This window comes from Cibotium barometz, chromosome 22, assembly GCF_041138505.1.
Source record: "Cibotium barometz isolate CiBa-2024 chromosome 22, ASM4113850v1, whole genome shotgun sequence".
NCBI classification, from domain to species: Eukaryota; Viridiplantae; Streptophyta; class Polypodiopsida; order Cyatheales; family Cibotiaceae; genus Cibotium; species Cibotium barometz.
The window spans coordinates 45,520,890-45,592,978 of NC_141067.1; positions in this window are offsets into that span (position 1 = coordinate 45,520,890).

The following is a 72,089-nucleotide window of genomic DNA, read 5'->3' on the forward strand; positions in this document are numbered from 1 at the left end:
TGTATTGACTTTCAATTAGTGTCACAGACACTACAATAGGACACATATACAGGATGCAAACACTCCAACAGTTGCATGGCAAAACATTAGGGGAAGGATAGGGGCCCTTTAAGATGCCATGTGATTAAAAGGTTATTAAGGAAAAGATCCAATCATTTGATGCCATGTATACAAGATTAAAGGTGGTCAAAAGAATCTTTAGAAGCAAAAAGTGGGGGGGGGAAGTTTTTGAAATTTCGGACATCCATAACTTCTACATATGAGCTCAAAATTTGTCGGAGATTAGAGATGCAGAATCTACTCACTGAGCTCTTTCCATAGATATTTCACATGATATGGTTTTGCCCACTCAATTTTAAATTCAATTTTGCCGGGAAACTTTGAAATTCAAACTTCTAGCCATTTGAAGAATAAGAAGGTATCTAAAGTCAAAGAAACTTAACATTTTAACAAAAAGTCATCAAATCATAATATGGCAGCTTAAAGGGCCCCTATAGACCTCAACCTTCCCCTAATGTTTGGTTTAGATGTTCCAAACTAACACACAAAGGCAAGGAAGTTGTAGTTAAAGCAAGAGTTGCATACTGTGGAAAAGAAAAGCATGTACATCAATGAATATGCCTTAAAGATCAAGGAATCCCTTGGGTCTATCAATGTATCAGTGGAGGATGATGATTTGGTGAGCATCTGTCTCAATAGGCTTGGCAAAGAGTACAAGCCATTTAGGACCTCCATTGTAGTTAGGGAGAATATTTTCAACTTTCGAGACTTGATATCTATGCTGATCATAGAAGAAAAGGCTTTATGTGAGGATTCTTCTTCACAAAGCAAGAACACATCGGAACAGGCCTTCTTCTCTAATTCAAGTAGAGGCAGAGGTAGAGGCCCTGGTCAAGACCAAGGTGGTGGCCGACAAGGAAATCGGAATTCTAGAGGACAACAATCCAATGATTCACAGCAACAATCATACATAGGTGGAAAAGGCCAGTCTAGCAGGGGGAGACAAAGAGGCTGAGGTGGTTGGCGAAAAAATCAAAATGCAAATAGCATAGAGTGATAATAGTGTGGCTAACTAGGACACATGGCAAAGGACTACTACAAAAAGCCGAATGACATTAAAAGTGGGAAGTTGCAACAAGGTAGCTATGCATCATCTAGCAAACATGGAGGTGACAGAAGTTAGCAGCTATTTGTGATGCAGCACATGCTTAGTTCCATAAGAGGGGATGTGTTAGGATCTCAAGATATACGGTATGTGGATTCTTGCACTTCTAACCACATGACCAGTCATGTTGAGTGGTTAAGACATGCAAATAATGAAAAAACCAAGTTATGTAGAAACAAGTGATGATACTGTGCATCCCATTGTGCATGTTAGTAAAATTTCATTGTCTATGCAGGATGGCAAAATGAAGTATTTGGCTAATGTACTTCATGTTATGAATATTACAAAGAACTTGGTTTCCGTTGGACAGATGGTTGAGCAAGGTATGCAAGTGAGTTTAATCCTCAAGGATTTTTTATGGAAGACTTCAAAAATAAGTGTCGCTTGGTTGCAAAGGGTAACAAAAATGGTAGGATGGCAAAATGAAGTATTTGGCTGATGTACTTCATGTTTTGAATATTACAAAGAACCTAGTTTCTATTGGACAGATGGTTGAATAGGGTATGCAAGTGAGTTTAATCCTCAAGGATTTTTTATGGAAGACTTTAAAAATAAGTGTCGCTTGGTTGCAAAGGGTAACAAAAATGGTAGGATATTTACTTTGGTGGATGTGAACAATTGGATGTGAGCATGCCTGAGATAAAGGCACCCATGTTTGCATATGAAACATGTGTCGTCATTGCACATATTGGCATATGGCACAAGCACATTGGTCATGTGAATGTACAACAACTGAAATCTATGCAGGCCTAAATTATTGTTGTAGGTTTGCAAAAGTTTAAGGTTAACGGTATCCACCATAAGGTATGTGAAGCATGCCAGCTTGGTAAGTAGGCTAAATATGCTTTCACACATGAAAAGCATGTCAGTGCAAGGCCATTGGATGTCATACATTCATATGTATGGGGACTGACCAAGATTGTAACAATTGCAAGTTGCAAGTACTATGTTACATTCATTGATGACCACACTAGGAAAGTGTGGGTTTATCTCATGAAGGAGAAAAGTGAGGTGTTTGCTCACTTCCAGAGATTTAAAGCCTTGGTTAAGAAGGAAAAAGGCATGCAAATAAAATTTCTAAGATCAAATGGTGGGGTAGAATATTTCTCCAATGAGTTCAACAATTGCCTCATATCAGAAAGCAAGGAATCAAGAGGCAGTTTACGTGCAGGTACACTCCGCAACAAAATGGTGTTGCAGAAAGAAAAAACTGGCACATTGCAAAAGTGGCACGTGCCTTTATGGGGCTGAAAAGAATATGCCACATTACTTTTGGGTAGAAGTAGTAGCAACTACTGTGTACATTATAAACAAGACACTCACGGTAGTTGTTCATGGTATGACTCTTGAATAGAAGTTTACAGGCATAAGATCGGATGTGTCTCACTTGAAACTGTTTGGGTGTACTACATATGTACATGTTCCTGATAAAGTGAGAACAAAGTTGGATCCAAAGGCAGAGAAATGCATCTTCATTGGTTATGCTATGGAGAAAAAAGGTTATAGATGATATAACCCTACCACTTTGTGAGATGCGAGTAAGCAGAGATGGTGTCTTCGATGAGATGAGTAACTGGTATGCACTAGTGAAGGTAAAAGAAGATGCATATGTAAGAAGTGTTGATGTTGCACGACATGTGGAGCAGCAATCAGATCAATTGTTAGCCCATGATCAAGTAGGTTGAGGAATGATGCAAGTACACATGTATCATCACGAAAAGGGAAGAAAAAGGTAGATCAACCTTTTGTGCCTCATCTGTCAGCAAGTCACTCATATGTGGATGGTGACTCTAATGGATCTGAGCAGAGCCTTGATAAGGAGCTTGGCATTCTGTCTATGGTTACTCCTAGTGTAAGGAGAGCTAGGGCTGTTTTGAGGACACCTAGTAGTAATCCAGGTGTACGTGCATCTACGAGGATTAGATACCCTATTGACAGGTTGAGATATGATGGATATAAAGCCCATCATTATGCTTACATGCTAAAAGTAATACAGGAGGTTGAGCCCACTTGCTTTGAACACGCAATTGGAAATAAGAAATGGGAAGATGTCATAGATGTGGGATGGCAGCATTTGATGCAAATGTAACATGGAAATTAGTGCCTTTGCCTAGGAAAAGAAGTCTATTGGATGTAAGTGGGTGTATTAAGTCAAGCACGATGTTGATGGTTCAGTGAGCAGGTTCAGTGAGAAGGTACAAGGCAAGATTGGTTGCCAAGGGCTATGCGCAGACTTATGGCATAGACTATGAGGAGATATTCAGCTCGGTTGTAAGCATTAGGGGAAGGTCCTTTAATATGCCATGTGATTAAAAGGTTATTAAGGGAAAGGGCCAATCATGTGATGCCATGTATACAAAAATGTTGGGTGATTAAAGGTGGTCAAAAGATTCTCTAGAAGATGCCTTTTTGTACTTTTCATTCCCAAAAAGTGGGGGGAAAGGTTTTGAAATTTTAGACATCCATAACTTCTACATACATGAGCTCAAAATTTGTCAGAGATTAGAGATCCACTCGCTGAGCTCTTTCCATAGATATGTCACATGATATGGTTTTGTCCACTCAATTTTAAATTCAATTTTGGCGGGAAACTTTAAAATTCAAACTTCTAGCCATTTGAAGAATAAGAAGGTATCTAAAGTCAAAGAAACTTAACATTTTAACAAAAAGTCATTAAAATCATAATATGGCAGCTTAAAGGGTCCCTAAAGACCTCAACCTTCCCCTAATGAATGGCAACCATGAGAGTTATCATTGCTATGGATGTAGCGAAGGGTTTGTCTTTACATCAAATGGATGTAAATAATGCTTTCTTGCATGGTGATTTGTAAGAAGTGTACATGATACAGCAACCAAGTTGGAGAGTCATCCACATCTAGATTTTGTGTGCAGGTCATGCAAAGACTTGTATGGCTTGAAGCAGACACCTAGTGTTGAAATGTAGATAGAAAGAGACGAGACAAGAGACACATCATGTACGCTCCCAAAGACTGATTCATATTGAGGACAAGATACATATATATAGGTGAGACCAAGTTAGGTAGAGTGAGCCATATATAGAGCTCCAACACCCCCACTCAAACAAGGGTCTCTAGCTATGGATGAAAAAACCCTTGGGGAGTACAAGGGAAAAACCCAAGCCCCTATACAAATGTGAAAATATGAACCAGAAGTAATGATGTGAAAGTGCATTGTGCATCTATGTACAAATATACAAAAGGACCAAGAGGTCATAGTGAGCAATTGTGGAATGTGCAAAGTGCATGGTGTCTAGAAGATTACAACGATATATGTACAAAGCTACCATAAGAGTAAAGAGCCTAATCTAGAAAGAGTGAGCCCGAGGCAACTCCAAGCTCTAAGCGCAAGAGAATGAAGCGTGACTCATTGAGACCTTTGGTAAGAATATCTGCAATCATCTGGTCACTTGGACAATGTTCAATCATGATAGTGCCTTTGCGTACTTCGTATCAAACATAATGGTAATGCACAGCAATATGTTTTGACTTGTTATGTTGGACATAGTCTTTTGCAAGACTAATAGCACTCTGATTATCACACCGCAAGGGTGTACTAGAAAGAGGAGAATGGCCAATATCTGTCAACACTTGTCGAATCCAAATGAGTTCACGAGCTGCAAGTGATGCCGCAACATATTCAGATTCAGTCGTAGAAACTGCAACACAACGTTGTTTCTTGCTGGTCCAAGAAATAAGACAACCATTAATGAAGAAACAATTGCCACTAGTAGATCGCATAGATAAATGTGAGCTGGCCCAATCTGCATCTGTGTAACCCAAAAGAGAAAGAGATGGAATGGAGTTGGATGTGAATTGTCGTTGATAAACCAAACCATAATCTATAGTGCCTTTCAAGTATTTCAACACGCGCTTTGCTGAAGACCAATGCTTAAGAGAAGGACATGCAAGGTGTTGCCCGAGATAGTTAGCAATAAACAAAATGTCAGGACGAGTGTTCAAACTAACAACTTGAAGACATCCAACCAAATTAGCATATGGTTGATTTGTAACAAGCTGGCCACCACCATCAGAAGTGTTTTTCATGGAACTCGCAAGACAAGGAGTAGTTGCTGAATGTGCAGATTCCAAACCAAACTTCTTAATAGTATCTTCAATAAACTTTGACTGTCGAAGTAATAAAATATCTTTACTACGATCCCTTTGAATCTGAATGCCAAGACACGAGTGAAGCTCTCCAAGATCCACCATATCAAATGCCGAAGATAACAACTGCTTACTTTGGTGTAGAAATCCCAAATCATTGGAAACAAGGATTGTATCATCCACATAAAGGGCAAGGATTACAAAACTACCATTTTGGTGTTTAGTAAATAAGTTGGGATCAGAAGAGCAAGAGAGAAAGCCATGGGAGGTAAGAAAAAGATAAAACTTGATGTACCAGGCCCCTGAAGCTTATTTAAGACCATATAAAGCCCTATGAAGACGAGCAACAAGATCTTCCTTCCCTGCAATAACAAATCCTTCTGGCTGTTTCATGTAAATTTCTTCATTCAAATCTCCATTCAAGAAAGCTGTGCGCACGTCCATCTGATGAATTTCTAAGTCAAATTGAACAGCAAATGCCAATAAAACCCGAATACTAGTAATGCGAACAACTAGTGAAAAGGTTTCATGATAATCAACGCCAGCAACTTGAGAATAACCTTTGGCAACTAAACGTGCCTTGAATTTGTCAAAGGATCCATCTGCTTTAAATTTTGTCTTATATACCCACTTACACTTAATGGCAGTACGGCCAGGAGGTAGTTCAGTGAGTATCCATGTACCTTTAGAGATAAGAGAATCATACTCTGCTTCCATAGCCTCTTGCCATTGATCCTTTTGTGGAGAACATATAGCATCACTGTACGTGGCTGGATCTTCAGAAGTAGAGAAAACATTAGCCTCAAAATCTTCATCATAAACATGACAAGAACCATGCTCAAAATCAATAGGCAGATCAATAAAAAGGTCAACATCATCAATGACAGCATTCGGAATCAAAGGTTGTGAAGAGGAAAGTTGCTCTTTAGATGGTTGTGAAGAGGAAATTTGCTCTATAGAAGAAGATTCATCATCACACAAGAATGGAAAAGCTTGAAGCAAAGATTTAGTATCATCAGAATCATCCATGGACCATGTACCGCCCATAAGCTGTTCATTGAAAATAGCATCATGATTCACAAGCACTTTCTTGGAGGACGGGTCATAGAATTTGTAGCCTTTGGAAGTGTCAGAATACCCAATAAAAATAACTTTTAACCCAGGAGCATCAAGCTTTGCTCGTGTTTCTTTAGGAACATGAATGTAAGCAATACATCCAAAGGTTCGAAAATGAGATACAGAAGGAATTTCACTTGTCCATGCTGTGATGGATATCTTACCAGAAGGAGCAGTAGTAGGAAGATGATTCTGAACAAAGACTACTGTCAAGAGAGCTTCACTCCAGAAGACACGAGATAACCCAGAATGAATCAGCATACATCGTATAGCATTGATAATAGTGCGATTCTTACGTTCAGCAACACCGTTCTGTTGAGGTGAATATGGAATAGTATGTTCATGATGAATACCATGGTCCGTACAATAACTCTCAAACTCACGAGACACATATTCTCCACCATTATCGCTGCGAAGTTTCTTAAGGCGACATCCAGTTTGAAGTTCGGCAGCCTTGTGAAATTGCTTAAAAACAGATAACGCCTCAGATTTTTGTTGAAGCAAGAAAACAACTGTATACCGTGAGTAATCATCAATAAACGTAATGAAATAACGATGTTGTGTTCTCGATGGAGGCAAAGGTCCACAAATGTCGGTATGAACAAGATCCAACAAATCATGAGAATGAACTGAATTCGAGAGAGGAAAGGGTTTACGATTGTGTTTGCCAAGAGCACAAAACTCACAGATTCCCATATGAGGATGAGCTTTAAGATCCATTCCGCGTACAAGACCTTGACGATGAAGATTAAGAAGCTGTGAGAAATCAGCATGAACAAAGCGATGATGCCATATCTTGCAATCATGATCCCCTGGAGCAGTGACAACATTTGCTACAGCATCATTAAGAGAGAGCTCAAACAAATTGCCATTACGAGAAGCAGTTGCAATAATCTGTCCATCTTTCTCAATGCGGCATTTGGTGTGGTCGAATCCAACAAACAAACCAAGATCAACAAGTCTTGCAACTGAAAGAAGATTACGTTGAAGTTCTGGGACATGTAAAACCCCTCGTAAAACTCGAGTTGAAGAAGATAAGGTGCCAAGATATAAATCTCCAATGCCCTTGACTTGGCAAGTTATATCATCAGCAAGATAAACAACACGCTTAACAGGTAAAGAATGATAGTTATGTAGCCACTTAGATTCATATGTCATATTTCCTGTAGCACCAGAATCAATAATGAAAAGTGAACCATCACGTACATGAAGTATTCTGTCTGGGGGAACTGAACATAAAACACAACTTGTTTCAGGCATAACATTATCATGATGCTCGACTGCATATGCTCGATTTCGATCTGCATCAAATCGACGCTTAAAGCACATGGAAGAGGGATGATCAGAGACCGTCCTTGTTAGAAAGAATGGTAACAATGTTGTCATAAGACGGATCCTTTATTGTATCAAGAAGAATTGTAATAAGTTGCTTTCGTGGAACAGGATCACCCGCAGCAGCAAGTTGATTAATAATAGATTTGAAAGAATCAATATGTCCCGTCATAGCAGTACCAACTTCATACTGTAACTTTGAAAGCAAACCTCTCAAATAAAGTGTTTCTGTAACAGACTTTTTCTGAAAATTTGCTATAAGATACTCCCATACGTCATGGGAAGTAGGAAAGTCATACACATCAAGCATGAGAGAATCACTAAGAGCAGAAAGAATATACCGACGAGCTGCTTTATCACGCCTCTGCCAATCCATATAAGCAAGATGCCATGCATCAAAAACAGGGCCTTCTGTGATAAGAACGTTCTCAGAATTCGGAATAATAGGCTGAGACGGACATAGAGAATCGCCAATAACAACATCTGAGAGCTCATCGCCTTCAAGAATTAACAGCATCTTTGCTTTCCAACCGGGAAACCCTTGGCCTTGAAAAGAAGGAATAGAACGTTGGCCAGAAGGAAAACCATTGACGAGAATAGTCATAGCCATATCTATCTGTGAGAAGACGTATAAGATAAAATCACAAAATCTGCACACCATAGACAAGGACGACTGCAAGAGATAAGAGACGTCAATAAGAAAAGAGTCCTCAAAATAGCGAGACGAGGGATGCAAGATTCATTGGTAGACGCTGGATGAAAAAGCTAGATTGGTCGCTTTGCTAAAAATAGCAAAATCCGAGACGCGGGACGCAAGATTCATTGGTAGACGCTTGACGAAAAAGCTAGATTTGGCGGTTTGCTAAAAACGCTTGACGAAGAAGCTAGATTTGGGCGGGTTGTTAAAAACGCTTGACGAAGACGAAACCTGTGTGCTGACAAAGACACTTGATGAAGACGAAACCTGTGTGCTCACACAAAGAACCTGTTTTGCTGTTTTATAGATGCAGTTTGCCTGAACTGTCATAACTTTTGACTCACAACTCCGTTTGACAAACTTTTTTGATAGGATTCACCAGCACAATACAATCTACGCACCTGCACTAGTTTTGGTTTTAAGGACGCGATTAAGAAATAACTCTAATTACAACAAGTTAAGCTATAAAATCATGTAGACAACACATAATCAAAGAACAATCTTGTAAGACATGAAATTATAATCATGAATTTAACAAGAAGACATAGATGCTTCCCTCATAGATGCTCTGATACCATGTTGAGATGTAGATAGAAAGAGACGAGACAAGAGACACATCATGTACGCTCCCAAAGACTGATTCATATTGAGGACAAGATACATATATATAGGTGAGACCAAGTTAGGTAGAGTGAGCCATATATAGAGCTCCAACACCTAGAGCATGGACAAACAAGATTGGGGAGTATCTTGTTACCATTAGATTTCAGATATCCCCCAATGCACTTTTTTCACTATATGTGAAAAAGACAGATAGAGACATCATGATATTGGTCATCTATGTGGATGACTTGAAGTAGAAGTTTGAGATGTAGACATACATGATGTTAGGATGCTTTTGAAGTAGTATTTTGTAGAGGTAGTATCGCTTGGACATGTCCAAGTATTGGAGTAGAACACAAAGCTTTCGTAGATACAAGTGAGCTTTTGGAGGACCCCACTACATATAGGCGCATAGTGGGTAGTTTGATCTACATGACTATTACAAGGCTAGACTTGAGACATGCTGTTGGACTTGTAAGTCAGTTTATGCAGGTCCTTATGAAGCCACATTTGGATGCGGCTAGACGGATCCTCAGGTACATAAAGTCCACAGTTGATTATGGGCTTTTCTATGAGGCTGGTACAGAGATACAGTTGTATGGATTCGTCTAGGTATATAATTAAGCTGTATTAGCGTACATGTAGATTTTATATTGTGAAGTTTTGTTGGCCAGTTGATATTGTGCTAATTCTTTCAATCTTTAGTGGGTGGATTTTCCCTATCGACTACTTATTTGTTGTACTAATTCTTTCTATTTTCTACTTTCCTTAGTGTTATGCTTCATTAACAAATGTTGATTGGGCTGGTAGTACTGAAGACATGAGATCTACTAGTGGTTTTATGCTCTCATTTGGGAGTGCTACTGTGAATTGGAGCAATAAGAAGCATCCAACATTTCCCTTATCGAGTATAGAGGCAGAGTACAGGGGTGCTGCTGCTATGGCAAATTGTGAGGTATCTTGGTTTCCGAAGCTACTTGGTGACATGGGAGAGTCCCCCCTGGATAGGGTAGTTGTCATATATTGTGACAACATGAGCAGCATACAGTTAGCCACTAACCCAGTATATCATGCTAGAACAAAGTACATTAAAGTGCATTATCACTTTGTGAGGGAGAAGGTTCTAGCAAGAGATGTAGATCTGGTATATGTCAGCATAGAGGATTAGATGGCTGACATCATCACAAAAGCATTGGGAACATACAAGCTCCATAGGTTTAGAAGCTTACTTGGAGTGCAGAGTGTGTGGAGGATCTCGAGAGGGAGTGTTGAGATATCAAGCTCAACTAGTGCTACAGCCTACGACGATGGACATTAATGACCTGCCTGGGTGATAGCTTCCGCATTTACACCACTGGCATGGATGGTGAGATTATGGGTGATATGCGGCCAATGGAATGACAGGCTGTGTGATAGCCATTTTGGATTACTAGAGACTGGCATAGTTATAGCGCCAGCGCATTTAGTTAGGTTCACATTATGGACCAACCCTTGTATGTTGTAGTAGTTGAGTACTAACAAACATAGTGTGTACTCTTATCTTTATGTTATGTTGGTTAAGTAGAGAAGAAGAAGATACAAGAAAATTCAGCTATCCATGTGTGTGTGTGTTTGCTTGCTAGGGTTTGAAGCTCTCCCTCTCCCCCACATTCTCTTTAATTTGGACACACTTTTCCTTGTTCTGGCATTCTTCCATAACGAGGCTTTAGCCTATATCCATTCACCAGTTTTCTTAGCCTTTCACCATCTAGACTTGCCAGCTCAAAGGTTCCTATGCCCATTTTTCTAACAATTCTAAATGGGCCAGTTTTCTTGGGTGGGGTCCTATTCTTGAGATGAGAAAAGCAGGACTCCATTTCCTTCTTTAAAGATCTTGAATTTTGTCCATCTCATTTTCAATTTTCTTGGGTGTCCATCTCATTTTGAATGGGCCCGTCCATCTCATTTTCAGCTTTCCTTGGTGGGGTCCCATTCTTGATGACCATCTCCTCCTTCGAAGATCTTCAATTTTGTGTTCCTATCCACTTGCAAATTTCTCATCTTCTTTACAATTTTGGTTGTCCATGCACTACGTAGTCTCCTTTCATCTAGCTTAAGGAGTTGCTCAATCCTGTGCACATGTGATTCTTTCTAAGATTGCTTTTCTTCTAGTGCTATCCTAAGGCTTTGTGTGAGGAATTCCATGGGCACTACAACTTCTATTTCATACATCATTATGAAAGGCATAAGTCCTATTGCATTCTTGTAAGCTGTTGAGAATTCCCATAATGCTGAGTGCAACTTTGTGTGTCCTAATGTTCTCATTTATTGTCTTGACTAGAATTCCCTTCAGGATTTTGTTGGTGGATTCTACTTGCCCATGTTCCTATGGGTAGTAGAGTGTTGAATTCTTATGTATTATCATATTTTGCTTTGTTAGTAGCTTCTTGTTCACTTTATTATGAAGTGGCTCCCTTGGACGCTGACTATCTCAATTGGGTATCTGAATCTTATCATGATAGTTTTATAAAGAAACTTTGCTATTGAGGATGCCTTAGAGTCTCTCAGGGTCTTGGCTTCTACCCATGTTGTGCAGTAATTTGTAGCCACCAGAATGTATTTACTTTCTGTTCACTGAGTTGTTGGCTTGAAATGGCTGATCCCACTTCTGGAATGCCTCTAGGGAAAATATTGGTTTGTGAGGCATTTTGTGTACATCATTCAGCTACCCCAGTCTCTAGCACATATATCACACTCCTTTGCGTGAACTTGTGTGCATCGTTTAATGCAGTCAACCACAATAATCCTACTTGGAACACTTTTTACCCCGTGACCTCTCCACAAACGTACCCTCCGCTTATTCCTTAGTGTGCTTCTTCTAGCACAAGTTGTTATTCATGTTCAGGGATGCATCTTCTTAGTATTTGATCAATTCCCATCTTCTTAGTATTTGATCAATTCCCGTCTCATGGAGCTAACCTACTACTGCCATTAATGATAGTCATATTTTTCCTCTGATCTCTAGACATGCACGCCGGAAAGAACAAGTTAGATAGGAATTACAGCATCTCATTATACCAGCAGGATTTTTCTTCGTTGAAGAAGAGTTATGCATTTGGGTTGTCATTCTCCATTCCCTTTGGATCTTCTCCTGAATCCAATCTTGATAGGAAATCTACAGCTACGTGCTTATTTTTGGGAGTGTGCCTTATGGTGAATTCAAACTCTTGTAATAACTAGAAGTATCCATCTAGCTAATTTTCTGCTAGGTATGGTTTGTCCATGAGGTTCAAGAGTGCTTTATGATGTACATAAAATTGAAACACCTTTCCCAATAGATAGTGCCTAAACTTTTTGATCAAGTAGATAATCCCCAATGACTCCTTTTTTGCGATAGAGTAGTTACTTTGTGGCTTAGATAACCTCTTGCTTGGATAGTAAACTGGTATGAACCAACCTTATGCATCAAAGCACTACAAATGGAAAAATCAAAGGCATCAACAAATATGTGGAATACCAGATCAAAGTTCAGTTGTTGGGGGAATGGGTGTTGATGATGACAGTATCCTCTTGAGATTTTAGAATGCCTCCTTATAGGATCCTGACTAGACATATTTTGCATCTTTCACCATCAGGTTCTGTAGGGGTATTTCCACATTTTCCAGGAACCTCATGGTGGATATTCTATGCAACTTTATTAGTCCAAGGAATCTGGCAAGTTCTTTGGCATTTTTGGGTGGCTGTAGCTTCACAATAATCATGACCTTGGCCAGATCTACCGCTAGCCCTTTTGCAAATACTATGCGCCCTAAGAGGGATCCACTCATTATACATCACAGGTGCACTTGGAAGGATTAAGGCTCACCGAACTTCTCCAGGCACATCGTGAGGTGTGTTATGTGATTTTCTTTCTTTCCAAGCACACTGAAGTCATCCACGAAGACCGTCATGAAAGTGGTTAAATAATCATATAATATTTCCTAAACCATCCTTTCAAATGTGGCTAGACCATTCTTCAACCCAAAAATCATTACATTGGTGGCAAAATCCCCCTCAGTTTGTCACAAAGGCAGTTTCATATGGTGAGCTTGAAGATCTACCCATGCCATGCCTCAATTTGCTTAATTGGGAGGTCCTGGATATAGCAACATTGTCAAGCATAAAAGTAAAGATTTCACAAGACATCTAGAAGGCAATGTGTTGTAGGACCATGAAACATGGAGATTAGAATATTCCATAAACTGAATAATAGAAGAAATAAGCCATAAACACCATAACATAATTCAAGAGCATACACATCAAAGAACACGAGATTGGGTACAATCTCCCCTTTGACGTGCGTGTCTCCACTCCCACACGTGGTATTTAAATCATATTATCATAAATTTAGTCCTTGGAGCCATAACAGCATAGCTTTTCCAAAATTGGGCTTTTACAAAATTGCACCATAGTCGAATGCTTTTAAAGTATCTCATAAAAAATAAACCTTGCCCAACATATGTACAATGGGCCAAACCATACAAAATTAAATATTTAGCACACATGTGCTCAACTAGATAATCTTGTCCAATGTCCACCTCCGTTGTTCCAAACTCATGATCTATACTTAACAAAGTCCACAATGTTAGATCACAATTACTTTGAAATCACTCACAAAAATAATTCTAACAAATGGAAAACATTTACTAACATGCTTCACCCATAAACCACCATGCATCACACATAATTAATTGGGTTCACTCCCATTATAAAATATTTTGAAAAATCTCACTCTCATGATAGTCCTCTTGTTTGAGAAGACCACCGTTCTCGGTTATAACTATCCACCCGCACACACAAGAGATTAAGCACATTAATCGTTCCCACATTGATTCACTAACAATGTCTTTTACACGCATCACACGTGTCTTAGAGTTGATCGGATTCACTCACCATTAAACTTACACAACCTTTACATGCATCATAGATGTTTTAAAATTGATTGGATTCACTCACAATCAAACTCCCACATTCCTTACATGCGTCACATGTCACAGTTGGTCAGATTTTAAAAAACTTAAACAATACTTAATTATGAGTTTTAGGCTTACCTCTCTAGGGGTAGAAATCATGATTGGGAGTATCGTCTTGTTAAGGTTGGTCGCCATCGTCTTCTTCTTTAACCACATTCATGATCGCAGTTTGATGCTTTTTCTCAAGACACTCCTATGCATAATGCCCTTCTTTGTTGCACCTATAGCATGTAATCACACAAGGTTTTTAATCTCCTCCACCATTGTTTGTCTCTTTGTAGCTTTATTTTTCTTCCCATTCACTTGTGAACCATTGTGCTTCCCTGCTTCATCTTTGTGCTGAAACTTCTCAAAATATTTAGATCGAGAAATTGAGGAATATGAGGATCTACCACTATAGTGTCCCTTGGAAAGACATTTTTCTTCTCACAGTTTATTGATAGAGAGATGGCATTGCTAAGGAAACGAGGACGAAACATGTTCACTTTTGCTCTAATAGCTGGCTTCAAACCTGTTATATAAACTTCCTACTTTGCTCTCTTTCATGCACTTTCTCTATAGCTTGAAGCTACAATAAAGTTTGCAAAAACATGTCAACATAGGCTGCTATGTTCTCCTTTTCGAGCTATCTTAAAATATCCCATTATTGTTTGGCTTTACTCTTATATGACGGAGGTAAGAAATCCTTCTTGATCAGTTTCTGAAATTCTTTCCATGACTTTGGTTTGTGTTTCCCTGTCTAATAACGTTCCACCAAAGAGCTGCACTACCTACCAAATGATTAGTGGCACATTTCACCTTACTCTTCTTATAGAATTTATCTCTAGAAAAATAATCATCAAGCTGGCTCAACCATGCGAGTATGATGTGTGCTTCCTTTTTTCCATCATAATCTTGAAAATTAAAAGCCTTTCTGCTGATCTTACAACCCTTTTGAGACTCTTGAGCTTTGAGAGTAGCTCGTATAGTCCTTTGGATAGGTCCTCCTTGTAATCAAAAGAATCAGATTCCAAAGATGCACGTCTTCGCTTCTTGTGATAAATTTTTTGCCAAGATCTTCTCTATGCCTCTTATCACTCAACAATTGATCTTGAAGTGTGTTTCATTGATCTTAGATAGTAGGTGGTTGTGGAATTGTAGCCATGATTAAAGAAAAGAAGGAAAAATATTGAGATAGTATGAATTGCGATAAAATAAATAAACTTAGCTATTATTTTCAATATCCCAGCTCAAGTGAAAGTATGGATTTCGAAGAGCCTATTTAAGTCGATGATGAAATTAAATCTAGTGTTACATTAGATGTTGCTGCTTTCAAGGCTCAAAAAGTTATTGCTGATCCATCTGCCAGAGAGGAGATCGAGATTTCAGAGAACTCTAGCTTACCCTCATTCCACATCAATGGGAAGGACTTCATTTTGATTCCTCAAATTCAAAGTCTCTTCAACTTTAGGGAGGACTACTTCTTGTCCATTATTGCACGGGGATGTGAGGCTGTTTCAAGGCTTATTCATGTGGAGAATGAATCTTTGAAGGAGTTTATTTCTCTAGCAATAGAGACATCCAATGACAAGTGCATAGATGCATCTTTAGCTCTAGCTTTATGTTTGAGAAGGGCTCGAGATTAGTGATATTGGAAGGGAGAAGGTAGAATATGTAGAGCCTAAAGAAGACAACCAAGGCTCCATCAATATATGAAAGGATAAAGTTCTAGAGGAAGATGAGAATTAGAAGGTAAGAATTTTCTCCATTTTTGTGTTACTTCTTTTTCACTACTGTTTGTCTAATTCAAATCCTATTTTAAATATCAAATAGAAAATGCAAACCACTTTTTGGGAAGGGAGAAGGGTTCTAGAGGAGCACTAGACATGGAATCTATTGGATATGATAATTAAACTATGCAGATTGATCAAAACATACTCAAGGTGGATAAAAGCTTGTACAAAACATCATGAACATGAGGGACAAAAACTAGTATATCCAGGAAATTGCTTTTAGATTAACACAAGAAGACACTAATTATGATTAGGCATGAACCAAACTTACATAATCACTTGATCATGACTTGTACCTTATTTAGAGACTCCTCTACTCTATGTTTAGTTGCATGAGTTGCATTAACCATATGCACCAACCATTTGTAGGCTTTACACCAACCACTGACCACTAGCCTAACCACCACATATTAAATTGGACTAAGGAATTGGGATTACATTTATCCAACAACTCCCCATTAAGACCAACTTCTTACAAGAACATGAACAAGTCTAACATACCTCCTTGACACAATGAGTAAGAGTCCCCCCTTAACAACAACATAGGGTGGTGTACTCTCCTCTACAACTCATCAAGTTTGAACAACATAAGTCTTGTCTCAACCACATACATGACATAATTTAAAAAGCATAATCATCATCTACATCTTTTATACTAAGACTAGAACAAAGATTTGTTTCTTCCTGTTGGTTAACTTCTTCAACCACATGTGCCTTTGCTAGCTTTTGATCTTTTTGGTAGCACTTTGAGGATGGATGATTTGTCTTTCCACAACACTCACAAGGATTTTTGGAGAAACAATCCTTAGTAAGATGATTTGTACGACCACAAATAGTACACTTCTTCTTTGCCGATGTCGAAGTAATAGCATGTGCATAAGGATCTATCACATCCTTTGTAATCTTCTTGTCTTCTTCCTGCAAATAATTTATGAAACTTTCCAAGGAAGGGATTGGCTCCTTCTCTTTAAGTACCATCACAATTTGCCTAAAGCTTGAAGGTAAGCTTTTAAGCAAAATAGCAATAGCATCCTCTTCAAGAACAGGAGACTTAACATAAACCAATTGTGTCATTAAGCTCTTCAACCTATTAATCACAGCTGTTAAATTTTCATTACTCTCCATGGTTAGATCAAAGAGTTGTATCTTCAAACTGATCTTGGAATGCTTTGCCTTTGCACCAAAAGTACATTCTAATAATTCCCAAGCTTCCATAGCTGACTCAACATCATCAATGATGAATAAAATCATCTTCTAAAGCAGTAATGATAATACCAAGTGCTTTCTCATCTTTTGCTTGAAGTGCAGCCGTTGTAGCTCTTGTAACTGTAGCAGAAATACCTGCTTTATCTTTAGAAAGTAGTTTGACCATACTCCACAGATTTTTCTTCATGAGGTAGCCCTTCACCTTGATTTGCCAAGTATGAAACCCAGTTCCGTTGAATTTGTGGGGAAATTTGGAGCTCATGATGATACAATATGATGCTTGATGTTTATAACTTGCTCATATAGATGATTTAAGCCCAAATAATAATAATATCATCAATATAGATCAAAATAATAATAATATCATCAATATAGATCAAAATAATAATCACCATGTTGTTGGAGCAAAAGAGGTAGAAAATAGGTGACTAGAAAATAGCTTCGTACAATAGCTCCTGTGGACCAATTGCTTCAAGATTTGATATGCTAAATCCTCACATAATAAACTTGAAGCACCTAAGAGGAATCAGACTAATTCATTGAGATGGCGTTGAATGAACCCGATTAGCAGAAAATGGCCTGTTTTGATGGTGATGAGAAATTCGTGAAGAAGCGATGAAATCCGCCTATGATCTTTGTTTTAGGGAATGCGTGGGAGCAAGTCAAGAGGCCTATATCAAAATATTGGAGTATAATCACCTCAGATGCAAGCATGGAGGCAATCTTTAGCATGCTATCCAAATAGAGAAAAACTGGCTATGGTGATTAAGAGAAAAATTAGGGTTTTTGCTAATAAACTAAACCTAATTGGGTCATGCTCTGATACCAAATGTTGGATATAATAATTCAACTATGAAGATTGATCAAAACATACTCAAGGTGGATCAAAGCTTGTACAAAACATCATGAACATGAGGGACAAAAACTATTATATGCAGGAAATTGCTTTTAGATTAACAAAAGAAGACACTAATTATGATTAGGCATGAACCAAACTTACATAATCACTTGATCATGACTTGTACCTTATTTAGAGACTTCTCTACCCTATTTTTAGTTGCATGAGTTGCATGAACCATATGCACCAACCATTTGTAGGCTTTACACCAACCACTGACCACTAGCTCAACCACCACATATTAAATTGGACTAAGGAGTTGGGATTACATTTATCCAATAGAATCAAGTAAAATAGACAATTCTCTAGCTCATTATTTGCCATATTTTAACAAGCATGTGTTTATCATCTACCATAATGTTCTCTCTGAGATTCTTGATATTTTTTCTTGAAGGTACTTTCCAGGTTCATGGGATACACATCCATTTAGTCGAATGCAAACAAACTTATGCTCTTGAAGGTACTTTCCAGGTTCATGGGATACACATCCATTTAGTCGAATGCAAACAAACTTATGCTCTTGGAGAGGACAACTCCCATAAGGATCTTTGGTTATGGTTTTGGATTCTAGCCTTCATGGACATGATACTTTTTATGTGATTCTTCTTGTTACTAGTAGATAAGAAGTCGGATATAAACCTACTTGGAGGATACAAGAGAAAGACATTTTTGAGATATAAAGGCAAAATTCCTCTTGACACCGCTGTGAAGAAAAGCAAAAAATATTATTGTACTAAAGAAGTTTGTACATTATAGGAGATTTTAAGCCATACATTGTAGGGCTTTTAAAGCCATTCTATATTGTTCAACTGGTTTTTTACTTTCTCTATATAACCATATACTGAATTTTTGCATCAAGATAGATGAATGCTAGTTGATGTATGCCTTTGATGAAATATATTCACCTTCCTCTCTTGTTTGTGTTTATGATCATTGCTTCTTATTCTTCCGCCTCCATGTCAGGTACTTCGAAAGAATGGTGTTTGGGCTTGGTAGTGTGCTTTCTCCATGCCTTGAGTACTCCATGTTGCAAGTGGTCCTTGGTTCTCAATAAATAATGCCCCATGAGTATAAAGTATATGCTGTATGAGTAATGGTACTATTTTAGTTTTTTGATATACATTAGTAAGTTGTTTCACAAGTGTAAACTAAAAAATAGCTTGAAGACCTTACTAGGTAGTATGTGGTGTCCTTTTCTCCCCATGCAACCTTGATGGCCTGAATCAGACATGCTATAATTTCTTTGTACTCACTCATGAGAATACTCGGGGGGGGGGGGGGGTCACTATATGTAAAATATCCCTATCGCGTGCGTTCAAGGCCTATATTTTAAATCCCTTATTTGTGAATTTTTTAATCTATATAATATCCCCTTTTCTTTATGAATCTGTAAATTTTTTTGAAAAAATTTTAAATCATATCCTTATGTAAATATATTTCTGTAAGTTTCATAAATTAAAATTATGCTTCTGTTGAACGCACGTGATATTCACATTTTTTTGTGAGTGACCCCCCCGAGTGAGAATATGTATCCGTTCTCACTTGTTTCCTGGAAAAGTCATCAAGTATCATTTACACTTCCATTCTTTTTTAGCTACTTGAGGATTTCTCAAGACATTTGTTGTTATTTGGCATAGCTCTTTCCAACACTCCCACATTACGTTTACCTATTTTTTGTCATGATTGTTGAAAAATCTTCTTTCCTTTGATCCTCCCGTTGAACTGCAAGAACATCATCTATTTTCCTAGAAAGGTTTGGGTATTTCTCGAGGTGCACTTGACCACCATGGAAACCCATGCTTGCGGATAGCAAATTTTCACATTTATCTATGCATTCATTTGCAATTCTATAGACTTCAATGAATATGCATAGTCTAGATGAGGATGAAGAAGTTTATCAAAAGTATTCTTATTTCAACATCATGAAACATGCAAATATAAACATTTGTAAGATGATTTGGGACTAAAGGATTTTGAATCAATTTAGTGTTTCTAAATTTTGATAAATCCATTGTTTCTTGTTATAGGCCTACCAAATTAATAGCTTTTTTGTTATACCACTCATTTGTCCCCACACTAGCCATGCAATATAAGCAAAGATACATAGAGTTAGCACCATCACTAATACCATACATTGATTTTAATGCCTTTAAATCAGCACTCATATGGAATTCAATTGAAAAACTTCCAACACCATCAACATTCAAGCATTCACCTACATAATGATATTTTTACCATATTGAATAATATTTTCACATACCATTCAAAGATAAAACTTGTAAATAAAATGTAAACAACACTTACCATTCTTTCTCTTATCTTGTTAAGTGCAATAACCATTTTATTTTCAATATCTTCAATCTCACAAAGATTCAAGGGCATGAGACTCTCACCCAACATGTAGCTGTAAAAGTTTTTAGAGGAGGTGTCACATGATTTTAAGAAAAGTGTCACATGCAAAATTATACGCAATGTATATCCAAAGTTTTATCACTATTGAGTAAACTTTCAGATGTACTAAGAGTACCTTTGTAGATTCTTTAAGTGGTCTATTTTCTCCCTTGTTGTAAGAGCTTTGCACCTCCAATACTATTTTAACAACCATTGCAAATAAATGAAGATAAAAAAGTTATTTAAACAAGAAAGGAAAAAAATATATTGTGTGACTTTAGATACGTAGACATAGTCCTTAATGATCTACTACATGTTAAAAACAAGAGGGTTTCTTAATGGTGGACAAAGGAATTAAGAAATAAGGGTAGATTAATACTCACATAGAGTAACTCACACAAAGTGTTGATTAGCAATAAGAATAATGAGACTAGACATAATGAATGTGAGCAAGCACTATGAGTAACTCATAAAGACAAGAGAACTTAATTGTAAAAGGAAGCAATTTTTTTTAAACAAAATCTAACCAAAGTTTACGTGGTTTAGACCTAAGAGCAGTCCACACTCTCTCTCTCGTGTAGGAGAGAAACACCATAACAAAGAAATATTGAAAGCTTCATTTGATTAGTAAAATGATCATATCCTTGGTTAGATCCCATAGTTGGTATTTATACTTCCTACCTTTATATACTACCACATATTGATGCACCCCATACTTGGGCAACTCCCCCCAAGCCCATGGCCTTGACCCCACTATGATAGATGGTCCATAAGAACTTTCTTATAAACCATCCCCACCTACAGGTTTCATATGTGAAACCTTGCATCGATAAGATAATCCACATGGGTAGGATCTCCAATCATAAGTGCTTGGGTACCAATCATCCAAAGGTGCTTGGGTACCAATCATCCAAAGGTGAATGAATGAATGTCATATTTAATCCAGTTGTGAGAGCATCATCATACTTTTCAAGCATGGTTGTAAATGATCTCCAATAGCTATAACCTTCATCATTTTCCCTGAAAACAGCCCAAAACTTACTCTCCAAGAAAGTACATCAAGTTTGCTATCTTAGCAATGCAAGTATCTTCATTCTCTCAAGTGGTATGAATCTCTCTAACAATGATTTATAGGAATTTCTAGCAAGTTGAATCAATGTTGTTCCCCTACATTTACCTCACCAAATGCATCCAAAATTTTCTCACATGACCTTCTAAAACTGTGGCGAGTTTCCATGATGCTTCTTCACTAGGTAAACCCTTCTATTTGATGAGGTATTCCACAGTGTGTAGCACCCTTTCTCTAGTACCCTCATAAGTGGGCTATTTCTTGTACAATACTTAATCTAATATTAAATGCATAAAGTTCATTCACAATTGAGACAACTATGTTAATAGTGTCATCCTTAGTCTTGCATGACTTGAAGTGTTCTTTATGTCACTTCTCACCACATTTATCGCAAAGACCTTTGTTGCTCAACTCATTGTTGTGGCCACTGTCAAAAGTTCCTCTATTTTCCTATGTTGGTAAGATCAATGCTAACAAAAACATTATAAAGCCCTTTGGCAACAATTACAATGGGTAGTTAGTTCCCTTGATCTTATTCCTAATGGTGGAAAGCATCCTAAATACATAGTTCAAACCATTTTATTTTGCAATTAATGAATCTATAACACAAAATGCAAATATCCCAACCTACAAGTATTGGCAATGCCCATTTAATGAATTGATAGTGAAGAAACATGCGAATTGTATGAAAATGACACAATGTATTGTAGAAATGTCACTAGCAAGGATGCAAAAGTAGATAACAATGATGACGATGATACCAAAGAAGTTAATGAGATGAGATCGAACATGCAATGTCAATGATGACAAAGAAGTGATGATGAGACAACCTTTTTATACTTATGGAATATGCACACCATGTTGGAACAAAAAATTTATGTCGTTACACTACTTGAAACCTAAAATTGAATAAAGACAATTCAAACGAACACTCCCCTAGGATGTTTGCTGAAACATTATAGCATGCAAACAGGTCATGAAATCTAACAAAAACAGCTTGAAAGTTGTAAAAATAATGTTACTTTATTAACCAATAAATTTATTAACTTATATGGTTACCTTCTCCACCTCAAATGATAGCTCAATCTAAGACAATTTGAAGAGCATCTTGAGAAGGTGATAATGAGAGAAAATGAGAAAGGTGAGCGCAAAAAGCACCTACTCAAAGGAAAGCTTGATCTAAGACAATCAAAAGAGAATCTTGAAAAGGTGATAATCAGATAAAATGAGAAAGGTAAGATCCAAGAGCACTTACTCTAATATCAACTATTATGCAATGCCCAATCATCATGTGAATGATTCGCTAATTCCCTATTTTTAGCACTTGGTGCTAATGAATTAGCTATAGTCATGCTTGACTCTTTATTCTTCTCCATCTCAAACCTTTTTTTCTACATTTATTAATATAACAAGTTGGATTTTAGCAATAGTTGAATTTTCCTTTCTTCTTAGGATTATCACCTGGGCCCTTCTTGCCATCCTTGCCGCCAAAAGACTAGGTTGATTCCTACTTTAGCTTATAACCACCTTGAGAGAAGGCTTTACCTTTGCCTTTACCTTTTTACAAGAACTCCTATACTAATTTTCTTCTATCGATATTCATCTTCTTACAACAATACTACAACCAACTCATCAAACATAGGGGGATTTGGGTTACCCTTCATAAGAAGATTTGTGGATGAAAAATCTTGGTGTGAATTTGATAAACCCTTCACCAATCAACTGTCTTCATCAATATATGCAAGATTCTCTCTCGGTTCTTTAATACTTGTGAGAAGCTCATATATCAAGTCTCCTTTATTAATATTATTGCACTCTACTTGCATGCTTACGTAAGAAGGCTAGCTGGCAGGCGTGGCTCATTACACACCTAGTAAAGGAAAGCAAGCACATCCCCCAACCTACTTGGTAGCTTTAAATCAGTAATAAATATAAGGAGTAATGGTTGATTTCATGGGAATTTCAAGCAATGTATGTGCATATGTTAGTCGTAACCTCTTTGGGGATGCCCATTATTTGATTTTGGGGTATTGTATTTTTGCATGCTCCCTTTTATATCATCTACAAAGATTAATGTGTTTAATTAAGCTGTGTGAGTTATTACGCTGTCTACCAAAATTAATGTGCTTAATCAAGCTATGTGCACTAGTCTAATATGGTCATGATTAATGTGTTTAATCGGATATGTGCACTGACTATTACTATTTTGCATGTAGGCGAAGAATGAGTGGTGGATTATGTGTTAATCATGGGTAAAACATGTGTTGGACCACTATGAGATACTTTGGAAGACAAGTGAACACCTTTTATGGTTTCATATTTAGGCATCTATATTTTGGTAAGGCTAAGGTCTTATACCTTTGTACATACCAAATAGTATTTTATACTTTTGGTAGGCCCAATACTTTATATTAATACTTACTATCTTTTTATAGAGCTTGCACACTCATAAACTTAAAAGCACTTACTTGTGCTTTATTTTTGGAATTATCTTTTTAAGAATTAAGCACTTTTTCTAATATATATAAATAAAGAAAGCTCTTCCTTGTGCTCCGTTTTTGAAATTAGCTTTTTGGAAAGTAAGCGCTTTTTCTAATACATATAAATAAAGAAAAGTACTAGGCTTGTGCTCTGTTTTTAGAATTATCTTTTTAGGAAGTAAGCACTTTTTCTAATATATATAAATATGGGAGACTCATACAAGGATCACACTCTAATCAGGGGAGATTCAATCCACTCTTGTGTTGACGGTCACTTCTAGTCCATTCTCCATGTTTTTCTTTGTTTGTTTAATTTGGTTTATTAAGGCTCATGCAAATATATGTTCTACTGTAATTTTTGTGTTGAGAAATCACAGTCTCCTTCTCTATGTGTCTTAGAGGTCATGATAGTGGTGTCAGAGATTTGGCGACCACTTAAGGAGAAAGACTTTTGAAAAAAAGTTAAAAAAATTAGAGGTTTACGCAATTTATTTGGTGCAAAAGGAAGGCCAAAGGTTTAATTTTTATAATATCTAAAGCTTTAAAAATTCAAGGAGAAATATTACGAAAGAGGAAAGGCCTTCAAAAAGCTACAACAAGGGTACAAGTACTTGGACAAAGAGAGGAGATCATCAAAGATCCAAAGGATAAAGAGAAGAAGGCTATAAAAACATCTGGACATCATTAAGGATAAAGCGAAGAAGGCTATAAAACCTCTAGGCAAAAGCTTGGATGGTTTATGGGAATATTATGAGCCGTTAGATTAAGATAAAGATCAAGAACTAGGGTTCAATACCAACATTTTCAGAACAACTTCTACAAAACCCAAAAACCACCTCTTTTTTTTTACAAAACCACTTTCTTCAATTCTTAATTTCCTTAATAATCAAGCCATATGGATGTGATTTACTAGTAGGGCAAGGCCTCCTAGTCTTGGATTCTAGAGTCAATTTCCATAATCGAGGGCCATAATAACTTCCATACACTTTCTTATAAAGCTTTTGGTAAATCTTAATTGAGCTTTAGATCTAAAAACGCTTTACTATTCTTTTGTTAGAAAAGCATTTAATCTCCAAACCTTGTATACCAAATCTTGATATTAAAAGCTTTCTATTGCAAGCTTGTTGTCCTCTATATTAAAAGCTTACCAATCCAGTTTTCCAAGATTTTACCTCCCCTTCACACTTTGTGACAAAAACACGAAGAGATAAAATGTAAGTTTAAAGGCTTCCAACGATCCAAGAGTTGAAAACAAATAAACTTTTGCATTATTTTAAGCAAAAATGCCACCAAAAAAACATGTTTTAAATTAGTGATATATGTGCCCAAATGAAATTGGAGTGTAATATGATACAAAATAGAAGATTATCAATGGCCTAATCAGATATTTAAACCCTTAAAGATTAGTATTAACACTTCTTTATGCATTAATTGTACACTCTATTTGTAGATAATGGTTTGCTATAAAACAAAGAGTACATTGAAGATTTGAATAGGTTAGAGAGTAAATCAAGCTATAAGAGTTGACGTGATCATGGATCAATGATAGCTAAATATTCCTATATCTTCAATTGCATCATAAAAAGTGTCTTATACTAGTTATTGATCTCATCTCTAATTGACATAGATCTACAAATCTCTCCCGATTCATGTTTGTTCTTCAAGAGAAGCCCTCCAATCACTTAACTTGAGATTACTAGAGTGAATGGGTAAAAGAAGAAATTTTTAGATTAACAAAGCCATTAATACTTAATGACATGTACTAGTTAGACACATCGTAGAGTGCATAGATATTTAAGGGATAGTGGTAGGCTCTCATACCAAATTAGAATTAGAAATTTTGGAGTAATAGGGTGGATAGTAATGGACAAGGTTCAATACTTGAACATAATCATAAAAATTTAATTAACACTAATGATAAGATAATGACATGCTAGAGAGTTGATCTAACACAAACACAATTTCCATTACATGCGGTCATTTAAATAGGTTGTTGCACTTCATTCATTATTTTATGTATTTTCTTAATCCTCATGTACACATGCCCTTTTCATCTCTCTTGATTCTAGGAATACCTCCCCCTGATCTTCTTGTTGATTAAATACACATCATGTGCACGCCCACTTGAAGTAGGTGTCTTCATCCTAGGAATCTACCATGCATGTTGGAATACCTTTCTAGGTTTACATTGCTTCCTAACATTTACTAGTTTGATTTCTCACATAAACTTAGCAACACTTCTACCTCTAAGGTGTATCCTCTCCTTCATCACTTATTTTCTAACATCCCCCCCCTTAACTGTTGAATTCCTATCAGCATACATGTGTTGGGTCTACACTCTTACTCATTTTATAAAGTGGTCCACCTCACTTTGAATCTTGGCTACAATTTTTACTTTGACTTGAGTCTTCACACTATTAGGTGGAAAAAGGGTTATAAGTATGGGTGATACTCATGCTCTCATTACTCCCTTTTAAAAGGGCATATATGAGTCCTAACTTCCTTCCTAGGAAGTAATAATATCCTTTTCCTTCTCTTTAGTCTTATCATGTCTACTTCAACTCAAAGTCCATGCTAGGAGTCTTATCATGCCTAGTGGGAACACCTTTCTAGGTTTATAATTTACTAGTGTATTTTCTTGTAACCTTAGCAACACTTCTATCTCTAAGGTGCATACACCCCCTCATTTCAAATTACCCTTGATCACTTACTTTCTAACAGAATAGTCATATCTCCTCTATATAGTGTCTATTGATTATCTTAAAGAAAACAAAAACAAGTGTGCAAAGTCTTCTAGCTCTAGGGTTTTTATCTTTAATATACACACATAACTCAAGAACTTCTTAAAACTTATTGGTTGAAAATTTTATATAGCATTTTGTACATAATATTAAACTCGTTGTAGGGTAGCTAGTACTTTTCTAGTTGTTTTTACTACAAAATATCAACCAAGCATAAGCTAAGGTTCCATTTCAAAGTTGGGGAAATTTTGTGAAATGTATATGGACATTTTCACCAAACCAAAAGGCATAATAACATACTTCAAATTCAAACTTGGAATTAATGAGATCAAAGAAATGAGTTAATGTTATTCATGTAAGATGTTTATAGTATTCAGACATGGAAATATTAATGTTATTCATATAAGATGTTTATAGTACTGAGACATGGAAATATTACGTAATATGATAACTAAAATCCATATAGAAAGATGAGTTTTAAATTGTTCACAATTTTAGAATCATTATGCACAAAGTTAAATATTTCTTAAAAATTATAAGCCTTCAATAACACATGCACTCATATAAACAAATTTAAGCATCAATGATTAAAATTTATATAAATACAAAGATAGAGAAAAAAACTAAAAAATTTACAAAACTAATACACAATTTATTTCTAATGGATGAATACAAATTTAAAGATATAGAGGAGTGGAGTGTGTTTTGTTTGCATGCTCTCGATATCTCTCCACACCATTCGGCACGCTAGAGATATTATAAAGAAATAAATCATTATGTTATGATCTAGTCGTGTTAAAAAAGAATAATTTAACTAATCTAACAACTTTAGATTTCTTAAAACAAAGGAAAATCCTAATTTAAATATTTAGTAGTTTTGAAAAGAGCATGAAATTTTTTCTAATGGTACTTCATTTTGAGTGCTAAGACTTGTACTATATTTTTAAAAAAAAGTGTTCAAGTATATGAATAATGTAGAAATTTATAGCCTTAATATTCTTACTATGTAGGGGTAAAAGCATGCATAAAAACCAATGATTCAAGATAGAAAATTTAACATAAATGGAAAGTCCATGTTGTTTTTTAAACTTTACAAAAAACCAAGGTTGATCTAGATTCCATGTGGATCTATTGACAAAGCTTCATAATATCAACCTAATCATCACATAATACAAACAAAAACAAGTATGAAATTTCACCCACCATGTCATCAATGTGCAAGTGTATGTATAGTGTATACAAAAAGATACGGCACTTTTGTAAACAAATCTTATTTGATAACCATCAAAAAGCATTAACATGGTACCTCATTGAAAAATTATATTTCTTTGGATAAAAAGAGTTCATATAAGCCAATTTAACACAACTTAGACAAATACTTTAAAAGACATTCGATTAAGTGCATGCATAGACAAAGAAGTCTGCCTTTGAGGTTGCGAGTTCATATAAGCCAATTTAACACAACTTAGACAAATACTTTAAAAGACATTAGATTAAGTGCATGCATAGACAAAGAAGTCTCCCTTTGAGGTTGCATATGGTTGTCTGATTATTAACTTGATGATCCAAGCTCTCAAAACTCCCACAAGGAATTATGGTGTAGACCAGGTTGTTCAAGGTTTGGACTAGCTATTGTGACAAGTTCAAGAAGAAATATGGAAGGCACAGACAAAGAAAATTGAAGATGGTGACAAACATCATCAGGATAGCACTTTCAAAAAAGAGATTGTGTTTTTTTGAAGACCATGAATCAAAGGCTCAAACATCGTAGGGAAGTTGCTTCCAAACTAGCTCCAAAGAGGAATGCTTTACCCATTGACTAACGATTTTATAAAGAAGCTCAGTGATGTAGTTTTTAAGCTAGAACTACCAAGCCATTGGAGAATGCATCTAGTCTTTCATTCAAGAAACTTTGTACAGTATCATGTAGCACTCTATTGAATGAGGATAAACTTGAGTTGGTGGATGACAAAGGCTTACATGAGTTCATACTACCGAAGAATGTTGTTTTACACTAGTACAAGTGGGGTTCTAGTCAAACATATCTCTAGCATCTCCTCAAGTTTTAAAGGGTGGTTGCAAGATGAGGTTATCTAGTTTCATGTAGTGGGCGCCCTTGGCTTTAGCTGGAAAACAGGTATTTTTTCAAGAAGAATAGCCAATCTCTCATAGTTAGCCAAGGAGTTTCACTTCAAGGTCTTCTAACGAAACATCATATGCAAAGTTGGGCACCTAAAATTATAATCTGATCGAATATCCAATAATTACAAATCCCCTTTTCTTTGGGAACCAAGTTTGTATACAGGCCCTGTCCTAGGTTTAGACAGGTACAGTGAATGTGAGTAAATTGCCTATAACTTTTACATTATTACTCATATGATGTTCCCACTTTGCATATCACAAATACAAATAACATAGAGCTTAACTTGATTTATCGAGTAATTTTTGATGTGTTCTACTATTTTCTATATTATTTAAAAGGTATTAGAATTGTTAAAAAACATACTATTTTATCTTCCCACCACATCTACCATTTAAAATGCTCAAATTGTATGGATCTAGTGATGATTAGATTGGGAAAGATTAGTATAATGTGGGTATAAGGTAAAATTACAAATCTAACGGTTGGATTTTTGTAGATTTACTTTGGAAAATTTATTATGACTGTCAGAGGTCCATTAAATCAATAGTAATTTAATTCTAGAAAATTAAATATTGAATCTTTCAATCTAAAAACTCAAGGGATCAATACTCTTGTTGCCATGAATTTATTAAAAAAAAATTGTCTTGAATTGAGTATGGGAAGGTCCATTTTCAATCCTCCCAAGTGAAAATTCCCATATTGTGTCCACTCTCCCCTTTTCAAGTCTAAAACCAATCCTAGTTAGGTTTGGAAATCTAGGCTTGGTAAACTTCACAGCTTAGGTTTCATTCCATGTGTGAGACTTGGGTAGGCACAAATCTTATATATGCATGCCACTTTATGTCCACATGAGCATCGAGAGGATCCACATAAGCAGCTTGCCACCTCAGCTTGCCACCTCCACCCTCCATGTCAACATGGTCAACCTAATTGACTCCCCACCTCATCATCCTAGTCATCATTAATGCCACATCATCTTGCCACCTTTGCATGCCACCTCGCACATGGTGACATGGCATGCCACATCATGGAATTGCCACATCAATCATAATAGTGCCACATGTCAAGAGAATGCCACGTGTCATACACGCTTGTGACACGTGGCATCTCCTTCCCACCTCCCCTCTTTTTTCAAAAACATATTTTTGGAAAAGTTAATTTAGTAATTTAGAGAAATAGAATATAGAAATTTAAATAATAAAATATATGTAACTTATTAAATAAAAGAATTTAAAATCACTAATTTTAAAGGATTATATTTTGGGATTAGATCAATAAAAATATTATTAAAGATCATATTATTAATTTAAAAAAAAAATAATTTAATATTTCTTGAAAATTTTTTATGTAGAATAAACCTTTGAATAAAATTTAAAAAAAAATACTTTATTTAAAAAAAGCAGTTATATAATTATAAAATAAAAGATATCTTTAAAGATATATTTATATATCTAGTAATGATAAATATTTAGACTTGTTAATAAATATTATAAATAATATTGATTTTTAAGTGGATAATAGTTTATCTTTAATTATCTTTATGTTTATCTTAGTTATCCAATCAATCTTAGATAGGAAATCCAATGAGATTTGAAGTGGATAACCTATTTTTCCTATATAATCACACATCTCTAGTACTATCCCACACTTATCTCTAGTACTATCCCATCATTGAGCCTTTATAATATTTTCTCTCTTAGCTTCCTTGAGAATGGGTTCTCAAAGTCGTAGGAGTCGGAAACGTGATAGGACTAGACTCCCCCCCATCCACCAAGTTCAAGAGGAGGAGAGGAGAAGGGTAGCTCGTGAGAGAAAGAGAGAGTGGAGAGCACGTCAACGAGCAACACCTTCCGTTGGCGATGATCCAAGCCTTGCTCCTCCTCTTCCACTTCCTCTCCCTACGCCCTCTTCCCCTCCACTACCCCTTAGTTTAGATAATCCACATGAACCCGCCCTTCTTGAGTCCTCTCTTCTACAAGAACCCACCCCCCCTCCTTTGGGCGCCCTTTGTGTGGATAGGAAAGAACTATCAAAGTCAGGGGCACATCGTCGTGCCCATGCAATCTTCCATTCCTATTTCAAAGACCTCACGCCTTCATCACAAGCATGTGTGCTTGATGCTTTGATTGATCTGCCCAACATGGCCAACTCAGGGCGCTTTCCGACATTGGAGGTCGAAGAGAGAGGAGAGCTGGCATGGCGGTGCTACAAAGTGTTCGTCATTCCTATATAGTTAACAAGAAGAGGAACTCTGCGGACGCTTTGGCTGCTCGACGGGCTATTGTGGCAGCCATAAGTAGCTCCCAAATGAAGGGTAAGGTTAGTGCCACATCTCGCATCCTTTCCATAGCACCACACGCACTTAGAGTTGGGTCTATTAGGCGACAAAGTTTAGATGCCAATGAGGTTGGTGCTATGTGGGCGAGTAGTGGTCGTGTAGCTAGGCATGATCGCCTACTAGATGAAACCACTAGAACCTTGATAGAAAGTTTTTGGGAGGAGAATTGTCGTGCATCACCAGTTTTCAAGAAAGCTTTGCGTAAGAGAGTGACAAGAGGAGTGTTCATTGAGCACGGTGCTTGCTTTCTTGAAATGACCCAAACTGAGTTGTATTCTCAGTTTGTGGCTTCGTATCCAGAGCTTAAAATTGGGCAAAGGTCATTTGAGGGGTGTAAGCCTTGGTTTGTGAGGTACTCACGTCAGCGTGACACATGTTGTCGCTACCATGTTGAGTTCAAACTTTTTTATGATGTGTTCCGTTCTCTTAGTGGGCATAGAGAGTTGCCTCGTAGTCCACGTGATTTCATCCACTCTCTTTTGTGTGCACGCACGGAGGATGCCCAGTTCCATAGGATGCCTTGTGTGGAGAGCAATTGCACATCATGTGGTTCACTTGCACATCTACAGATGGTAGATCTTGATGCAAGTGACCAAGAGATAGTGGCATGGCAACGTTATGAGTATGTGACACACCAGCTCCAGAGTGGTGGACAGTCCAGGAAGTTGCAGCTCGTGGACAAACATACACCACGTTGTCACTTCACAGCCACATTTAGGGAGTAGATCTACCCCTACATACGGCACAGTCATTGTGCCAAGTGGCAGGATCGTCTCAGTTCCGAGCATGCCTAGCAGAGTTTCCTATTGGTGTGGTCGTCTCTGTGATTGATTTTGCAGAGAACTACACTTTCACACCTTTTCAGGAGATACAATCTGAGTATTACTTCTCAGAGCAGGTAATGGTTATATTTTGTAATATTTGTCTTATGTTTGAGCTACATTACTTATTTGTTTTTTTGTGTCCTAAACGTATGTATTGCTTACCTCACCAGGTTGCTATTATGGTCCACATTAGCTATCGACATGCAGAGGCTCATGTAGATGGGATAGCGAGTACCCCCGAGACCCGTGTCATTATTCGAGAGTATCATTTCTATATCAGTGATGATCGTTCACATGATGCACATTTTGTGCAACACTGTTTTCGTCTCCATGACGATTTTTTAGGAGATTGTGGGATCAGACATGTCCAGCGATGGGTTTGGTCGGATGGTTGTGGCGCACAGTTCAAGTCATCACGTCAATTCTATTGGCTCTATAGGTAGTACTTATGGCTTTCTTACATTTACAATTAAACTTAATTCACTAGAACATCTTAAAGAAAACAATAACTAAGACTATCTTTTATGGATTTATAGGTGGCATGTGCAGTCTAGTATCCCAGTGATTTGGTCATTCTTTGAGACTGGTCACGGGAAGGGAGAGCATGATGGTGCGGGCGCATGTGTGAAACGTGCCTTGAGGCATCATCAGCTGCGATGATAGGATGCTCAGCGGTTCAGAGATGCGGGCCACGTAGTCGAGTGGTGCTCCCAACATTTGTGTGGGAGTGCAGCATCATCGTACCCCAAACGTGATGCCCGGATTGTCAGGAGATGTTTTTGGCATGTGGATGGTGGCATGATTGACCGTAGAGCCTCCCATGATTGTGACACAGTACCTGGCACCTTGGGCTTACATTCCATCAGTGCATGGCGGCCCCCACGATTTACACACGACGGTTTGCATGCTTCTGTGGAGCATGTATGGATGGCGATTGGTCACATTGTGCCTCGAGAGGATGGGCAGATGCATGGATACAGACATTCCTCTCCCCCGAGCATCCTTCACATCCACCAGTGGTGTCTGATGAGCACACAGGTCCTGCGTTCATGGTCAGTTATGATGACCTGACAGATTTGCTACAGGAGGGTGATGTATTTGCTGTTATTGCCAGTGAGGGAAATAGCGAGGGAGTAGACTACTATCTGATGAGTTGCACTAGGCCAAAGTGCATGCTTGACCAGGATACAGTGGATGATCATGGGTTTTCTTATGACGCCCATAGCATGATTGTGGCAGGCCGGTTCTACCAGCAGATTCGACTCCAGCAGTGGAAGTGGGAGTTAGAGGCATTTCAGTTCTCTCATCTAGTGGTTGCTACCAGGCTCACTTTTGTTCGAGTACAGAGCCGAAAACACAGTTCTCACCCTCGTTTTCGGCTTTGAGTGGATGACCATGAGAGCATTCTAGAGCAGTTGAGAGCTAGAGAGGGTGCTGCTGACTAGATCTCTATCTTGATAGTGACTAAACTCAGACTAGCTGGGTTAGCTCACTTACATTGTACTTAGATTTTTGGGCAGTGACTAACCTCAGACTAGCTGGGGTAGCTCATTTTCATTCTGATGTACTTATTTGATGTTTATATCATTATGAGTTTTCTCATTATTGAGGATCATTACATTTTAGTTGATGTTCTTGATTTTATTATATTTTTTAACACTTTGGCTATCATATTGTTTGTTGATAATCTCCATGCCATCGTACCCAAACATGCTCCGATAGGGACCAAACTTTGCAAGCACGTGGGGGTGGGTCCCCCCCACATGCTTGCAAAGTTTGGTCACAATCAGAGCATGTTTGGATTGGTAATTAGCGCCCAGTGCGGGGTTTTGAAGTCTCTTGGTGCTTAAGAGGCCATGGAAAATCCGGGCCTTCCCCATACCATCGTACCCAAACATGCTCTGATTGTGACCAAACTTTGCAAGCATGTGGGGGGGAACATGCTCTGATTGTGACCAAACTTTGCAAGCATGTGGGGGGGACCCACCCCCACATGCTTGCAAAGTTTGGTCCCCATCGGAGTATGTTTGGGTACGATGCTATGGGGAAGGCCCGGATTTTCCATGGCCTCTTAAGAACCAAGAGACTTCAAAAACCCGCACACTGGGTGCTAATTACCAATCCAAACATGCTCTGATTGTGACCAAACTTTGCAAGCATGTGGGGGTGGGTCCCCCCCCATGCTTGCAAAGTTTGGTCCCCATCAGAGCATGTTTGGGTACGATGGTATGGGGAAGGCCCGGATTTTCCATGGCCTCTTAAGCACCAAGAGACTTGAAAAATCCGGACTGAACGCTAATTACCAATCCAAACATGCTCTGATTGTGACCAAACTTTGCAAGCATGTGGGGGGGACCCACCCCCCCATGCTTGCAAAGTTTGGGCCCTATCGAAGCATGTTTGGGTACGATGGTATGGGGAAGGCCCGGATTTTCCATGGCCTCTTAAGCACCAAGAGACTTGAAAAACCCGCACTGGGCGCTAATTACCAATCCAAACATGCTCTAATTGTGACCAAACTTTGCAAGCATGTGGGGGGGACCCACCCCCACATGGTTGCAAAGTTTGGTCCCCATCGGAGCATGTTTGGGTACGATGGTATGGGGAAGGCCCGGATTTTCCATGGCCTCGTAAGCACCAAGAGACTTGAAAAATCCGGACTGGGCGCTAATTACCAATCCAAACATGCTCTGATTGTGACCAAACTTTGCAAGCATGTGGGGGGGACCCACCCCCACATGGTTGCAAAGTTTGGTCCCCATCGGAGCATGTTTGGGTACGATGGTATGGGGAAGGCCCGGATTTTCCATGGCCTCTTAAGCACCAAGAGACTTCAAAAACCCGCACTGGGCGCTAATTACCAATCCAAACATGCTCTGATTATGACCAAACTTTGCAAGCATGTGGGGGGGACCCACCCCCCCATGCTTGCAAAGTTTGGTCCCTATCGGAGCATGTTTGGGTACGATGGTATGGGGAAGGCCCGGATTTTCCATGGCCTCTTAAGCACCAAGAGACTTGAAAAATCCAGACTGGGCGCTAATTACCAATCCAAACATGCTCTAATTATGACCAAACTTTGCCAGCATTTGGGGGGGACCCACCCCCCCATGCTTGCAAAGTTTGGTCCCTATCGGAGCATGTTTGGGTACGATGGTATGGGGAAGGCCCGGATTTTCCATGGCCTCAAGCACCAAATGACTTCAAAAACCCGCACTGGGCACTAATTACCAATCCAAACATGCTCTGATTATGACCAAACTTTGCAAGCATGTGGGGGGGACCCACCCCCCCATGCTTGCAAAGTTTGGTCCCTATCGGAGCATGTTTGGGTACGATGGTTAGGGAAGGCCCGGATTTTCCATGGCCTCGTAAGCACCAAGAGACTTGAAAAATCCATACTGGGCGCTAATTACCAATCCAAACATGCTCTGATTGTGACCAAACTTTGCAAGCATGTGGGGGGGACCCACCCCCACATGCTTGCAAAGTTTGGTCCCCATCGGAGCATGTTTGGGTACGATGGTATGGGGAAGGCCCGGATTTTCCATGGCCTCTTAAGCACCAAGAGACTTGAAAAATCCGGACTAGTCGCTAATTACCAATCCAAACATGCTCTGATTGGGACCAAACTTTGCAAGCATGTGGGGGGGACCCACCCCCCCATGCTTGCAAAGTTTGGTCCCTATCGGAGCATGTTTGGGTACGATGGTATGGGGAAGGCCCGGATTTTCCATGGCCTCTTAAGCACCAAGAGACTTGAAAAACCCGCACTGGGCGCTAATTACCAATCCAAACATGCTCTGATTGTGACCAAACTTTGCAAGCATGTGGGGGGGAACCAACCCCACATGCTTGCAAAGTTTGGTCCCCATCGGAGCATGTTTGGGTACGATGGTATGGGGAAGGCCCGGATTTTCCATGGCCTCGTAAGCACCAAGAGACTTGAAAAATCCAGACTGGGTGCTAATTACCAATCCAAACATGCTCTGATTGGGACCAAAACTTTGCAAGCATGTGGGGGGGACCCACCCCCACATGCTTGCAAAGTTTGGTCCCCATCGGAGCATGTTTGGGTACGATGGTATGGGGAATACCAGCTATATGAGGTAGGAGCACAAAGATGGGAGATAGAGGAGTTGCCCATGATCCTTAAATATGAGCCATTGTGTTTGCATGTTCCTCCTTGTTACAATTGGTGGTAGTAACTTCAAAACTAGACTGTCTTCTTGTAAATGCTCTTCTGGTGTCATTGTTGTTGTATCTCCATCTTCGAGAATGCTGGGTTCTTTGTCCTCTCACACTAGAGTAATTGTCTTTGGCATCATCACAGCTATGACTATCCTACTGGCTATTGGCATAGCTAGGAGTGAGCTTTTGAAACCCATTCTTTGATCTCCAGTGTTGCAAAGAAGGTGGTTCTCTTTCTAGCTGTCCTTGGCTTCTCCTTTTGTTGTAAGGATCTTTACTACCGCTGCTAGATGAATGGCCTTCATTGTAGAAATTTCTACGAGGACCTGGCTTCCTTTCAGGGTAATGGTAACTTCAGCTTGTGTAAACACAGACAGAAGAAGGAACTAGGGGCTATTGGGTTTTGGAAGTGTGTTGTATCTCATGGGGTGTGGATGTACAGACGAGTTGTACTTCAATTTCGGACATGGGGGTTGGATTTTCTAGGTTTAGAAGTTGGCCTTTGGGCAAATATATGGTTTTCTTCATGGCTGTGTGGTGCAGAGCATGTGTAAGGCGAGAGAAAGTGTGGAAGGTTGCAGGCAAAGGGTTATGGCTTAGGGCGAGAAGGGTTTCTGCATGTAAAAAAATAAATACACCAAGATTAGTTAGATTTTGGGGTGGTTTAAAAAGAGTTACCATGTAGCATTGGCGCGCAGTGGTTGAAAATTCTTGATGAGACTGCGTCATGTCACTCATCAGGACTTGAGGCGAATCTTTCATGATTGTTTGGAGATGGCCATTGTCATAATGGTGATGGATGCTCAAGTAGTGGATTGGTGGTTGTCACCTTAATGAAGGGATTCGGCGACATCGGTGCGTGGTAGGGTTACAGGTGCAGCAGTTGTTGAGACTGGCTTTAGGAACCATGTCGTTGAGCATGCCGAGAAGAAAAGTGCCATCAATAGAACTTTTCGATGATCCAAAATGGTCCTGTCCACCAAAGCTTTAGTTTTTCGGGATGTGGACCCATGCAAGACTGAAATAAGAGGACTGGATCTTCTTCCTTCATCAACATCCAGAACTTGGAGTGGTGATTAACCCATTTCTTCCTTCTTTTGTGGATGACTATGGTGATATAGAAACTCTTGAAGCGAGCTTCGTCCAATGCAAGGAGCTGGTCCAAGTGATGCTGAAGGAAATCTTTCGGGCTTAACTTTTTTGCAATGGTGATGCGGAGACTTGCCACTAGGAATTCCATTTGTACGACTACCTCAGTGCCATAAACTAGTTTGAATGGGGTCATTTCGGTCGAAATCTTATAGACTATGCGGAATGCCCATAAAGTTGAATAAATACTTTCATCCTAGTCATTCTAATTTTGATTGACCAACTTTGTGAGGATCTTCTTAGGATTGGGTTGTGTGGAATCCTGTCTCCATCAATTGGCTGGCCAAGAAGTTAGCATATGTCACATTGTTTGGCCCATCTATATTATGCATCACCAAGTACTGTTGGCCACCAAAGACCTGCTCTTGGAGGATTTTCTTCTTGGTGATTTTTCCAGAGAAGTGACCTCCACTGATTCCTTGTTGGTGAGCTTCTCTAAGGATAGCGTCCTGCTCATGTGGTGGGATAGCGTCCTACTCATGTGGTGGGATACACCTTTGGAGGATTCGGTTGATCCCTTTCTTGTATAGCTGGTCGGTTATGACTTGGAAGTGACGGCAGCGGATTGCAATCCACTTTCGCTGATCTCTAGAAAGATTATCCTCCATCAAACCTGTGACAAAAAATGTTAGCATTTCATCATACCATGTCTGGGGGGGATGGGGATGATTGTGTCAGTTTTGTGAATAGCTCAGCATCTTGTAGGTCATCTGGGGTTGGGGCTTCTCTGAACTTAAGCTGAGATAAATAATTTGCCACTCTATGATTGGCACTTGGGGTGTGCACTATTGTAAACTCAAATTCTTGGAGTATTAGTATCCATCTGGCTAGCTTTCCTACTAGACTCTGCTTATCTACCAAATACAGCAGGGCGGAGTGATCCACATGAAAGGTAAATTTATTACCCAATAGGTAGTGCCAGAACTAGGTTACTGAGTAGATCATGCCAAGCGCTTATCTATCTATGGTTAAGTAGTTATGCTCATCATTTAGAGAGCCTTCGACTGGCATAGTAGATAGGCTAGAACCATTTCTTCTCGGCCTCTTGCATTAGCACACACTGCCAATTGCAACATTAGAGGCATCCATAAAGACATGAAAGGGCAGTCCCAGTTTGGAGGTTGGACAATTGGTGCTTCTGATAACATGATCTTGAGATGCTAGAATGTGATGTTGCATTCCTCTATCTAGTTGAAATTTTCTACCTTAACTGCTTGGTCAGAGGTGTTTTGATCTGCAGCATCCTTTGATTCATTGGGGCTGCTATCTGAGCATTTGGTTGTGCCATCTGACTTGTCCCCAAAATCTTCTCAACTCTTTCTCATTTGTTGGAGTTGGGGCTTTTTGGATCACCTCGACCTTGTCCAGGTCAACTGCTATTCCTTCCTTGGAAATGATGTGGCCTAGTAGTATTCCGCTTTGGACAGCAAAGGCACATTTTGCTAGATTTAGGCTTAATTCGGAGAGTCTACATTTGGCCAAGCATAGTTGTAGGTACATCAAATCTTGAGATGTTTTGCCAAAAACACTAAAGTCATCAATGAATACTCTCATAAAGGTGGTCAAGAAATTAGCAAGATTTCTTGGACCGCTGAAATGTGGCGAAAGCATTCTTGAGGCCAAAAGTCATGATGTTTGATGAAAAAGCTCCCCATTCTCTGATGAAAGCTGATTTATCTCGATCTTTCGGGGCCATTTGAACTTGATTATATCCACTAAACCCATCTAGGAATGAATACATATCATGGCCTACAACATCAAGCATGGAATCTATGAACGACAAGGGAAAAGGATCTAAGATGGTTGCTACATTCAGCTTCTGATAATCTATACAAACCCTCAACTTTTGGTTTTTCTTGGGCACTATTACGATTGGGGATAACCATGTTGCCTTATTAATCGGATATATGAATACAACTTGTAGCAGCTTATCTATTTCTTCCTTCACCCTTTTGGCATAATTCGGTATCTTTGTTCCCGAGGGATGGCATCTTCTTTTAGATTGATCCGATGTTGGTAAAAGATGGGATCAATCCTCTTCATCTCGGTGTAGCTAAGCGAAGACATCTTTAAAAGAAGTGAGTAACACCCGGACTTCTTCACGAAACTCAGTGTCCAGCTTAGCACTGATCCAGACTAGCTTGGGATCATTGTCAGTTTTGAGGTTCATTTCCATCAATTCATCCTCTTTGACCCTCTTGAAGTGCTTGAGATCTTTGTCAAAAGCTTTTTCTACTGCAAACAAAGTTGCTATAGGCTCATAGTAGTGCCTTCCCTCAACCACCAGAGCCTCATAAAAATCTTATGCTTTCTTCGGACTGTGTTCTTCCATCATGGAGTAGACTTATCCTTGGGAACCTTATTCTTGCGAACTACTTGGTCGATACCTGTCCATTCTCTGAACTACATCAACCTCAAACAGGCTGACCAAATTAGCATTTTGTTGGAGATACTCCTTCTCCTCATCGAGTTCGTAGCGCTTCTAGCATGTTGACTCCTTTGGCTATTTCCCGATAGGGCTGGTTTCTCCACTTTCCACCTGCTGGGGCTGGTGAGGTAGAGCTCTTTATTTTCTTCTTTCCACATGGATAGTAATCATATCTGCATCCCAATCTTGCTTGATCCGTGCTTGGTGGAGCGAGGATTTCCCAAGCAACATTGGATAAGTGCCTTTGATATCTTCCATCCAGAGCACCACAACTGCTATCTAGAAACTGTATCCAAATACCTCCCAATGTGAGCTCCTGGATTAATCCGAGTGGTTGCACTTGCCATTGATCCATCATTTTGATAGTGAATGGTGTGGGCTCCCATCTACTAAATCTGAGCATTCTGCATGTTGACTTCGGAATCGCTATCCAGTAGAACTTATGATATATCCACTCTGGCCAACTTGACCTTGATCATTGGGATGGCTTCATCATAAATGGGGGCTTCCCTTGGTGGGGTATCTGCCTTTTCAATATTTAAGGCTTCCAGCTGCAAGAGTGGTGCCTCCTCTCCCTGAGGTTTCAAGTGACCAATCAGCTGCTCCCCCTGAAACTTGGTACTAATGTAACTATTCCATTGACATGTGTATTGGCTGCTGCTTCAAATCTTCCCATAGATCATATGACTGGTATTCTTCTTCTGTGTGCCTTCTTGGTAATCCACCTGTTTCTATGCTTCCACACATTCTTCTCGCCTTGGTGTCTCTGCACCTTTCATTGACCATTGCATCTTAATTGGTGAGGCCACTTTGCCTTCTTTTCCTTCCAGGCTCATCTCTGAAAAATTGGGTTGCAATTTCGGTCGACAGATTGGCCTGCTTTTCCAGGTGCTTTTTCCAAAGTGCCTCTTTGGCTTGTTGCTCCTCCATCTAAGCAGATACTTCTGTCTCAAGACTTTGTGTTGCTCCTACCAAGTGAATCCTTTCTATTTCCCCTTCTTATCCAAGGTTGGTTCTTGCATCGCCTCTAGATCCTTGGGTTGCGTGGATCTGGTCACCACCATGGTGGCTGATGATTCGGCTGCTTGTGTGGTTGGTCGAGGTACTGTTTGCTCATCCAGAGCTTGGATTTCCACTACGTTCACTACTACGGGTTGATTGGGTTACAGAAGCCTGTGCTCCCTCTAATTTTGCTCTATGCATAGTTCACCCTCCTCTGACTTCTTGTGGCCTTGGCCATGGCGATAAATGCATGTAAGGACAGGCCTTGGGAAACCAACAACATCCTATGGGGAGGAAAGTTTCCCGTAGGGGCGGAATCGGGGTCTATGGAACTCGTCAGGCATAGCCATGGATTGGGTGTCTTGGACTCCGCAGCCACTACTGGAGGTTGAACTACCGGTTGTGGGGGGGCTCTGCTGCCATTATAGCGACAGGCTTCAGTTGTATGTGTGGCTGTCTTGCAGATGGCACACCAGAGTTAATTCAAGCTGCATTCATTGGCTCCATGTCCATAATTGTGACACCGCATGCTAGATGTTTTACTGAACGATGGTAGGAGTGGGGTTTGCACCTTCACTAGCCTATTGAGCCATGGCTACAGCCAGCTCCTTGGGTGTCTTCCCTGTCTTCCTGCTCTTGGACCCAGTCTTGAGATGTTCTTCCTCCTCCTCCGATTCCTCAATGGCTATGGAATCATCGAAATCATTCTCCTCATCCCGAAGATCCAGATGAGGACTTCTTGGACTTGCTTTTACTCTTGGACTTTTCCTTGATTTTGCTCGGGCCTACCAATACGCCGCTCTACTTTGAGAGCTGAGTCTACAAGCTCCTCCATGGTGATAGTAGTCGGGTTAGCACTAGCAATGGAGTGTTTGAGTTGCTTGCTGGCCCTTCATGAAATAAGAGTTGATAATTTCCTACATGGGCCGATTAGCTGCATCTAGCCTGCAGATGAGTTTTCAAAACTTTACAGCATAATCTTCTATTGTCATTATCCTCTGGTTCATTCTGCATAGCTTATCCAGCACATGCACATATGTCTTGTCTTGTCTGAAGCGTTGAAGGAATGCATCTCGGATGGCATCATGGTGGAAAAATGGGCATTCTCATACTGAGCAACCCAAAGAGTGGCACTCTTCTGGGGTGTGGGAACAAAGGCAGCCTTTTTGAGTTGTTGATCAACCAGGCCAGGTACATTGACACGCCAGGGGGTGTCGAATATCAAGATGTAAGCATCTACATCATTCAAGGATTTCTCAAAAAATTTGGGGTACTTTACATTAATAGATGGTCGGTGAATCATGTTGAGGTAACAAAGGAGATGGGGCTAGGGGTGGTGGTGGTGGTGGACTCTGGTATGAACAGTGGTGGTGGTAGAGGTGAGTGGTTCTTCTTCTGAGTGGGATGCGGGTTGTTCTGGTGGTTTAGATTGTCGGGTTGGTCTTCAAGATTGGCGAACAAGAATTGATGAGCTTGGTTGCACTGCAAGGAGCGGCTTTCATGTGCTGACATGAGGGACGGGTTTGAAAACGAGGGAAAGAGATTCAAACACTATGGTAATTAGGCAGCAAGAAAAATGGCAATAACAAGAAGCATCGTGGTCACCAAAGTGTTGGCAGGGGAATATGATCGCTTATTCTCGCTGTGCAACCTACTGAGGTTCACTGGTTATGCACACAACATACACTAGACAAATACAGATCTAACACAAAACAAATAAACACAACACATAGATCAGTGAACACTAACTAGGTTGACCGCTTAATTAACAATGTAGAAACACGATACCTTACTAGATAACATTAAACGATGATAGCGTATGAAACAAAATTGAAATACACAAAGACGTAATAGAAAGTTGAATGTACAAGAGGAAGATAACAAAAAAGAATGGTCTTCCTTATATTAAAAATAATAGCAAGTGATACAATCAGTGCGCCAGCCTTTTGCAAGGCTCAAGACTCATCCATTTATACTTAAAGTATTTGTCAGTACTGTGATCATACGATGCATTGGCTGTGTTTAGGGAAGCATCATTTCTTGCAATAAAGTAGGTAAGCCCTGACGGTGCTAACATGTAGCTATCCGACAGTTTCTATGGCACTAGCCCGTGGCTCTGGCTAGCTAACATTGAGGTCTGTGAACAAATGTTGGCCAACTTGAGGCCCTTGCTGTTATGCATGGAGCAAGGATGACATCATCACTTGTCACTCTTGAGTCATTCAGCATCGAGTCTCCGATAGTAGCAATAGTGCAGTCGAACGACCCGGGTCCTACAACTAAATTTTGGCTCCACTAATTGAAGAGGATGTGAAGGCCCAAACAAGGCTGCTAAAATGCTTTGGAGTCTACATGCTTTTTGAATAGCCATACCGACCAAAGGGTAAGCAATTTTGATGAACGTTCATCTTATTTTTTTTGCTTAAAATTAATGTTGAGATGAGAGCTCTTGAGGCTCATGAGATCTGAGCTATCTCCAGGCATAGTCTACTACCTCGGGTCCCCTTTAGCTCTGCAAATGTTGTCGTGTGATCAAGCACCATGCACCCTCTCAAAGTCAACATGAACAACATTTATTGAGAGACACAACTTTCCTTAGCTTGCTCTCGTTTTTACTGCTCTCCTTAGCTTGCTCTAAGCTCTCTCATTTTTATCGATCTTCTCATCCCTACATCATGCATCTTCTTGCGCACTTCTAATGCTTTAGCAAAACTTTATGTTATATTTTTGGAACTTGAATATTGGCGATGAATCATGCATGGTAAATAGAAAAAACTCCTTAATGCTGGATTCACAAAAACCCCTAAGCTTTCATGGAAACATAGGAAAAATATCAGTAGCAGTGTTAATAATGATGAAGTAGAAGAAGAGATTCTTGGAAATGTGAGTGCAGAAGAGGGAACTAGAATCTAAAAAGTAAGGATAAGAGAAGTTGGATAGAAGCATGGGGGCATTGTTTTTAAGTGGGCTTATTTTGATAGACAAAGTGGAAGAGTGTTTTGCACTATTTGTCAAAAAGTAAAAAAATAGCAAGAGTGAATATGGGACTAGTGGTTCAATGAATGTACAACTGAGTGCCATTAAACAACATACTAATTCTAGAACACATAAGTTTTATGAATATGCTCAAGGACATGCTCAAAAAGCCTTGGAAGAAGGTATGAAAAAGCAAATAAGGAATGTTGAAGAAAGCATTGCATGCATTTTTTGAGTTGCATATTTCTTAGCAAAGCATGACATTGCTTTTTTGAAGCACCTGTACTTGTTAGAGTTTCTTCAATGTTGTGGGGCTCCTAGGGTGCCAGAGCAGCTTTACAACGATGATAAGGTTGCTACAGTTTTTGTTGGTTTTATGGCGGATTCTATAAAAATGGAAACAATTTGTAGGCTAAAGCAAAGCCTTGTGTTTAGCATCTATGTGATGAGTCTATAGATATTTCAAAAGCAGAGAGCACTTGCTAGTTTATGGTAGCTATAACCACATGCATATATTTCTTTGTTTGTTAGAGGTTAATGAAGATAAAACAGCTAAAGGATTGTATGCTTTGTTGGATGCTTTCTTCAGATTGCATGAAATAGATATGTCAAAATTTGTTAGCTTTGGGTAAAAAAGGGCATCTATCATGGTTGGTAAAGATAATGGCCTTGCAACACTTTTAGAGAAGTCCTTATCTCATGTCTATCCAATATGTGGCACATCGAACCCATTTATGTGCAGGAGATGCAACAAAGCATAGTGATTATGCTCGTAAAATTGATGCAAATTTGAATGATGTTGGCTCATTCTTAAAAAAAGTCCCACTCGTATTGTTAAATTGGCCAAATTAGAAGAAGAGTTTGATTTCCTTACATTGCATATAAAGGGTATTCATAAAGTTCGTTGGGGGCTAAGTCAGCAAAGGGTGATGTGTACTACAATTGAGGTTTTGGAGCCTTTGTTGGAATTTCTCAAGGTTGAGAACTTTGGTCTTTTTTAGAGAGTATTTTGAGGCCATATATAGTTTGAACTTTCTTTGCGACTTGCTAGAGCATCTTACACACTTGAGTCTTGCTTTTCAAAATGATTTTGTTGATATCACGGAAATTTGTTTCACACTTGAGTCTTGCTTTTCGAAATGATTTTGTTGATGTCACAATTTTGTTTTGGTTTGGTAACACTACAAAGGATCGGGCTCATACCCGCGCTCCTAGCCGCCGCTAAAAATGACTTGTGAAAAAAAGTAGCGGGCCCGTGTATCAGCGCGTGTATCATCGCGGCCAGAGACATGCGTGTAAAAGCGCGTGTATAGGACTGCTCAGACGCGCTCATACACGGGTGTATACACGCATCAGTTCAGATGCATTTAGAAGCCTTGATACATGCATCTATACACGTGTTTTGTTAATTTAGATGCGCTTATACACGCGTATTTCTCAGTTTTGACGTGTTTATACACGCGTGTATTATAGATTATCCGCGTATATACATGCGATTTTTAGCAGTTCTGACACGTTTATACATGCAAACAGAGAGCAAAAAAAAAATCCAGAGAGTGCTATTTGGTGCCTGAATACTGTTCCAGCATTCCAGCACCCAATAACACTCTCTGGATTTTTTTTTTTTGTGCATTAGACCATCCACGAAGAACATATGCACGAGGGAGATTAAGACAAGAACGACATGAATGCATACATTGTCAATACACGATTCAAGACAGACATGAATGTAATACTATTGATTCACGATTCAATATTACTATCAAAATTTCACACATATATACAAGGGAGTCCATATCTCGAAGAGTCCATATCTCGAAGTAGCCCATGGCTTCAATTTACAAAAAAATATATACAACCACATCCTCAATATGGAATGTGATACTATAAGTCTGAGTACTACTCAGACCCAGATGATGACTCGGTGCTCCCTCCATGCTCAAATGAGCTCACATCGGTCGGAATGTCCGATGAGTAGTGCTCACGTCCACCCTCTGCAGTGGCGGCGGGTGGATCATCAGCAGCTTGTGCCTGTTCAAGTAATATATAGTATATAAGTATATATATATATGTAATTCAATAAACCAAAATCATTCGTTTAGAATTTTCAAGTACCTGTCGACCGTATGGTCTCATGGCCATCTCAAACTGCGCGTCCGTAATACGTCCCTCGGCTCTGAAGATGGCCCACGTGTCACGTCTGCTATGCCGGCGAGCATATGCAGTATCGTGGGTTGTGGGCTTCCTCCCCATAACCCGTTTTGCTGTATCATAATCAACACAATTTGTAAGATTAAAACAATCATAGAATCAATGAATTAAGTAAACAATCAAATAAAGTGGCAAGATACTTACGAACTCTGCCTCCCATGACTCGACGCCGCCAGATCCGAAATGCGAAGATCCAATGGTCTCCATCTGGATCCGTCGTGCCTCCACATGCTGCCTGCTCTTCACGCCACCCTCTGCTCGTTTCTTTGCCTCCTTTCACTCGTGTTTGTGCACAGTGGGGCAGGTTTCTCGGCAGGATAGCCAGCCGTAGCTACATTTAGCCGGTCATCGTACGCGAGTTTTTTAAGGTGAGATCTTTTATTACTTAAGATCTCCCTTATTCGCGTCCTTCCCCATACATCCGAGAATGTAGCATGTGGGGGATTGGGGTACCGACTATGTACAGCCTCTATCACCTCCCCAACTAATTGGCTATTTTGATCTTTAAATTTAATAAAACAATTTCTATACGAGTTTGATACTACCCCACGCATGTACTCCATTACCTCTCCCTCCCCTCGCATCCATCACTATCCCGCCCCTATCCGTCACATCATAGCAGATCACTCTCTCCACCTCTCTCATCTCCTCCTCTTCCGAACTGTCTCCTCTAACTCTTCTCCCTCTATCTCCTCTCTCACCGCGTGCCCTACTACCTCCCCCACCTCCCCCACCTCCCCCACCAAAGCACCCGCCGCATCCTCCACTCCCACTCTTCCTACTGCGGGTGGAGTCACGACTGGGGGATTGTCTACGTGACGGTGGCTGTGAGCCCTGACGTGACGGTGGCTCTAAGGGATCACATGATGGTGGCTGTGAGGGTGTGCGTGAGTGTATCTGGGACGAGGTATGTCTCCTCGGTGGATGGGGAAGAGGAGAAGCTGCATGCCATCTCGTCGGACTCGTAGGCATAGACGGCACTGGCGGTAGGGGTATAGACACCAGGCATGGAAGGAGGGGGATGGGCATACATATACTCTGTAAGCTCAACTGGACCAGGATGGCGCCCAAAATGATTTAGCATCTCCATCAGCCAATTGCTGTACGCAAATGGATCGGATGAAGAACCTAGAATATCCATAAAGAACCTGCAAAAATAATCTTCATGTACATCATGGGTTGTCTCTTGACTCACACAAATATCATCATTCAAGTCACCTATCAGCCTGCAAACCATAGAAACAGGAAACACAGTCTCATGTATACACCAGTCCAGAAACGTGTGTATACACCCGTCAAAAAACGCGTGTATACACCCGTCCAGAAACGCGTGTATACACCCATCAAAAAATGCGTGTATACACCTGTCCAAAAACGCGTGTATATCCGCGTGAACAGACTCTGCAGACAGGATACACGCGCTTTTACACGTGTTTCTACACGCGACCTGCGTAAATTTTTTTTTGAAAGGGACCGACCTCTGACAAAGTGTCCTTATAAAAGGACCACTGTCGCCCCTGTCAGAATCGTTCACCCAAAATCGTGTGCACAGAAGCAAAAGGACGGAGACAAACCAAAAAAGCAAAGAGAAAATAGCATAAACAAATCTGAGGAAGGAGACAAGGCAAAGGACAAACTGACTCACCTCTGAAAAAGTGAGTCTTCTTTCTTGCTCGGTTTCCTCCTGTGTGTGCTCCTTCTCTGCTCCCTCCTTGCAGTTAGGTTTCGTTTCTGTTGGAAGAGGCGAAAACGAAAGCAGTGTTGATATGTTAGTTCAAAATCTTTATTTGGGGAAGGCGGGCTATTTTTAGTTTAAACAGACCGTCGTGTTTATAAACGCGTATATGTTCGCGTGTATGATAATTTAGCTGCGTGTATACACGCATTTTGCAAGAATTACCCGCGTTAATACACGTGATTTTTAGGAAATAGCCGCGTTAATACACACAATTTTTAGGAAATAGCCGCGTCAATACACGCGATTTTTATACTTTCATTAAAAATATATTATGATTTTGTGTTTTCTGGTTTTGTACATAGGATGTCATCAACCTCTTCAAGCAGTTCTGGGGAAGATGAGACAATGCATCATCGTAATCGCGATGTGTGGTTGGGACAACGGATCAAATGTATGTGTAATCGATGTCAAGGATGCATTGTACGAGCACGTCGAATTACCTTGAATCACATCTCCATGTATGGAGAATGGAATCAAAGCAGTTTAGAGGTGAGTAGATGTAAATTGATGGTATTCAAATGACTCATGGTATCCAAATTAAATTAATAGAGTTGTAATATATAAACTCTAATTGAAGCAGGATGCAATACCACACCCTAACATGGTGCCCTACGTGCGACGAGAGCACGCAAAGCGTCGACGAGATGATGCTGGAGCTTCGGGATCTATCGTCAGAGATGAGTGGGAAAGGGATGACAATAGCCCTGCACCCCACGAAGTTGTGGAAGAGGAAGTGCTTGATGATATGGTGCGGAATCTTTTTAAGGATGATCCCAAAGGTATGGACGACGATGATATGGAACAAGAGCATCTTTACAAGGCTTCATCGACACCGGTGTTTGAAGGGTGCACATTCTCTGTTTTACGTGCTTCACTTGAACTACTCAATATACAAACAGTTTATGGATGGAGCAATGTAAGTCTTGACGCATTATTGAAGTAAGCATTCTAACTTACAAATTTGAATTAGTGGTTTAAGGTTTAGGATTTAAGAATAATTATAATTGATGATATTGAATGCATGCTATTAGACTACCCACCTCAAGAGACATAGCGAGGTGCTATGTGACATCTCTTGGAGGATTGGATTATGATCGCATACATGCATGTGCCAATGATTGCATTCTCTTTCGTGGGACGCATAAGGAGGCTCGACATTGTCCCACTTATGGTGAAGCAAGGTATAGAACAGATATGAAGAGTTTTGATGTACCTCGTAAAGTCTTGCGACACTTTTCTATAATTCCTCGCATCAAACACATGTTCAAGTGCAAATCCATAGCAGAGCTCATGTCATGGCATTCCTCACATCGATCGGATGATGGCATGTGGAGAATTCCCGCAGACACTCCTGCTTGGAAGCATATTAAAGATGAGTGGCCCAGCTTTAAAACAGAGCCTAGAAACTTGAGACTTGGCCTAGGTATGGCTGGAGTGAATCCATTTGGTTTCAAAAGCACCGCATACAGCGTGTGGCCAGTTGTGTTGGTGAATTACAACCTTCCACCATCAATGGCGATCAAGAAGGGACATCTTATGTTATCTCTTCTAATTCCAGGGAAACATAAAGTCAAGCATATGGATGTTTATCTTGAACCGTTGATTGATGAGTTGGAGGAACTATGGAGAGGTGTTGCGGTGGTGGACATTAGTAGGCCTCCCTCCTCTCGACACTTCGACTTAAAAGCAGTGTTGATGTGGACAATGCATGACTTTCCAGGATATAGCGATTGTTCTGGTAAGAATTCTAATTACCTCCCTACTCTAATACTATTGGCTATATATATTAATTATACATATTGACTTTATTATTCTAACTTTTATTTATATTTTAACAGGTTTGAAAACATCGGGTAAACATGCATGTCCTGTTTGTGGCCCTTTGTTATTAGTACATGAGTATGTTGACGGTTTGTGTAAGACCATATTCGATAATCATCATCGATTTCTCCCCTCAGATCATCCTAAATATGTTGCTAGTAAGAGTAACATTCCTCCACAAACACTTCGTGCAAAAGATTGGAAGCGTATTTGGGAGTCTACAACTATTCTTCCTCCAGATGGCATGAACAGGTATAGTAATGTTTTTTCAATCTTGTTTTGTGTAGTCTCAAATTGGATTAAAGGTCACATAGAGCAATCCCTTGTGTAGGTACTCCATTTTTTTTCGGCTGCCATATTGGACCCATCTTAAGATCAACCATCTTCTTGATCCCATGCACATCTTCAAGAATGTGGGATCTGGTATTTGGGAACATATTATTGGTAAACGAGACAATGTTAGCGTACGTGAGGACTTGCGGGTTGCAGGACGTATGCGTCAAGCTTGGCCCACGAGTGGTGGGTGGGCACGTTCGTCTTCCGCCTGCACCATGGATTATATCAAAGAAAGAGGAGAAGCAGGTAAAGCAGGCCATCACCACTTTGCGTACTCCCACTGGATGCATGAGATCATTGAAGGGAGCCTTTACAACCACTAAGAAAAGAGGCGTTGAGCAACTATATGGGTTGAAGTCCCACGATTGGCACAAGATGCTTCAAGTAAGTGTTTTCCAAGTCTTGTACATTGAAATTAAATTTTGTAATGCCATAAACCATACATACATGTGCTCTTATGTGCGCAGTTCATACTACCTACTAGCATCGACCATTGTGCAAATAAAAGTTTGAAAAAATGTATTTATAAGATGGGCGAGCTTGTGAGGTATGTAAAACCCATGTCAGATCACCCTTCATTATGCCTTGCAAAATGAACGTGCATGAGGTATAACTTACTATTTATTTATTTTTCAGATATGTTAGTTCCAAAGCAATTGATCCAGCCACGTTGGATGATGCGCGTGTTATGGCAGTGGAGGTGGTTTGTTTGCTAGAGGAGACTTTTCCGCGAACCATTCTCACAAGTCAACTATATCTCAAGTTGTGCATTTAGTGGACGAAATCGCTTTATGTGGTACTGTGCATGCACGTTGGATGTTCTTCCTAGAGCGCTTCATGAAGACCTTAAAAGACTTTGTGAGGCAAAGTGCAAGGCCTAAAGGAAGCATGGCCGAGGGTTGGTTGATACAAGAGTCTCTTGTATATATTTCAAAATTTCTTGGTCAGGTGGACAGCTTTTTGCCACGACTATGGAGCAATGAAGAGGACTTGAGGATGACCTCTATTGTGCCTCAAGGAAAAGGACAGAGTAAAGTAATTGACAGAACATTGATTGATGATCTCAATTTCACTTGTATCCTTAATAGTGATGTGATGAGCAGATGGGTTACAAGATATGAGGATGCAAAGACAAAAAGGCAAGCAGAAAGAGCTCTCTTTCGGAGGCAACATGGCTCTCGGAAGGCGTACCCTAAGCATCTAGCAACAATTCCGAATGATATCCATGTTGATTGGTTGCATGAGGAAATGGAGAGAGCAGAGAGCGACGAGGGGCTGCATATCACGGCGGAAGAATGGGAGTATGCACGAGGATACATGTTAAAGGTACATAGAACTAATGTTTTGCATTAGTTGTAAGTGATTTGCTTTTAATATTTATTCACATTACTTACACAAATATTGCTTCTATTTTGGTCCAGTGCACTATGTTCAATGCTATATGGTGTGAAGGCAAGCATTTTCGAACACAAAGAATTGATGAAAAGAGAAATACACAAGATTGCTGTGTCATTAGTAGCTTTGAGGGAGCTAATGGAAAAATGGATGATTATTGTGGCATAATCTAAGACATATTTAGGCTTGACTTTCGTCGCTTCTTTGTGTATGTTTTGGATGTCAAATGGCAAATGAACGTGGTGGAAAAAGGGCCTGATGCAACGATAAAACGCCATGCAAGTGGCTATATTGACTCTACAAAGTTTTGGCAAACAAAGAAAGATAGGCTCGTATTGCCACAACAATGTGAGCAGGTATGCATTTCTTTACTAATGTGTTTCATATACATATATATCTAAGCTCGCGTACCCCTTGACTTTTGATATGCTAATTAATTACTGTACTATGTGTATTTGAGTAGGTTATCTATCTACCAATGGTGCATGACATTAAATGGTGGTACATCATCCCTATTGCACCACGTTCCAAAGTGATGTATAATACATTCACTGATATGGAGCATATGGAGGATGTAACAAGCCGCAATGAAGATGATGTCGAACATGCCAATGAAGATGTTGTGATCGATGACCAAGAAATAAGAGATGATCATGATAATGAGGATGAGTGTGCCATTTCTCATGATCATGAGAATGACCCTACCATTGAGGATGATGGTGATGATCAGGGCATCGATACCATTATCAATGGAGTACAGAATATCGATAGTGGAATAAATTTAATCGTAGCCTTACAAATTGATCAAATGGATATTGATGTTAATCGTTTGGCAAGGATGGATCTTATTGAAGATGAGATCGAACCCTAACCAATCCGTCACTGTACGTTCTAAATTGATGACATTTCTATCATCTCATATGCATGATTTATTTTTGAATATATTTCATTGTTATAAATGCATGTAGTGGGATTGTGTAATGATGTATACTATAATGTACTATGAGATGGTTTAAAGAAAATAGTTCTTAATTTTGTAAAGGAATTCAGTTTTTCTTCAGTTTTTCTTTAGTTTTTCTTTACCTGCGTGTATTAATCCGTGTATGGCAGCATGTATAGATGCGTGTATTACTGCGTGTATATAAACGCGTTTATACACGCGTTGATAAATGCAAATATACACGTGAATTTAAATGCCAAAATACACGCGTTCGATTCTATTCAAATACATGCGCGACCATACACGCGCTCGTAATTTATCGCGTGTATGAAACGCGTGTATGGCAGCATTGTCTTGTAGTGTAACTGCAACAATTTGTGCTATGGAACTCGAATTTATTATGGATCCTTTGATTGACATGAATGCATAGCAACATGATAACAAGGGTTTTTCTTTGATCCCCAAATATGGATCAAAGAATGGCCAGCTTGCAGCACTTAGAGCATCCATCAAAGATGATCATTTCAAAGTTCAAATTGAGAGGTGTGCCATAGATTTTGACCTTTTAATTGCAATAGGGTATCAAAAAGAGTTGCACATTGCTAATGGATTCGTTAAAGCAAAGATTTGTGGACAATGCGGTCTTGGCCAACTTAAAGATTTTATGTCCATCTTCATTCCCAAGTGGGAAGCTTTTTGAAAGCATATGGGGTTGATGAAATGTATGCCTTGGTTGACTCTTATCCACCACGACCAAAAGAGACAGCTAATGGAGAAATGTGTGTAAACCTTGTGGATGAGAGATTGTGGATGAGAGATGCATTAAAAAGGAATTTCAAGTGTTTAAAGTGCAAGTAGGTTTGGATTGGAAAAATCTCCCTTTGCGTTAAACTAGGACACACATAAGTTGGAATACTTTGCTTAAGGAAAAATATGCAAATTTAATCTGCTTTTGAGTCAAATTGCCATGATCCCAGTGCTCTATTTACGGCGATTTGTGAAAGAGGTTTTTCTACAAAAAATAACATCAAAATGCATTTAAGAAACAAACTTGAGACAAGAAGTTTGGAATCATTGTTGCATATATGAATTGAAGGTCTAAATGTGGAAGATTTTGATGTTGTTGGAGCTATGGAGGCATGGAAGAATGCTTCTAAAACATCAAGGCATATGTATGGAACTACACAACATTAATAAGTATTATTAAACCAAGATTTACATTGGTTTTTTTAACAATATTTGTATATTCTTACTTTTTTCTTATGTAGGATAGCAATTTTTTGACCATGAAGTTTGGAGGAAAATCAAATCCTTTTTTATTGTTGAACATGGTAATGTAAAATGATCTTATAATCTTGCACTAACCTATAATATAATGCATTAATTTTTTTAATCTTTGTATAGGTACTGAAGAGTCAATTGATGGAGTATCACGATATGTTTCACATAGTATCAATCCTTTATTTTAATCTTCCCAAAACTTTGTATCCATATAGTATCTATGCTTTCTAGCATGTCCTATGGAGATTGCTACTTTACTTTGCCTAGCATGTCCTATGGAGATTGCTACTTTACTTTGCCTAGCAAAAGCTATCATGAAAAAATAGGCTGAGCTACATGTCTACCTAGATGCAGGGAGATCGGTCATGATTGCAAGTAGGTTAGTTACTCCTGCTATGCTATGTGCTGGCAGATTAGGTAGGAACATGTGTGAAACATAAATGACCGCGTGTCCAGCTGGTCATAGTGTGTGGACATTAGCTAGGGTTAGTAGAGTGTGGACACAACTCATTGTGTGTTGTGTGGATTATGGATTAGTGCATTATGCTTTGTGTGAGGGTGGACATGGCTTCCCTCTATGGTTAGGGTTTGCAATATACATTAGGGTTTGCTCCTGTGTGTGTGTCTCCTCCTCCTCTACTGTTCTTTCAACTTGGTATCAGAGCCTTGTGCTGTTTATTAGGGTTTATGAGTGAGTGAGTGAAGAGGGAAAAGAAGAAGCTGTGAAGAGAAGCTGTGAAGCTTGCCATTGGAGCTGTGAAGCTTGGAGCACACCAAATACTATCAGATCTGAAAGCTTGGCCTACCGGGTAAGGTCTTCTAAACATCCTTGAGCGGATTGCAGGTGAAACAGGCAAAAGCAAAGCATTTTAGAGCAAATCAAAGCAAAGCAAAATTCTGGTTTTTGAAGCTTTCCATTAAAGCTTGGGAACATTGATGTATGGTGGAAATACGTGTGATTCTGGCAAAAGACATATGCATTTGTCAAAGAGGGATGTATTGGCAACCCATGTGCAAGCCTTGAACAAAGTTTGGAGCAATTTGGATGTATTTGATTGAGTGAAAATTCTGGTTTTTTGAGGTCTCACAAAACAATGAAAAAGAAGCCCAAATTTGAAGCATTTGGAGTGAGTTTTTTGCAAAAATCCAAGCATTGATGGGTCACACATATGCCTAGGTGTCTTGGGGACTATTATCCATCATCAATTAACTCTACAACCACTCCAAAACCCCTGATTTGTAGGCGGCGCAGCCCATACAGAGAAAACAGGGCAGTTTTCTGGTATTTTCACACGAGGAGGTCAAATTTCACTTATGTGCTTGATTACTTCCACAAATTCCTTAGCAATTGGATGCTTTACACCTTGGAGAAGAGGGCTATGTGATTTTTTTGGTCAATGATGCCTAATTGAGCTGGGAATGAGCTGATTAAAACAGGCTGTCCACAGGTTGTTGCAGAGAAACAGAGCATTTTAATTGAGCAATTAATCTTTGGTGTTTTACAATTGGAAAAATTCCTCTTACATGGACTTGATGGACACTATTGCTAAGCCAATGAATGCCTGGTTGCCCAATTTGGTGAAATATTGAAGAAATTAGAGCAAATTTTCTACTGGTTTTTTTTGGTTTTTCTAGTTTTTCCAAAAACAGAAAAGGGGTTTTCAAAAATTGATAATTACACATGTCAGATGGAGTTGATACTCAACATTGAGGTTCATTAGGTGTCAATGCAAGTTGCCTATACTTGATTGCACCATTACATTGCGATTTGGAGCCTTGGAAGGCGTGTCAATTCAGGGTATCCCGCACTGCGTGAGTCAGTTCATCTCGGATGATTACAGGTTGATTTTCTACATCAAATTTGGAGTTTGTTGGCTATCTTGGAGTATCTGGAACATTCATAGGAGTGTGGTTGAGCTGAGGAAGGCTCATTTACAGATTTTAAGTGTGCGGAAGGTGTATGCATTGAGCAACATGTCGGACAATCCAGTTCAGATTGTTGGTGAAAAGCTGGATAGGAAGAACTTCCGGGCATGGAAGTACAGGATAAAGAGTTTCTTGAAAGGGAAAGGATTTTGGAATCTCATTACAGGTGCTGAGCCTGAGCCTGAGCTACCTCGGCAACCTACACAGCAGCAGCTTATTGCTCATAAGCAATGGTCAGAGAGAGCGTTCAAAGTGCTGCATTATTTGTCTATATGCATTTCTGATGCTATGCTCATACACATTCAGGATGCTGAGAATCCCAAAGATGCATGGGATACTTTGGTCAAGATGTTTGATACAGATACGAGTGCTCGCAAGTCTCAATTGCGACAGCAGATACACAATGTGAAAAGGAATAAAAGGAGCATACATGATTATGTGCAAGAAATCAAGAAGTTTGCAGATGCATTGGCCACAATAAATGCCCCCATGCCTGATGATGATTTGGTGGATATTACCTTGCGTGGTCTTGGCAAGGAATACAAATCTTTTGATACATCTATCTCCGTGAGGAGTACAGGTTTACCCGACTTCGATGAGTTGGTTTCACTCTTATTGGTTGAGGAAATCAAGCTCAGTGATTCATTTCTGGATGCATCTACTAGCCATGATGATGGCAGAAATCAGGCTTTCTACTTGCAGAGAGGCTTTAGAGGCAGGGGGAGATTCGCATCACGTGGACGTGGTGGTAATGGTCGTGGATGGCAGGATAGGCCTCCACAACAGAATTTTCAGCCTTCATATGGTGCTCGAGGTGGTCGTGGTTATGCACCTCAGCGAGGCAGAGGTAACCCCCGTGGTCGAGGACGTTGGCAAGGCCAACAAAATGCTATGGAAGATGTGGAATGCCATTATTGTGGCAAATATGGTCATATGGCGAGAGATTGCTTTCGCAAACAGAATGATTTGAGAGGGGGAAGAGCACAACGTGGTGGTCATTATGGTGGAAACTATGCACAACATGGTGGTAACTATGCATCAAGTAGCAATGATGGAACTGCAAATCATTTGTTTGCCATGAAGCATGTTGTGGGTTCTATGACAACAAATGCTGAGAATGATGATACATGGTATATGGACTCAGGAGCATCAAATCATATGACATGTCATGGTGAATGGTTTGAGCACATGAAGCCAATGGATGTCAAAGGCTATGTGGAAACAGGTGATGATACCCAGCATGTCATTACACATGTTGGAAGTGTACCATTGGTCATGCATAATGGTCAGACAAAGTCTATGTCAGATGTGCTGTATGTGCCTTCGATCACTAAAAGCTTGGCCTCAGTTGGTCAAATGGTAGAACAGGGATTATAGGTTAGATTCAATGAGCATGGATGCTTCGTTGAAGACTTCAAACATGGATGTAAAGTGATTGCTAAAGGAAAGAAAGAAGGAAGACTGTTTAAGCTGGATGCTAGAATTCCTGAGCTAAAATCAGCCATGTTCTCAAAGAGCAGGAATGTGGTACAGGATATTGATATGTGGCACAAGAGGATTGGCCATGTCAATATACAGAGATTAAAGAACATGCAAACAAGAGGCATTGTCAATGGTTTGCCTAGGTTCAAATATGATGGACATATGCATGTTTGTGAAGCCTGTCAGTTTGGGAAGCAGGCAAGGTTGAGATTTCCTAGAGAAGGAAATATGAGTAACAGGCCACTTGAGATCGTGCACAGTGATGTATGGGGTCCTGCACAAAACCCATCTATCAAAGGCAGTTTATACTATGTTACATTCATTGATGACTTTAGCAGGATGACATGGATATACTTTCTCAAAGAGAAGAGTGAAGTGTTGGAAAAATTCATGGATTTCAAAGCTTTTGCAGAAAAGCAGTATGGCTGTTGGATTAAATGTCTGAGGACAGATGCAGGTGGTGAATACACCTCAAAGGCTTTTGAGCATTTCTTGAGGAAGCATGGAATAAGGAGACAATTGACTTGCAGGTATACACCTCAGCAGAATGGTGTAGCTGAGAGAAAGAATAGAGTTATATGTGAAGTGGCAAGGGCAATGCTTAATGAAAAGAGCATGCCAGATTACTATTGGGCAGAAGCATGTGCTACTGCAGTTTATATATTGAACAAAACACCTACAGCAGCCATTCATGGAAGCACGCCAGAGATGCGGCTCACAGGTTACAGGCCAGACATTGGACATCTTAAAGTTTTTGGATGCATAGCTTATGTGCATGTGCCTGATGAAAGAAGAAGGAAGTTGGATCCTAAAGCAGAGAAATGTGTATTTGTTGGATATGCACAGGATCGAAAGGCCTACAAGTGTTATAATCCACAAACTAGACAAGTGGTCATCTCACGTGATGTGGTGTTTGATGAGCTTGCTAGTTGGTATAAAGCAAAAGATGAGGGTGTTATTGAGTCACTTGAGGCTGATGTGCATGTGAACTTGCCACCACAAGCAAGTTCTAGTTCTACTACTATGTCTGGGCTAGCAGCAGAAGCTGAGAGTAGCAGTGTACGTCCATGGTCAGGACGTTTGAGGCATGAGAGTGTAAGCACTGATAAAGGCAAAAAGAAAGTTGAAGGAATTGGAATCACAGGATATGAGTCATCTAGTTCTGAGAGTTTGGATGAGGAGCTTGGCATACCTGTTTTACGCACACCTGGTGCTAGGCAGGACAGATATGTGCCACCACATGCTAGAGTTACAGGTGTACAGAGTGACCCGCAGGCATTGCGGAGATCCCAGAGGGTCAGATATCCTGTTGACAGATTGACATATAGAGACTTTGCTATGCACTATGCATACATGACATCTATGGTGAAGCATGTGGAACCTACATGCTATACAGAGGCTATTGGAGAGCATGTATGGGAAAAAGCAATGGATGTTGAGATGGACGCATTGGTCCATAATGATACATGGGACTTGGTTGCACTACCAAAGGACAAGAATGTTATTGGATGTAAATGGGTTTACAAAGTGAAGTGCAAATCTGATGGTTCTATTGAAAGACATAAGGCAAGATTGGTAGCAAAGGGTTATGCACAGACCCAAGGATTGGATTATGATGAGACGTTTAGTCCAGTGGCTAAGATGGGCACAGTGAGAGCAGTCATTGCTATGGCTGCAGCTAATGGCTGGGAAATGCATCAGATGGATGTTAAGAATGCATTTCTGAATGGAGATCTACAAGAGGAAGTATACATGGCACAGCCAGAAGGGTATGTACACCCTAGATATCCCACTCACGTATGCAGGTTGAAAAAGGCATTGTATGGTCTAAAGCAAGCACCACGTGCTTGGAGTGATAAGATGAGCAGATATCTTATCTCACTTGGTTTTCAGATTTCTACAGCAGATTCTTCACTCTATGTGAAGAAGACAGAGCATGGGATTGTTTTACTAGTCATCTATGTGGATGACTTGATTATCACAGGTGATCATGGTGCAGATGTGATGCATGTCAAGAAAGCTTTGAGTGGGCAATTTGACATGAAAGATCTTGGTGAGTTGAGATACTTCCTTGGCATTGAAGTGGTGAAAGATCATGCAGGTACTTGGTTAGTACAGCGCCAATATGCATTGGATATGTTGGCAAAGTATGGCATGACAGGGTGTAAGCCTATGAGTACACCATTGGAGCAAAATGTGAAGTTGCGGGCTGATTATGGCGAGGAATTGGATGATCCTTCTATGTACAGGAAGATGGTTGGTAGTCTCATATACATGACTATCACACGCCCGGATTTGAGTTATGCAGTGGGGCTAGTCAGCCAGTTTATGCAGAGCCCCAGGAAACCACATTTGGATGCAGTGAGATGCATCATGAGATATGTGAAAACCACAGCACATTATGGTTTATTTTATGAAAGTGGTAAAAGCTTGGACATACATGGCTACACAGATGCTGATTGGGCAGGTAGCGCATATGACAGGAGGTCTACTAGTGGATATGCTTTTACACTTGGAAGTGCCGTGGTGAGTTGGAGTAGCAAAAAGCAACCTACAGTTGCTTTATCCAGTACAGAGGCTGAGTACAGAGGAGCAGCCATTGCTACTTGCGAGGCTATATGGTTAAAGAGTCTCTTGGCAGATTTATGTGAGCCTCTTGATGGGAAAGTTGTCATTCATTGTGACAACATGAGCAGTATACAGTTGGCAAAGAATCCAGTGTTTCATGCGAGGACCAAACACATAGAGGTCCATTATCACTTTGTGAGAGGAAAGGTGCTGGATGGTACAGTTGATCTTCACTATGTGAAGACTGATGAGCAGGTGGCAGACATCTTTACGAAGCCACTTAGCAGGGAGAAGTTTGAGTACTTCCGGACTATGTTGGGAGTACATGGGATGAGCTTGAGGGGGAGTGTTGAGAGCCTTGATATCCCAAGCTCATCTACATCTTCATCGGCAGTACATCATGAGCTTGAGAGGGGCTATTGAGATTCAAGCTCGATGTCAGTGTGAGCCAGCTATGCTATGTGCTGGCAGATTAGGTAGGAACATGTGTGAGACATAAATGACCGCGTGTCCAGCTGGTCATAGTGTGTGGACATTAGCTAGGGTTAGTAGAGTGTGGACATAACTCATTGTGTGTTGTGTGGATTATGGATTAGTGCATTATGCTTTGTGTGAGGGTGGACATGGCTTCCCTCTATGGTTAGGGTTTGCAATATACATTAGGGTTTGCTCCTGTGTGTGTGTCTCCTCCTCCTCTACCGTTCTTTCAACTCTTACAACCTATTACAGCCACCTTTGTCGAGTACTTCCTATGTTGCTATGCCTCCTAAAACGAACTTTATGAGGTGATCTTGGGCATATCTTGGCTTCTTGTAACTCACTTGTAAGCCCTCTTTATGCTACTTACCCAGGCACATGCCCTATGCCCATCCTCATCTGCCCATCGGAATTGCACATCACTGGGCCACACCTTCGGATACCTTTCCCTTTATCTCTTCATTATGTCCACATCCATGCCTACTCTATGAAGGTATGGGGCTCTGTTTGCTCTAGGGTGATGATACCTTCTTTGAACATGGTCTGCTCGGGTTCCCTTGGCCTTCTTTTGTTGCTATGACTCCATTTCCACCCATAGGGTGGTATGCCTATAGGTTCTCTCTTTAGCACTCTTCCCTTTTCTTCTTGGGGTGACTCCCTTGTTGGTGAGGAGCATAAGTAGTGTCAATCTTTGAATGAGTTGTTGCCTCCTCACCTAGATCCATGAGTCATAAGAGCCCGCTGCTTCCATTCACTAGTCTAGATCTACGAGAGGGTCTTCTTACTTGTCATGTTTCCTGAGAGCTCTTTTGGTCCTATTGCTTTGTCGTAGGTGCTTCCAACTTCATGAATTTTGAAATTGTGTCCCAATTGGAAGGCCTTAGGGCACCTTCTTGCTGCTTGCTGAGCTATCTGAATTAAATTTTGCATAGATTTAAGAGCAGTCTCCTTCTAGATGCCCATGCTCCTTTGGCCCACCTCTTCTTGGATTCTTTTCTACAAGTCTCTTTTTGCCTCTTTTTCCCTTTTTGCCTAGCCTCGGAAGTCTTCTATCATTTTGTTCTTTGCTTGCACTTTCTCTGCATGTACCCTTGTCATGGCATCCATCTAATCTTGTCTTTTCCTGAGGTCAACGTGGGCTACTCGCACTTCTTGTGTGTGTACCCTTCCCATGGCATCCATCTGTCCTTGCCTTTTCTCGAGGTTAGTGTGGGCTATTGTCAAGGTGACAACTTATTAACTATCATTTTTACCCCTCTTCCTCTTGTCACCCTTGCAGGCATAGCAGCCTCTACATCCTTTTTGAGGGCCTTTATTTTTTTGTCCGTCCTACTTCTTTTGCTCTTTGAATTCTTCAATGAGCACCTCTAGCTCTTCAATCTGGACTCTTAGAATGACCTCGTTGTTTTCCTTCTCTTCTAGTTATTGAGATTCAAGCTTGATGTCAGTTTGTGCCAGTTGCACTATGTGCTGGCATGTTAGGTAGTAACATGCGTGAGACATAAATGATCGCGTCTAGCTGGTCATAGTGTGTGGACATTAGCTAAGGTTAGCTGTGTGTGGACACAACACAAGTAGTGTGTTGTAGATTATGGATTATGGCTTTATGCATTGTGTGAGAAGGGAGATGGCTTCTCTCTATGGTTAGGGTTTGCTCCTGTGTGTATGTCTCCTCTCTCTCTACCTATTTTTCATCATGGTATTAGAGCCTAGTGCTCTCTATTAGGGTTTATGAGTGAGTGAGAGAAGAGGGAGAAGAAGCTGTGAAGCTTGCCATCGGAGGTGTGAAGCTTGGAGCACACAAATACTCAACAAATCTGAGAGCTAAGGACCATGGGTAAGCAAAGCTAAACACCCTTGAGCGGATTGCAGGTGATTCAAGCACAAACAATGCAAATCAGGGTTGCCCAAAGCAAAAGAAAATTATTATTTTTGCAAGCTTTCCATTGGAGCTTGAAAGCAGTGACGTATTGTGCAAATGGATGCAATCTGGAAAAGGAACATGTATGTGACAAGGGTAAATGTATTGGCAACTCATGTACAAACCCTAGAGTAAATCTAGAACAAGATTGATGCATTAAAAGAAGAGATAAATTCTGGTTTTCAAACCTCCTCCAAAAAGGTGAGTATATTCAAACCTCCTCCAAAAAGGTGAGTATATGCTCAAAATTGAAGCGATTTGTGAAGGTTTTTGCATCAAATCAATGCATTGACTTGTTGGCAACCTACCTTAGGTCATTGCTAAGGTTTATGAGCAATCATTTATGTGTACAAACTCTCCAAAAACTCCTACAAGCAGGCGGCACTGAATTCTGCAGGCTAGGAGCGCATTCTTTGCACAAATAGTTCACAATGTTGAGTTCTTTTGATGCCAAATGGATGATATGAATGCATGGAAAGCTTAGCAATTGGGTATATATTGAAGCGGATAAGGTCTTTGCAAGTTCAACCTTGAGAAACATGAAGATTTGTGCTGATTAATGAAGGATTAGCAGAGCTATTAATAGTGATTAGTGAGACAGTAAGTGATTAATCGACTAATTACTCACTCATTATTCACAATTAGACTAATTCCTTTTACAAAAAGTTAGTAGACATCATTGCTAAGATAATGAATGCCTGTGCTCTCAATTTGGACAAGGATTAAAGAAATTAGAGCGGGATTAATACTGGTTTTCTTGGTTTTTCTCAAAAACAAAGAAGGGGATTTGATAAATTTGGTATGTACGCACCTTGGTTGGTGTTGATATGCAACATTGATCTTGTTTAGGTGTCAATGCAAGTTATCCACACTTGATTGAACCACTACATTTCAATTTGAAGCCTTGGAAAGTGCACCAAAATAGGGTACCTTGGACTGCACATGCCAGTTCAATTTGAATGCAATCAGTTCAATTTGAATGCAATCAGTTTGAATTGAATGCAATCAGTTTGAATTTCTACATCAAAAGTGAAGTTTGTTGAGTACTTTGGAGTATCTAGAACACTTATTAGAGTGTGGTTGAGCTGAGGAAGGCTCGTTTACAGATTTGGACATGTGCGAAAGGTGTATTTGCATTGAGCAAATATGTTAGAGACCCCAGTACAGATTGTGGGTGAAAAGTTGGATAGGAAGAACTTCCAAGCATGGAAGTACAGGATTAAAAGCTTTTTGAAAGGAAAAGGTTTTTGGAACCTTGTTACAGGTATGGAGCCACAGCCGAAACAACCCCGATAACCTACACAACAATAGGTTGTAGCTCATAAAAAAGCAATGGTCAGAGAGAGCGTACAAAGTCTTGCATTACTTGTCTATATGTATCTCGGATGCTATACTCATACATATACATGATGCTGAGAATCCCAAGGATGCATGGGATACATTGGTAAAGCTGTTTGATATACAGATACTAGTGCTCATAAGTCTCAATTGAGACAACAAATTCATAATGTGAAGCGGAAAGGAAGAAGCATTCATGATTATGTACAAGAGATAAAGAAGTATGCAGATGCATTGGCAACAATCAATGCCCCCATGCCTGATGATGATTTGGTAGACATTGCCTTGCGTGGTCTTGGCAAGGAGTATAAGTCTTTTGATACATCTATCTCAATTCGGAGTACAGGTTTACCAGTTTTTGATGAGTTGGTTTCACTACTCTTGTTTGTTGAGGAAATCAAACTCAGTGACTCTTTTCATGATGCATCTACTAGCCATGATGATAATGGCAGGAATCAAGCTTTCTATTCACAAAGGGGATTTAGAGGCAAGGGGAGATTTGCATCGTGGTCATGGTAATGGTCGTGGATGGCAGGATAAGTCACCACAACAGAATTTTCAGCCTACATATGATGCTGTGGTCATGGATATACACCTCAGAGAGGCAGAGGTAATCCTCAGAGGACATTTGCAAGGCCAACAAACATCTATGCAAAATGTGGAATGCCATTACTGTGGAAAATTTGGTCATATGGCACGTGACTGTTTCCACAAACAAAATGATTTGAGAGGGGGTAGAGCAGAACATGGTGGACATTATGCACAACATGGTGGAAATTATGCAAATGGTAAAATTTTGCATCAAGCAGTAATGATGGCAGTGTAAATCACTTGTTTGCCGTGAGACATGTTGTGGGATCTATGATGACAAATGGTGAAAGTGATGACACTTGGTATATGGACTCTGGAGCATCAAACCATATGACTTGTCATGGCGAATGGTTTGAGCATATGAAGCCTATGGATGTGCAAGGCTGTGTCGAAACAGGAGATGATACCCAACATGCTATCACACATGTTGGAAGTGTACCATTGGTTATGCACAATGGTGAAACAAAGTCTATGTGGCAGATGTCTTGTATGTGCCTTCTATTACAAAAAGTTTGGGCCTCAGTTGGTCAAATGGTGGAACAGGGTTTACAGGTTTGTTTCAAAAACGAGCATGGTTGAGGATTTCAAAAATGGATGTAGAGTCATTGCCAAAGGCAAGAAAGAAGGCAGGTTATTTAAGTTGGATTCTGGGATTCCTGAGTTGAAATCAGCCATGTTCCCTAAAAGTCGAAATGTGGTACAAGACATTGACATGTGGCATAAAAGGATTGGACATGTGAACATACAGAAGTTAAAGAACATGCAGGCAAGAGGCATTGTTAGTGGGCTGCCTAGATTCAAGTATGATGGGAATATACATGTCTGTGATGCTTGCCAGTTTGGAAAGCAAGTAAGGTTGCAATTTCCTAAAGAAGGCAACATGAGTAGCAGGCCACTTGAGATAGTTCATAGTGATGTATGCGGTCTTACACAAAACCCATCCATTAAAGGCTGCTTGTATTATGTGACATGCATTGATGATTTCAGCAGAATGACTTGGATTTACTTTCTCAGAGAGAAAAGTGAAGTGTTAGGAAAGTTTATGGACTTCAAAGCTTTTGCAACAAATAAGCAATATGGCTCTTGGATAAAATGTTTGAGGAAATATGGAGGTGGTGAACACACCTCACATGCTTTTGAGAATTTCTTGAGAAAGCATGGCATAAGAAGGCAGTTAACTTGTAGGTACACAGCTCAGCAAAATGGTGTTTGCTAAGAGAAAGAATAGAGTCATTTATGATGTGGCCAGGGCAATGCTCAATGAAAAGAGCATGCCAGACTATTATTGGGTAGAAGCGTGTGCCATAGCGGTGTATGTACCTAATAAGACACCCACAATAGCCATACATGGAAGTACACTAGAGATGCCGCTTACAGGTTTTAGGCCAAACATTGGACACCTCAAAGTGTTTGGTTGCATAGCTTATGTACATGTGCCTGATGAGAGAAGGAGGAAGTTGGATCCTAAGGTACAAAAGTGCTTTTTTGTTGGGTATGCACAGGACACAAGGCATATAAATGTTACATGTGCCTGATGAGAGAAGGAGGAAGTTGGATCCTAAGGTACAAAAGTGCTTTTTTGTTGGGTATGCATAGGACACAAGGCATATAAATGTTACAATCCGCATGCTAGGCAAGTGGTCATCTCACAAGATGTGGTGTTTGATGAACTTTCTAGTTGGTACAAGGCAAAGGATGAGAGTCTTATTGATTCCATTGATGCTGATGTGCATGTGAACTTGCCACAAGCAAGTTCTATTTCTATGTTTGGACTAGCAGAGTTTGAGAGTAGCACTATATTTCCATGGTCTCAGGATGCTTGAGATATGAGAGTCTGAGCACTGGGAGTAGCGCTGTGGATAAAGGGAAAAAGAAGGTTGAAGGAATTGGCATTATAGGTTCTGAGTTGTTAAGTTCAGAAAGTTTGGATGGAGGAACTTGGCATACCAGTTTTACGCACACCAGGTGCAAGGCATGATAGATATGTGCCTCCACATGCTAGAGTGACAGGTATTCAGAGTGATCTGCATGCATTGCGGAGATCCCAAAGGGTCAGGTATCCAGTTTTAACAGGTTGACATATCATGACTTTGCTATGCATTACGCATATGACCTCTTTGGTGAAGCATGTGGAACCTACATGCTATACAGAAGCTATTGGGATGCATGTATGGGAGAAGGCAATGGATGTTGAGATGGACGCATTGGTTCATAATGAAACTAGGGATTTGGTTGCCTTACCATAAGGCAAAAATGTCATTGGTTGCAAATGGGTTTATAAGGTGAAATGCAAATCAGATGGTTCCATTGAGCACCATAAAGCGCGATTGGTAGGTAACGGTTATGCACAAACCCAAGGCTTGGACTATGATGAAACATTTAGTCCAATTGCAAAGATGGGAACAGTGAGAGCAGTCATTGCTATGGCTGCAGCAAATGTTTGGGAAATGCATCAAATGGATGTGAAAAATGCATTTCTAAATGGTGATTTACAAGAGGAAGTTTATATGGCACAACCAGAAGGATATGTACACCCGAGGTATCACACTTATGTATCTAGATTAAAGAAAGCATTATATGATTTGAAGTAAGCACCTCGTGCTTGGAGTGATAAGATAAGTTGATATCTTATCTCCCTTGGATTTCAGGTTTCTTCAGTAGATTCTTCACTCTATGTGAAGAAAACATACGCAGATTGGACAAGTAGCTCGTATGATAGGAGGTCTACTAGTGGTTATACCTTTACATTTGGAAGTGCAATGGTGAGTGGGAGTAGCAAGAAGCAGCCTACTATTGCTTTATCTACCACTACAGAGGCTGAATACAGGGGTGCAGCCATTGCTACATGTGAAGGAGTATGGTTAAAGAGTCTCTTGGCTGATTTGGGTGAGCCTATTGATGGCAAGGTTGTCATTCATTATGACAACATGAGCAACATACAATTAGCCAAGAATCCAGTTTTTCATGTGCGGACCAAACATATAGAGGTACACTATCATTTTGTCAGAGAGAAAGTGTTGGATGGTACAGTGGATTTGCAGTATGTGAAGACTGAAGAGCAGGTGGCTGACATCTTTACAAAGCCACTTAGCAGGGAGAAGTTTGAGTACTTCCGTACTATGTTGGGAGTACATGGGATGAGCTTGAGGGGGAGTGTTGAGAGCTTTGATAGCCCAAGCTCATCTACATCTTCATCTATGACAGTACATCATGAGCTTGAGAGGGGCTGTTGAGATTCAAGCTCAATGTCAGTTTGTACTAGTTGCACTATGTGCTGGCATGTTAGATAGTAACATGCATGAGACATAAATGACCGCGTCCAGTTGGTCATAGTGTGTGGACATTAGCTAGGGTTATGTGTGTGTGGACACAACACAAGTAGTGTGTTGTAGATTATGGATTATGGCTTTATGCATTGTGTGAGGGGAGATGGCTTCTCTCTATGGTTAGGGTTTACAATATACATTAGGGTTTGCTCCTATGTGTGTGTCTCCTCTCTCTCTACCTATTTTTCATCACACTAGTTTCTTTGTAGCTGCCTATGCGTGTCCTTTCAGCCCTTCATCCAGGATTAAGTCCATTGATGAACCTTTCCATAAAAAAATTTCCGTCCCCTTTCCTTCTAACTACATAGTTGGCTTCTTTCCATCTCACTTTAGGAGGGTGAACCTCCTTTTCTAGACCTCTAATTCATGGCACAACTACTCATTTTCTATTTGTATCTCTTTTTCTTTGGTGGAACCTCGCCCACTGACCTCCTTGCCCACTTGGTTGGGTGTAGCTGCTTACATGGATTTTGTTGCTTCTGGGCCTGTTAGCTAGGGTGGAGGATCCAGATTTCAAGATCCTCCCTTTAGATTTCCATTTTGTGAATGGTAGGGAATCATCTAGTTGCAAGATTGTGTGGGGGATTTCATTATGACTGTAAATTTGTTTAGATATTCTCCCCACACCTACTTTAGCTCCTCAATTGCATGCCCCTCCCATTACTTCATCATTTTCACCTCAAGCTTGTAGACCTCTAGAAATTCTTCTACATCTAGGACCTCCAGCGTGGCTTCTGACTTGACTAGCACTATCTTGTCTTTATCGGCCCTAGCCTGCGCTTTCTTTATAACCTTGAGGTGCTCCTCTTTGATCAAGGAAACTTGGCCCTCTATTATTTCTTGGCTTTCCCTCACCCTATCCAATTCAATTTGTAGTTGCACATTCATTTGTTCTTTTTGGGCCACATTGCCTCCTTCGTTTTCTACATTTTCCTTTGAATCTCTTCGTTGGCCTTCTAGAGATCCTTGATTTACCTTTGCATTTTGTCCAGGTGGCCCTCTTCCAACCTCGTCCTGTGTAGCTCTTCTTTGTAGGGGTTCCTAAAGGCTCCCCACCATCATCTGGATGGCAGCATCTTTTTCTTTGATTACTGCTACTTGCAACTTGGTAATTTCTTTTGCACGAAGTATGTGTCAATAGAATCTAGAAATTGAAGGCTCCCCACCATCATCAGGATGGCATCATCTTTTTCTCTGATTACTATTGCTTGCAACTTGGTAATGCACCAAGTATGTGTCAATAGAATCTAGAAATTTTGTAGAACTGGTTGCAAAGAGATCATATTGTGCTTGATCAAACTGCAACCTTGCAGTGGTTGTAGCCTCCTAGTGTATTGCTATAGCTTTTATGATAGGACAGACTTACCAATATTGGCCAAGTCATCCTTAAGTTGCCTGCTATCCTTTTCTTCTGTTTCCCCCACCATTGGTACCTTCCTTGGCAATCCTCCCCTTCTTGCTAGTCTTTTTCTCCCCAAATTCAAAGACTCTTTTCTTCCTGATGCCGCCTGGTCTTTTCCTTGTTTGGAACTTACCTATTCTTGGGGCTTTTTTGTTGCATCTTTTTTGGGGCCTGCATCCTCCGTGTGACCTGCATCATCTTGTTTCCCTCCATCCTCTTTATGGCCTTCCTCCTTATCTTTTCTGGCTCCTACTTGTGCTTTAAATAGGGGTGTCAATATGGGCGATTTTTTTTTAAATTTTTGGTGTTTGTGTGGTTGATCTTCCCTATCTGGTCCTTTAGGTTGTGATATAGCATCTCTACCTATGCCACCTTTGTTCCAGACTCCACAGCCTTCACCATCTCGCAAGCCTTCCTTGAAATGCAATATGGTTTGTGGGTGAGATTGATCATCTCTACCACAAAACACATTTTGTTTTGCGGGTCTTCTTCTAATGTTCCCGCCCATGATATTAAACGAGAGGTACTTGAAGTCCACCATGTTATTTGAGTGGTTAGGGTTGAGGGATAGAAGGTGGGGGTGAAAGTAGAGTAGCAGAAAACTTAAGAGTGCAGCATAGCAAGGAATTTTTGCACAAACTTGACTCTAAAATTAGGCCCTCAATGGAGAGGTATCTAGTCATTGTCGTGATGCACACCTCCTCTAGGTATGGCCATAACTACTCGACACCTCCATGATATCCATAAATCCCTTTCAAACTCAGACCATGAGTGCCTGCTACACTATTTGCAAAGGTCATTAATGGATGGGCTGAGAATAGGCAACGCGATCCGACACATTTCCCTTTCCATCCATGCACCCTTTTTCAGGGTAGCAACCTTGATTTTCCTGCCCACTCCCTGATGGATCCTTGTTCTCTATCCACATTGTAGTCATATTTACATAGTAATGCCTACTTTTGGATTTTTTTCTTTTCTATTTTGATTTTCTCTAGAATCGTATCCGGATTTCTGATATCCTCCTGACTGGACATGGCTTTTGCTTGTTGGACATTCTCTTCGGCTCCTGAGGGGACTCGGATTTTGCTTGTCAAACATTTTTCGTATTTAGATCTAGACACACTTTTCCTTCTTGTTCTAGCATTCTTCCATGATAAGGCTTCAGCCATATCCATTCACTAGTTTTCTAAGCCTTTCACCATCTAGACTTGTGGAAGCTCAAAGGTATGTGTCCCCATTTTTCTAACAAGTTTAAATGGGCCCGTCCATCTCATTTTTAGTTTTCCAGGGTGGGGTCCCATTATTGATAAGAAAAGCATGACTGCATCTCCTTCTTCGAAGATCTTGAATTTCATTTTCCTATCCACCTGTAGCTTTCTCCTTTTCTATACAATTTTTGGTTGTCCATGCATGTGTAGTCTCCTTTTATCCAACTTAAGGAGTTGCTCAATCCTATGCACCTCTGATTCTTCTAGAGAGAGCTATTCTGCTATTGCTATCCTAAGGCTGAATGTGAGGAACTCCATGGGCACTATTGCTTCCAGTCTGTACACCATGCTAAAATACATAAGTCTTGTTTCATTCTCGTAAGTTGTTCGGAATGCCCATAAAGCCGAGTGCAACTTTGTGTCCTAGTCGGTCCTTTTCTCAATCACCATCTTGACTAGAATTCCCTTTAGGATTTTATTGGTGGATTCTACTTGCCCATTTGCCGATGGTGGGTAATAGACTGCTGAATTCTTATGTATTATCATATGTTGCTCTGTTAGCTTCTTCATCACTTCATTGAGGAAGTGGCTCCCTTGGTCACTCACTATCTCTATTGGGCACCCAAATCTTTCATGATAGTTTCATAAAGAAACTTTGCTAAGAAACTTTCCTAACGATGTCTTAGAGTCTCTCAGGGCCTTTGCTTCTATCCATTTAATATAGTAATCTGTAGCCACAAGAATGTATTTATTTCTTGCTTGGTGAGCTGTTGGCTTAAATGGGCTAACAAAGTCTAGACCCCACTTCTGGAATGGCTCTAGAAGTAATATTGGGTTGTGAGGCATTCTATTTGCATCATTTGGTTACCCTAGCCTCTATCACATTCGCACTCCTTTTGTGCAAACTTGTGTGCATCCTTTAATGTAGTCAGCCACCCACCACAATCTTGCCTGGAACACTTTTCGCCCCCTGACTTCTCCAAAAATGTGCCCTCCGTTTCTTCCTTGGTGCGCTTCCGCCAGCAGCACGGCCTCTTATTCATGTTAGGGGATGCATCTTCTCAGTATTTAATCAATGCCCATCTTGTAGAGCTGACCTGCTACCACCATGAATGACTTGCTCTAGAGAGTTGGCTTTTTTCTCTCATCTCTAGAAATGCACTCCATAAAGGACAAGTCAGAAAAAAACTACATCTCATCATACCACACCTAGTTTTTTCTTCATCTATGAGGAAGAGCTGCGCACCTGGGAAGTCATCTTCCACCCCCTTTGGGTCTTCTCCTGACTCTAGTCTTGCTAGGAAATCTATTGCGTGCTTGTTTCTAGAGGTGTGCCTTATAGTGAACTCAAACTCTTGTAACATAAGCATCCATCTAGCTAATGTTTTTGCTAGGTCTAGTTTGTTCACTAGATACAAGGGTGCTTTGTGATCTACATGAAATTAAAACACCTTTCCCAACAGATATTGCCTGAACTTCTTGATCAAGTAAATCATCCCCCAATGAGTCCTTTTCTATGGTGGTGGAGTAGTTCATTTCTAGTATGGATAGCCTCCTTCTTGCATAGTAAACTCATTTGAACCAACCTTCTTGCGATTCCTACATCAAAGCACTACCAATGGCAAAATCAGAGGTATCAACAAATATATGGAATAGCATATCAAAGTTTGGATGTTGAAGAATGGGTGCTGATGCTAGGATCCAGTTGAGATTTTGAAATGCCTCCTGATAGGACCTAGACCAAACATATTTTGTATCTTTCACCATCATGCCATACAGGAGTTTTTGCCACATTTGCCCAGGAACTTCATGAATCTACTATGCTACTTGATTACTGTAAGGAAGCTGGAAAGTCCTTTGGCATTCTTGGGTGTTGTGAGACGGGTGTGTACACCCCCTAGCATTTTCGTGTGATAGCTTGGGTGAGAATTCGGACGGAGGGTCATTAAAAGATGTCATATCAAGAAGTGGTTACAAGAGGGATAGTGGGGAGTTGGGATCTTGTGAAGCTTACGGGAGCCTAATAGTCACATGGGTATCCCAAGAGTCACATTGTTGGATGGTTATATAAAGCCACTCTTGTATGCAAATTAGAGATGATTCTTACACATGATTCTTTTATATATACAAGATGATGGATATGGAAGACACTGGGTGAAAGCATGATAAGGTTGTGTACTTTCCACCAGCTGCATTGGTTGCTACCACAGTTGAAGATAATCAGTATTAGTGGATTTAATATTATCATAAGATGTATTTAGTAATTTATCTAGTGCCTTTTAGATATAATAAATGTGAAACAAGATTAAATAGCTATGTTTTAATTCTTTAACTCTTCATAAAGTGTTTCACAACTAGTTGTAACCAGGACACAGGTTGTTAGTCCACCTTATCATTGCTTTCACCCCACTAGGATGTTTTTCTTGTATCTTTTATATTGTTCTTGATCCATGGCTCTTACACCATGCTCATGTGTACATGTGTACGTGTAC